At 39.0% G+C, this 72089-nt stretch overlaps 1 protein-coding gene across 1 annotated transcript; it reads right to left on the bottom strand.

The window, feature by feature from the left end:
* Nucleotides 1–31298: 31298 nt before the first annotated feature.
* Nucleotides 31299–60905, bottom strand: LPL (lipoprotein lipase). Its single transcript, XM_060015114.1, has 10 exons — nucleotides 60675–60905; nucleotides 54292–54461; nucleotides 50223–50402; nucleotides 48807–48918; nucleotides 47802–48035; nucleotides 46362–46604; nucleotides 44283–44403; nucleotides 43370–43552; nucleotides 35429–35533; nucleotides 31299–33279 (listed from the first exon to the last, which is right to left on the bottom strand). Coding segments are annotated over exons 1-10 (1437 nt in total). The 5' UTR covers nucleotides 60763–60905; the 3' UTR covers nucleotides 31299–33278.
* Between the last annotated feature and the right edge of the window lie 11184 nt (nucleotides 60906–72089).

Here is a 72089-nt window from a genome sequence, read left to right as displayed (position 1 = left end):
TTTATAAATTAATTTTGAAAATACTATCTGGAGGTAGAGACATATCATATGTATAATGTACACACAGACATATAAACAGACATAACTAGAGATCTCATAGCTTCATTTTAAAACTTAGTCATAAATCAGGTATTACAATGTATTTTAAACTAACTAGTTTATAAATAACAGTTGGAATAAGTTAAATCATTTGCTCAGATGACTAAGGCTTTTTAATATTTGCAGAAAAGACTTTTAAGATTTGTATTTGTCCTTGATAAATTCTTAAGGAGGCTATGAATTAGATTTTGGGTGAGGGGCCTTTCCAGCAGCTTAAGCTTTAAAAGTCCTCTTTTTCCCTTTTTTTTTTTCTTTTGGTTTCAGTTTTTACCTGATTGAGCTAATTAGGCTGAGTCTCAGGTTACTGTATTTACATTTCTGATTTGCATAGATTTGCAAGACAAAGACAGTTGGTTTTAATTCCCTGAAGAGCTGGTCTGTTGCCTAAATGATATCAAAAGATTGATTTGCCCAACTACATTTTCTTTAATTTGCTTTTTTAAAAAAATTAATATACCAGCAAGAAGATTGCCAACTAAACTGGAACTCAAGAGTTCTATGTTCTAGAACTTTAGGGTTTAATTTATCATGCCTTCAAAAGTTTGCACAAGGCTTTCAACAAAGGCCCTGTTTCTGAGTGTACAAGTTAAATCCAGAGCAATTTACCCTAGGGGCAAAAAAAAAAAAATCTCAATTTTTGCTTTTATTAACCCCTGAATATTAGCTCCTAATTTTTATTTCATACTGTGTGGGCTCAGGTAACCCTATTGGTTTCCCGAAGTATTTTTAATTAATATTGCCTGAGGGGCAGATTTATATATACTGTCTTATAACACCAGGCAGGGGAAGCATTCCCCAGTGAGATATAATGTCTATCCCACAATATAATTAGGCAAAAGAGATATAACCATCTTATATAAAGCCCATTTAAATATATCTATTTTTATAAACTTTCATTTCAATTCTATCAACTCTTATACCTAACTTTAGCCTCCATTAAGACTCCATCAACAAGTCTTGGTCATACAAGGAGTCCCAGAAACTTTCCTTTTTGTCCCCTGGCCATTTTATCTATTTTTGTATAAAAGGCTTTGGAGCTCCCAAAGAGGAGTTGAGAGAAGGCACTCAGGTCCGGTCCTTTTATCAATCTTTTAATTTGATTAATTGGCCTAACTGTTGCCCCAAGCAATTGTTCAGGTATCTCAGTGTAATTTTCTTCCAGCCTTAATTTCTTTTAAACTGTGGCAAATAGAGCAGACTTGTTTGGAGCCCTTTAATGCTGGGCGGGGGCACCAACAGGAGATCCCTTCGGCTCATTCAACCTTAGGTAGTGTTGTGTCAAAACCTTTGTTTTAATCTCACAAATGTATGCTTTATTTATCCCCATTTCTTAATTACACTCTAAAGATTTCCATCCTGTTGGGACAAGTTTCTTTAACATTTTCACCTTATTGGGAAGATGTCTCTAGACTTTCACCTCAGCTTCTTCTTATTCCCCTGTGAAGCTAATTAATATTAATTAATCTAATGTTTTTGTCAGCATCTATAAGACCCATTGAGGGGAAGCCAAGACCACAAATAAGGCTTCCCAAGCCATTGTTTTTGTTTGTTTTAAACTAAGAGAGTTCTTAAGGTTAGTCATTATATTTTTTGTACCCACCTTCTAATTTGATCTTTTCATAGGTACCGATAAAACAGTTTATAATGAGAGCTCTCTAAAAATTTACCAGTTTAGAAGTTTCTCCAACTTAAAGGATCCATCATCTGGCCATTGACCAGTAGTATCTTAATAGTGATTCAAACCAATAAAATGCAAGAAGCATACCCACAAGAAAGTGCAAAGAATGTTACCTTCACAAGATCTAGCAAGTTTAGTCCCAAAAATAGTTTAAGAAAGTAAAGACTTTCATTGTACAGGGGCACACAGCTAAGGTTAAGATAACAAATGCTCCTTAAGGGCTGGGACCACTTATGACAAATTTCCCTGAGAGCTGGCATAGTCAGACAAAAGGACTGCTTGGAATCCCATTCTATTTGAGTGCCTGCCAAATGTACACCATGTTCGTACTTTCAGGATGGCAGGGTCAAGCTCTCAGAACACAGAACAAAATGCCTAGGAAGATCAGATAGAAAATTTACATCTCAAAGACGCAGGGAGAGAAATACAAGTTCCTCTTAGAAGGGCTTTTGTTTCTTTAGGTTTAAGGTCAGAATTCTGAAAAGATGTTTTATCAAGCCAGGTTTTCTGTTTGTTGGTTTGTTTGTTTGTTTTTTAGCTGTGCACACAATTAATTTAAAAAGTAATTTTGGAATGTCAAAAAAACAACAACAGCAACAATTTGACAAGTTTTAGGGCAAGATTTCCTTTAATTTCCAATTAAGTAAGTACTTGTAAGTATAAACACTGTACATACATAGTAAAATCTTTCCAGTGTCTCTCAACTGGGATAACGTACTCAAGTGTCTTTAAACTGAGGAAAATCTTCCCAGCGTTTTGCAACTGGACTCCCCTAGTACCTTTCAACTGGGGGGTGGGATTCTTCAGTATATTCCAACTGGGGGACCACGTACCTGTTATACACCACCAAATAAAACTCAGGATCATCAACCAATAATCAGGATATCTGAGAACCAGGAAAGATTTACCCAAATTTGTCTGCCTTCACCAAGGAGGTGAATGGACACAAGAGACCCTTGCTGGTACCAAGGTTCTGGATCCTCATAGAGTTCAGATGAAGGAAAGAAGTCTGCTCTGGATCCCTTCATGGTTGTCAAAACTGTCAACTGAAGAAAAATGCACAACCTAAAAGTTGTGAGTTAAGTTTTCTTCAGGAATCTTACTGACTATAACCTGGGAGACAACCTCTCAGATACCTCTGAGAAAGTACTCCAGACAGGTAAAGGGGGAGCCAGGATATACCGGAGTTTTTGCTGGGAAAAAAAATTAGCAGAGCATCAAAAGATTACTGCTAATCACAAAGAACAAGCATCTCAAGTTAATGATTTTAGTGCTTTCCTAAAGCACTAAATCAGTTTGGGCTCATTGAAATTATTCCTTAGATGTGCATCTTAACTATCCAAGGACCAGTATTCAAAGCACAAAATGCTTCCTGTTTTAATCCATCATGAATTTCTCTCAGTGCACCATCAAGGGGTAGCTACAGACTGATGGCTTGATCTTTTTGTAGAACTGGAATTGAGGGCAACATTCTTTGTTTACTGGAAAGGCAGGGAACATTCCCTGTCCACAAGACAAAAGAAGAAGTTGGGGTGGGGAGTGGGGTGAGGGAAGTAGCTAGTTATGGGAGGTTATCAGACAAAGCATAGTAAAGGAGAGTATGGTTGTAATGCAGATTTAAGTTGGTGCTTAAATGGTCCTCTTCATTGATAAGAGTTTCTAGAAATTTTGTCATCCTTCTCTTCAGGGTACAGAGAGGGAAACACCCTTACAAATATATTTCCCTTATAAATGTAAATTTCCTTTACAAAAGGGTAATTTCTACTCAGTTTTCAGAGCTTTTCCTGTGTCTGCTGTTCCTTAAAATTAACCAGCTCAAAATAATCCATATGCCAAATAGGCATATTTTGGGATGGCATATAATATAAGCTTATATTTCTTATAATAATTCATGTATTTCTTATAACAATTCTACATGTGTGATTTCATTTGAAGAAAGAGTCCTGCTAAAGCTAAAATTTTCAAAAATGCTGTGATACTGTGACTTATACTAGGAAATATATATTTGATCTTTGATCCTGTTCCTGGCACAGAGCTCCTAAAACCCTTGGAATTTCTTAAGTGAAGGTAGGGGAGATGTTTTTGTTATGTTAATCAGGTGACTGTTGGAAAGCCCCAGAGGATGAGGGCTGGTTTCCAGTGAAGCTAACCAGGTGGCTTGAGTGTTGAAATGTTGAATCCTCCCCCAAAGCCCCCCAACCTCTTGAGGGAAGAGAGGGACTAGAGATTGAATTCAATTGCCAATGGCCAATAATTTAATCAATCATATATAAGTAATGAAGCTTCCATACAATCCCAAAAGGACGAGGTTCAAGAACTTTTGGGATCGTGAACAGGTAGAGATGTGGGGAGAGTGGTGTGCTCAGAGAAGGCATGGAAGCTCCAAGCCCTTTCCCCACACTTTGACCTATGCATTTCTTCCATCTACCTATTCCTGAGTTACATCCTTTTATAGTAAACCAGTAATCTAGTCAGTAAAATGTCTCTCTGAGTTCTGTGAGCACTCTAGCAAGTTAGTTGAACACAAGGAGGATGTCATGGAAACTTCCTATCCATAGCCAGTCAGTCAGAAACACAGGTAACAACCTGGCCTTGTGATTGGCATCTGAAGCTGAGGGCAGTCTTATAGGACTGAACGCTTAACTCGTGGGATCTGACTCTGTTGCCAGGTAGATAGTGTCAGGATTGAGCTGAATTGTAGGACACCCAGCTGGTGCTGGAGAATTGCTTGGATGTGGGGAAACAATGCCCTCCCCACCACCACAGTGGAATTGAGGCAAGAGATAGATGGGCCCCAGGCTGAGCAGCTGGAGTTTGTCCCCTGTGGGGGAACAGGAGAGAGGAGGAGCTGAGCCCCATCCAGATAAAAGATAAAGAGACCACATATTTCTCATTCTTGAGGTCAAGGAGACCTTACTGACTACACATGAAGAGAAGGGCTCCTCGGGGGTCAAAAGGAGATGGGGTGCCACCCTATAGTAGGTGATATCAACCTACACATGGGCCTCTTCACTAGAATCCATCTTGCCTAAGAGATGCGTGCGCACACAGGGGAGGACCCTAAGATAAACCAGGCAAAGCAAGATGATTGGACAGAGGAAACCCAGAAGAAATGCCGCATATAAGAGATTCAAGCTACCATGAGGGCACGACTCTCTCTCTGAGCTCACCTGTGTGAGTCTATTCACACGTACTCTTTTTCCTCCTAATAAACACCTTAGTTGTTTCACTACTTTCCCTCTCTTTGTGGAAATTCATTTCTACAAAGTCAACAGGCCAAGTTCTTGTCACTGGCCACTGGTCCCTGGTGGTCTAGTGGCTAGGATTCAGTACTCTTACTGCCACGGCCTGACTTCAGTCTCTGGCCGGGGAACCGAAATCCTGCTTCAAGCCGTTGCAGGCCAAGGTCACCCAAGGTCAGACCCAGCCAGCTTAAGTGACTTGCTCAAGGTCACACAGTCAGTGAAGTAAATAGATGAGAACCTAGATCTCCTGAGGCTGGATATCTAATGTGTGTCCTCCCTATTTGATCCCCATAACCTAAGAAGTAGGTCCCATATCTGCTTAGATGTGAAAATGGGATTCAGAGAAGTTAAATGATTAGGCCTAAGGCATAAAGGGTAGAGTTGGATTTTAGAATACAGGTTGTTTAAAATACTTTTCCTGCCAGTGTGGTGCACCATATGTTACACCACTGATTTGCTCATTTTTTGGTTTATTATATTCTTTCAGAATCTGATGAATGCTATGGACCACCTCCCAGAAAAGTATACTATGTGCTTGCTGAGTGTTAAATATAATGGGCATTCTGAAATTCATCCATGGGCAAAGGTCTAGGAAGAGGTTGTAGAGCCTAGGTTAGAAATAGTATCATGCTTGTAAATACTTAGCAATCTACTCTCCTCATGTACTTCTGCCATAAATATTTGTTGATATTTTCATTTATTCTAACGAGTAAGATGAAAGTGAAATAATAATGTATTGTTTTTCTAATGACATAAGGACCTTTTTGCCAAATCAGATAACAGTTTTCAAATACTGGAAAAATATTTCTCAATTCTTTGTGCTATTCACAATATAATGGCAACACTCACAACTTACTTTTAAGTTTAATCTGCATTATTAACGCTTCTCCTTCACTGTCTTGAGTCCAGACAATCAACAAAACAATAAATAAAGACCTGATTTGTAGCATTTGCCAATTTCTGTGGTACAAATACTCCCACCAGGGCAGATTTCAAGCTACCAATGTATTGAATACGGAGTTGGGATGATATGTGTAGTAGCACGTTATTATATAGAATTTATATACAATATATTATATAGTATTATATACAATAGACATAAATTCAAGAACAGATACTGTTAAAAAATAGTAATTAGAAATTGAGAGGTTTTTGTGTTTATTACCTTTGTTTTAAAATATAATTTATTTAATAAGTTAATATAACTTTTAATTATGGCTGCATTTGACAACTTGCTTATAAAATTCCTGACAGTATAACAATGGGCTCTTTCATGCCAGGTGTGAGCTTGCACACAACTGGTGAGAACCCACGGTACTGTACTATTTTGCCTCCTATCTACTCTGCTTATCGTGACTTGCTTAGCTTCCTTAGCACTTGGAAGCCTCCTCCTGCAATTTTCAAGCCTACATTTTTCTTTTTTTGCTATCAAAATTACCAAACTAAAAAGAAAGGCAATATTGTTGAGCCACTTCTCTCCACCTATGATGTCCTTGGGAGGGTTAAATTCTCCATGTTCTTCAGTCTTTTTCCCCCACTTTCTGCTAATCACTTTATATTTAAATTTCACTGGGTTTCTGGCAAGTATAATTTATGCTTTTCCCATTGACCTGCTACCTAAGGCCAGATTGAGAATACTCTGTGTGGGCCTATATAGACCTGAACTTTATATAATTTGGGGGAATATTTTAAGAAAATAGAACACAAAATACAAATTCAAATAATGTACAGGTCTTTGGAAATTCCTCTGCCTAAATTCACTTGGTTTCATAATAAATTCTCCTCTCTAGCTCCTAAATTCTGTCTTGAAAATGCATGGGTAGTTGGAGGGTTGTGTGTGTGTGTGTGTGTGTGTATGTGTGTGTGTGTGCGCACATGTACATTCATATCAACACGATGAGGAACATCCAGAGGAGAATGTGAGCTCGAGGGTGTGTTTTGGCAGGGTTGGGTCCAAGGTAACTTCACTTTCATCTGGAATCTCCCTGTTAATTTATTGGGTGATCCTCAGCAAGTTATTTGACTCCTGGAAGTCTCAGCTTTCTCAATTGTAAAATGAAGGGATTGTACTGAGTCCCTGTCAGTTTATAATGGCACTTTAAATGTATTTTAAATTGTTAAGATATACGTGTTTGGGGGACAAGTATCTCAAAATAAGTATTTGTAGAATAAAAGTAGGTTCTGTTCATGCTTATCACAATGAAGGGTGGTACACCGGTGAGCAAACCATTATTTCCCATTTTAATTATTGTTGGAAAGAGTGACCTCTTGGAAGAGGGAGAACTGAATAAGAGATTGAGACTTATTTGTGTAATTTGTGTTTAAGTTCAGGCAATAGTCTCCTTTTAAACCTTTACTGCAGCTCTCCAGCTGTTTAACCCTTTATGACAGCTACCCAGCATCAGTAGCATTGTTACGCTAAATTATTTCTCCAGAAAAGGGGGTATGCCCTTCTCAGAAGAAATTTTCCAGTGGTAATCCCCTGAATTAAGTTCTGTCTCCCTCTGCTGGGCCTTTGTGTTCAACCCCAAGACTATTTTTTTCTTGCTCCCTTTGATACACTAAGTAAGGGTTTCATAGACTTCCCAACCTTACCCTCATTGGCTATTTCTCATTCCACCTTCTTACTTTTTGCCACAATTCTCTAAGTTCCTTCAGCTGCTGACACCTTTCCCAGCCCATCTCTCTCTTCCATGTTAGAGTCCACCCACACCTTCAGTAATGACCCTATTGCCTCCATCCATGGGCTTCACCTGTGTGGAGGGCACAAGAGTGAGCTTGGGACTGTGAAGGAAGATCAAAGTGGAGCGGGTATTGCTAAGAGAGCTCTCTAAAATGGAGCTGAGAGGCCAATGAGGAAGTGCAGTTTATGCATGTCTCAGCCCAGATGGAATCTGAACTTTCACCACTTACTCTCTCAACATAGGCATCCAGAGCATCTGCCCAATGTTCCAGGAACTCATTGGACCCTTACCCTAAATAACTTGTGACAGCCTACCCCTTAAAGATAAAATATGTCCTTTTTGTATCAGTCATAATTCTTGTAACTTTAACAGCTGTATAGCTTTTGCCTTTATAAGCCCCTGACTCTATTTCTTCCCTGAATACTCTTTCGGTTTTACCCAAATCTGTGTCTCCCAAATTACAATTCCTAATACCCCACATAAAACTCTTTGTTCTTTGTAGCTTTGATATTGCTTATTGTTTTACAGAATCCCAACTCACAATTTACCAAACATGTCACCTCAGCCTAATTATTTAATTTCTCTTTGTCTTGATTTCCTCATTCATCAAATACAGAGAGTAAGGGTACTTAATCCATATGTTTCTTGTAAAGATTAAATCAGTAGTCAATGTGCATTAAAGACTTAGCAGAGCACTTGCAGACAGTAAAGACTAAGTAGATGTGAGATGTTATATGTTTATACTATTATATGTCATATTATGTTATATATTTCTGTGCATACTCCAAAGGCAGGGTTTGTAGGCAATACAAACACTCTTATTCCAACAGCCCGGCTGACAAACTTTACTGAAAAGTTGAAATTTTTGGTAAAGTCAATTATTTTGCATCGTGTAAAAACCCCTCTCCTATCTATCTCCCTTCAAAAATCAAAGTTTTCTGAATTTATACCTATATTTCTATAACACTTTATAATTGAACTTATTCTTGGTTATTACTAAACATTGTCAGTTTTACCTCTTCCTTTCCTATCTGGATGCCTTTTACTTTCTTTTTTCTTGCCTTATTGCACCGAATGGGACCTTCAGTACAATGTTGAGTAGGAATGATGAGGTGACCATTCTTGCTTTGTTCCTGATCTTAGGGAAAAACTTTAATATTTCATCCAATCTATTGAGTGTGTGAATTGAACAAAAAGGCGGCCTGCTTACTTGACCTGAGACATGCATCTTCTGCCCTCATATATTGTCACTCCTGGTTTGTGGGCTTTTGGATTCAGACCAGAACTTATTTACACCATTGGCTCCCAATTTTCAGGACTTTGAACTTGGAAAGAATTACACCATTTTCTGGGTTCATAAGCTTGCAGACAGCAGATTGTGGAACTTCTTAGCCTCCATAATTTTTTGAGCCAATTCCTATGAATAAATCTCTTCTTATATCTATCTATATCTATATCTAATCTATCTATCTATATACTATTGGTTCTTTTTTTCTCAGAGAACTCTAAGCCAATGCCCTTCATCAAATTGAGGATGTACCCTTATACTCCTAATTTTCTGAGAGTTGTTTTTGTCATGAATGGATTTCAAATTTTGACAAATGTTTCTTCATCCTCAGTTTTTTATAGTTACAAAATAATCCTAATTAATGGACATATACGTTGTTCACAAATTTGCTGTTACAAAAAAAATTGTGGTAAGCAGCACCATATCAATATCTTTAAGATAAATTTCCAGGAGCAGGAATATGGAGAGGGTGTTTATTTATAATTTTGATAAGTATAAACAATTGCCCTTCATAGGGATTGTACAAATGTACATTCCCTCCACCAATGTAAAAGAGTTCTCATTTCCTTTCAGGGTTGCTAACAGAGGATAATTTTATTTTATTTATTTATTTATTTTGCAGTATGCGGGCCTCTCACCGCTGTGGCCTCTCCCGCTGCGGAGCACAGGCTCCGGATGCGCAGGCTCAGTGGCCATGGCCCACGGGCCCAGCCGCTCCGCGGCACGTGGGATCCTCCTGGACCGGGGCACGAACCCGCGTCCCCTGCATCGGCAGGCGGACTCTCAATCACTGCGCCACCAGGGAAGCCCCTATTTTTATTTATTTTATTATATTTCATTTTTGGCCTCACTGGGTCTTTTTTGCTGCTTGCGGGCTTTCTCTAGTTGCCGCAAGCGGGGGCTACTCTCCGTTGTGGTGTGCAGGCTTCTCATTGCGGTGGCTTTAATAGAGGGTAATTTTATTTTTAATTAATTATTTTTTAAGATTTATTTATTCAATTTATTTTTGGCTGCGTCAGGTCTTAGTTGCGGCACGCGGGATCTTCATTGAGGCATGCGGGAACTTTCGTTGTGGTGCGCGGGCTCTTCATTGTGGTGTGCGGGCTCTTCATTGTGGTGTGCGGCTTCTCTCCAGTTGTGGTGTGTGGGTTTTCTCTTCTCTAGTTGTGTTGCACAGGCTCAAGGACACATGGGCACTGTAGTTGTGGCACGCGGGTTTCAGAGCGCGTGGGCTCTGTAGTTTGAGGCACGCGGGCTCTAGTTGAGGCTCAGTAGTTGTGGCACACAGGCTTAGTTGCCCTGCGGCATGTGGGATCTTAGTTACCTGGGCAGGGATTGAATCCACATCCCCTGCATTGTAAGGCAGATTCTTTACCACTGGCACCAGGGAAGTCCCAACAGAGGGTAATTTTAAACTTTAGGATTTTCCCAATCTAAATTGGTAAAAAGTGGCTTTTCAGTAAATTTATAAATTGCATCTCTTCTTATGAGTGACAGTAACTATCTTCTATTTAAGGGCCTTTTTATATTTACTCTTCCCACCTTTTGCCCTTTTCTTTTTTTACTGTGTGTGTGTGTGTGTGTGTTTATGATTTTCTTATTGATTTTTAGGAAATTGTTTATTATGTATCAATGTTTTTTAGCCAATTTATTCTCTTTTGACTTTGCTTTTGGTATGTGTGTAAAGGCTATATTTTAGCTTAAGTGAGTCACATTATTTCCATTATTTTTTTCTGATGAGCCTTTAGAAATGGGCCTTATGAGAAAATCTGGGAAACACTGTAATTTTATCAATTCTTTTGACAAATCATCTTGTGGAAAGATGTTCACAGTAGTAAATCTTACAATAATAGTGTGCTGATTCCTGCTAATTTTTTTTTCACAGAAAGTACTCAATATAACTTGTTTCTTCTTTCATTGGTGTGGATAGAAGGTACAATCCTCACTCACTCACAGCATACCTTTAGTATTAGAGGAGCAGTAAAGGTGAAGAAACAGAGTCACACTATTTGATGCATATGGAGTTATGATGTCCCCTTGGACTCATGGTCACCTTGAAATGATTAGTGGCTTGGTTTCAAATAGAATGTTCCATACTTCTGAGGGTATACTCGTCATTGGTATCTTAGCCCAAATCACATGTGGTAGAAGGAGAGTCCCAGGGCCTCATTTTACAACCCAGACTCTCCAACTTGGGGATTTCTGAGAGCCTAATATTTTAGCCCTTACTTGGATATCAAAGTGCTGAGTTCACAGTGATAAACTCAACCAACTCTTTATTTAACTTTTATTGTCATTGCCTTCAACGTATGACACTATCTCATATGATGCTGGCACATACAATGGAAACAAAAGTTATTTTTTCTTTTAAAATTAATAGTAAAAATATAGTGTTATGACATTAATATCTTCCTTCCTTCTCTCTAACTTCCGTTTTCTATAGCTTTTTTTAACCTCAACTCAACTGACCCACTCTTTCCTTAGTTTTTTTTGGATCAGTGTCTCAGTTCCTTTTTTCTTCTTCTTAGGACATACAGGAAAATCTCTTCCTAGAGCTAATTATGTTCATGTTTGTTACACTATTGAGAAATTTATTTTAATACATCAAAAAATATATTTTTAGAACATCCCAGGAAGAATGAGTATACTGGTCAATTTCAATTACACCTGCTGCTTGAGGAAATCTACAGAGGTGGAGATACGGAGAGTAAAGTGAAGAATTTTATTCATTTATGTTTTTTGTCAAAGTTTTAAAAGTACTTAATCATAATAGTCATGATTCATTTATTGATGTTTCTATTTAACAAAGAATTGTTAAAATAAATGCATGCAAAATTATTTTCATACTCCTAGTTTTTAAAAAAGTAGATGGTTGATATAATCATCAAAAACAACTGGTGTACATCTAAGAAGGCAAGACAAACAATAATGTAAATCAATTTCTGGAAAAATAGAATGGTGGAGGCAATACAGAGCCAAAGCACAATATACCATAGCAGTATTTTTCCAGCCCCCTACTTCATATTTAGGTGCTTACAGCATCTTTAAACCTTTTCTAACTAATTTTAGTGAGAAGCAGGGCAATAAGTAAAGTCAGTGTTTGCATGTATAGTGTCTTTGCATGAATTACCCAAAGATGCCCACTTTGGTAAATAAATTACAAAAAGGCATTCACTTCTGAGTACGTAAAACATATAAAGATCCATGTCACACAGAGATTTTCCTATCTACTCCCATATGCCTGCTCAAACAGGCCGTAAGTACCTTGACCCTAGCATATTACAAAATGCCTGCATGTAGTAGATGCCTAATAAAACTTGTTGATTTGAATTGACCCTATACTTTTCTTCCTCTGTCCCTCCAGCTGTTAATAATATTACTTGTCACAACCTACTGCCAATGCATTAAGTGCCAGAGATGTCAAGGTTTTCTGACTGAGTCCCCAGTGAAGCCAGAGCAGCTTACAAAAACCACAAGAGACCCAATGCATTAATACATTGCTGGGAAAATGATGGATCAAAGCTGCCACCAGGATCAAAGCTGCCACCAGACCCCAGGCCATGGATGTTAAATCTAGCCATCCACAGATTGGTCCCTTCTCCCTAAGTCTCAGGCATTTCTCCATAGAAGCTGTGACAATAAGAGAAACAGGCACAGGGCAGAACTCAAAGTTTTCTCTCTTCTCCATCCTGGCCCCTTGTACGTGGATTGTTCTTTTGCACTTAGAAGAAGATTTAGAAGAATATTTTCCTGCCAACAAATTTCTGGTGAGCCATCTACAAGTGCTCCTGATATGTACAGGCTTAAAACTTAGAGGAAAAATGACTTTGAAGTTAGATATGGGTTTGAATGCCCACTCTTCTACTTACTAGCTATGAGTCTTTAATTTCCAAGCTACTTAATTTCTCTGCACCTCAATTCATTCATCAATAAAGAGAAGATAAAAATACCATTCCTAGTGGGCTGTGGGGAGAATATAGCAAATGTAAATATAAACAAATGCCTAACACAGTGCCTGGCACAGAGTTGATGCAGAGAAAATGACAGCTATTATTTATTAAAGCAACATCTGAGCAAATACATGCTACTACTGTGCTGACATATCCTATTAGTCATACAGCAGTAAAAGAAAAGGGGTGGAGGAAGGGAGTTCAGAACAGTGAATATAGTCATTAAAGGTATAGAGAAGATAGGGTGGTTATTCTAGGCAGGGAAGACCACATGAGCAAAAATGTAGAGGTCAGAGTAAAACTCTTTATTTGGGGAAAGAGTAGAGGCCATGCTGTCTGAGGCAGAGCTTCCATTTTAGATGAATGAAGAATAAATTGGTTGAATTGGAGAAGTATAGGGAGTGTGATGATTTATTGTTGCTCTACTTATCCCACTCCCATTGACTTGCAATTTAGATCACTAGATCACCATCAATGGGCTTAAAGGACTCTCAGTTTTAATTTAGCTCAGTCTGACTCAGGAGATGGTCTTGGGATTGCATCTCCAGGCAGTCACATTCTGGTGATATAAGCCTGGACTTTGCACATAACTTTTGTTCATCTATAATGAAACAATGATGCCAAACCCATAGAATTATTACAAGGATTAGAAAAGAAGATGCATGTGAGGGCCTGGAACCACAGCCTCGATCTCAGGTGTCAACCCTCAGTGACTCATCCATGACATAATCTCTGCTGCTATGGTCGTCCCTTCTGGGAACACAAAGACTTTAAGGAAAGTTTCACCATCTTTGGCTTATATGGCCAAATTTTGCAGATCTTATTATTGATCTTTCCCCTTTAGAAATTTCTTCTGTTGTGTCCTAAGAGTGAGTTTCATTTGGATTGTGAAATCTTTGTGTTTCACCTTTGGATAAAGAGGAATTGTCTCAGGTTAGCAACTGAGAGATTTCTAAGACTGAAAAACACTCTAGACGTGTTGGGACCCTGTCAGAGGAATGAGGGAGTCAGAGCAGTAACTTAGTCTAAGTATTTCTTTAATCTCGTTTCTCATGTAGATTTCCATTTTAGGTCTGGAAGCCTGGATGAGAAGGTAAAGGATGTGAGCCAGGATAAAATAGGGAGCTCCCCTTACTAGAACTTTAGAGCAGGCTTTCTGAGTTAAGTCTGTTCAGAGACCAAATTTGCTGAAAAGTCAATCATTATGAGTAACTGATCTATGAGGATCAGAGAATAGAGTTGCCAATGTGATTCAATGGAAAAATGATAGTTTTTTTTTTTTGTTTGTTTTTTTGTTTTGTGGCTGTACTGTGGGTCATTGCGGGATAGATCCCTGACCAGGGACCCGTGCCCACTGCAGTGGAAGTGCAGAGTCTTAACCAATGGACCACCAGGGAAGTCCCAGAAAAGGGATAGTCTTTTTAACAAATAGTGCTGAAACAATTTGACTATGGTAAAAAGAAGCAAACAATTGTTATCACCACCACCACCACCATATCAACAAGAAAAAACAGCTCTATCCCTAGCTTGCACTATATATAAAAATTAACTAGAAATGGACTAAATGCAAGACAGAGTGGACAACACCAATGTGCATACACATTCATATACACACCTGCGTGCATATACTCACACACACACAAGCTTACATATGAAAGTAGTAACTTACAGTTTTGTTGTTAGCCAGAGAGATTAAGTTTTGAGTAGAGGAATGGGATGTTGTGTTGTATTTTAGAAATTTTACCTGGCTGTTATATTATTAGTAGACTAATGGGTAAAAAGGGAAATAGAGAGAGGAAGGGAAGATTATTGTAATAATCCATGTAAGACTTGATGATGGTAGCATCAAAGAGAGTAAAAAAATGGTCAGATTCTGCATATATTTTGAAGCAGAGCTTTTAGGATTTCTTGATTGATTGACTATGCCTGGTGGAAGAAAGGAAGGATTGAAAGATAAATTCCAGAGAAAATGGAAAAAGTTGACATCAACTGGGTGGAGAAAATTGGGGAAATACTAGGTTTTAAGATCAATAGTTGTTTTTTTGTTTATTTATTTATTTTTTATTTTTCGGTACGCGGGCCTCTCACTGCTGTGGCCTCTCCCGTTGCGGAGCACAGGCTCCCAATAGTTGTTTTTTACATGTTAGATTCTAAATGCCTATTAGAAAGCCAAGTGGAGATATTTATTTATTTTTTAACTTTATTGAGAAATAATTGACAAATTGTATGTATTTAAAGTGTACAATATGATGATTTGATATACATATACATTGTAGAATGATTACCAAGATCAAGATAATTAACACATCCATCACCACACACAGGCAACATAGTTAACTAGTGTGTGTGTGCGCATGTGTGTGCATGTTTTGAGACTGCCTAAGATCTACTCTCAGCAACTTTCAATTATAAAATACCATGTTATTAACTATGGTCAACATGCTGTATATTAGATCTTTAGAATGTTTTTTTTTTGCGGGAGGGCACACCAGGCTGCTTGCGGGATCTAGTTCCCTGGTAAGGGATTGAACACGGGCCCCAGAGGTGAAAGAGCTGAGTCCTAACCACTGGACCACCAGGGAATTCCCTAGAACTTCTTTTTTTTAAACGTCTTTATTGGAGTATAATTGCTTTACAATGGTGTGTTAGTTTCTGCTTTATAACAAATTGAATCAGCTATACATATACATATATCCCCATATCTCTTCCCTCTTGAGTCTCCCTCCCTCCCACCCTCCTTATCCCACCCCTCTAGGTAGTCACAAAGCACCGAGCTGATCTCCCTGTGCTATGTGGCTGCTTCCCACTAGCTATCTATTTTACACTTGGTAGTGTATATATGTCTATGCCACCTCTCACTTCATCCAGTCTTACCCTTCCCACTCCCCGTGTCCTCAAGTCCATTCTCTAGGTCTGCGTCTTTATTCCTGTCCTGCCCCTAGGTTCTTCAGAACCATTTTTCTCTTGTTTTTAGATTCCATATATATGTGTTAGCATACAGTATTTGTTTTTCTCTTTCTGACTTACTTCACTCTATACGACAGACTCTAGGTCCATCCACCTCACTACAAATAACTCAATTTCGTTTCCTTTTATGACAGAATCATATTCCATTGTATATATGTGCCACATGTTCTTTATCCATTCATCTGTCGATGGACACTTAGGTTGCTTCCATATCCTGGCTATTGTAAACAGAGCTGCAATGAACATTGTGGTACATGACTGTTTTTGAGTTACAGTTTTCTCAGGGTATATGCCAAGAAGTGGGATTGTGGGGTCCTATGGTAGTTCTATTTATAGTTTTTTAAGGAACCTCCATACTGTTCTCCATAGTGGCTTTATCAATTTACATTCCCACCAACAGTAGAAGAGGGTTCCTGTTTCTCCACACCCTCTCCAGCATTTATTGTTTGTAGATTTTTTGTTGATGACTATTCTGACTGATGTGAGGTGATAACTCATTGCAGTTTTGGTTTGCATTATTCTAATGATTAGTGATGTTGAACGTCCTTTCATGTGTTTGTTGGCAATATCTTCTTTGGAGAAATGTCTATTTAGGTCTTCTGCCCGTTTTTGGATTGGGTTGTGTTTTTTTGATATTGAGCTTCATGAGCTGCTTGTATATTTTGGAGATTAATCCTTTGTCAGTTGCTTCATTTGCAAATATTTTCTCCCATTCTGAGGGGTGTCTTTTTGTCTTGTTTATGGTTTCCATTGCTGTGCAAAAGCTTTTAAGTTTCATTAGATCCCATTTGTTAATTTTTGTTTTTGTTTCCATTTCTTTAGGAGATGGGTCAAAAAGGATCGGGATGTGATTCATGTCATACAGTGCTCTGCCTATGTTTTCCTCTAAGAGTTTTATAGTGTCTGGACTTACATTTAGGTCTTTAATCCATTTTGAGTTTATTTTTGTATATGGTATTAGGGAGCATTCTAATTTCATCTTTTACATGTAGCTGTCCAGTTTTCTCAGCACCACTTGTTTAAGAGGCTGTCTTTCCTCCATTGTATACTCTTGCCTCCTTTATCAAAGATAAAGTGACCATTTGTGTGTGGGTTTATCTCTGGGCTTCCTATCCTGTTCCATTGATCTATATTTCTGTTTTTGTACCAGTACCGTACTGCCTTGATTACTGTAGATTTGTAGTATAGTGTGAAGTCTTGGAGACTGATTCCTCCAGCTCCGTTTTTCTCTCTCAGGATTGCTTTGGCTATTCAGGATCTTTTGTGTTTCCATACAAATTGTGAAATTTTTTGCTCTAGTTCTGTGAAAGATGCCATTGGTACTTTGATAGGCATTACATTGAATCTATAGATTGCTTTGGGTAGTAGAGTCATTTTCACAATGTTGATTCTTCCAATCCAAGAACATGGTATATCTCTCTATCTGTTTGTATCATGTTTAATTTCTTTCATCAGTGTCTTATAGTTTTCTGCAGACAGGTCTTTTGTCTCCATAGGTAGGTATATTCCTAGGTATTTTGTTCTATTTGTTGCATTGGTAAATGGGACTGTTTCCTTAATTTCTCTTTCAGATTTTTCATCATTAGTGTATAAGAATGCAAGAGATTTCTGTGCATTAATTCTCTATCCTGCTACTTTACCAAATTCATTGATTAGCTCTAGTAGTTTTCTGGTAGCATCTTTAGGATTCTCTATGTATACTATCATGTCATGTGCAAACAGTTACAGTTTTACTTCTTCTTTTCTGATTTGGATTCATTTTATTTCTTTTTCTTCTCTGATTCCTGTGGCTAATACTTCCAAAACTAGGTTGAATAATAGTGGTGAAAGTGGGCAACCTTGTCTTGTTCCTGATCTTAGAGGAAATGGTTTCAGTTGTTCACCATTGAGAATGATGTTGGCTATGGGTTTGTCATATATGGCATTTATTATGTTGAGGTAAGTTCTCCCTATGCCTACTTTCTGGAGGATTTTCATCATAAATCGGTGTTGAATTTTGTTGAAAGCTTTTTCTGCATCTGTTGACATGGTCATATGGTTTTTCACCTTCAATTTTTTAATATTGTGTATCACATTGATTGGTTTGCATGTATTGAAGAATCCTTGCATTCCTGGGATAAACCCTACTTGATCATGGTGTATGATCTTTTTAATGTGCTGTTGGATTCTGTTTGCTAGTATTTTGTTGAGGATTTTTGCATCAATGTTGATCAGCGATATTAGACTGTAGTTTTCTTTTGTTGTCACATCTTTGTCTGGTTTTGGTATCAGGGTGATGGTGGCCTCGTAGAATGTGTTTGGGAATGTTCCTCCCTCTGCTATACTTTGTAAGAGTTTGAGAAGGATAGGTGTTAGCTCTTCTCTAAATGTTTGATAGAATTCACCTGTGAAGCCATCTGGTCCTAGGATTTTCTTTGTTGGCAGATTTTTAATCACACTTTCAATTTCAGTGCTTGTGATTGTTCTGTTTATGTTTTCTATTTCTTCCAGGTTCAGTCTTGGAATATTGTGTTTTTCTAAGACTTTGTCCATTTATTCCAGGTTGTCCATTTTATTGGCATATAGTTGCTTGTAGTAATTTCCCATGAGCCTTTGTATTTCTGCAGTTACTTCTCCCTTTTCATTTCTAATCCTATGGATTTGAGTCTTCTCCCTTTTTTTCTTGAGAAGTCTGGCTAATGGTTCATCAATTTTGTTTATCTTCTCAAAGAACCAACTTTTAGTTTTATTGATCTTTGCTATTGTTTCCTTCATTTCTTTTTCAGTTATTTCTGATCTATCTTTATGCTTCCTTTCCTTCTGCTAACTTTGTTTTTTGTTTGTTTGTTTGTTCTTCTTTCTCTAATTGCTTTAGGTGTAAGTTTGGGTTGTTTATTTGAGATGTTTCTTGTTTCTTGAAGTAGGATTGTAATGCTATAAGCTTCCCTCTTAGAACTGCTTTTGCTGCATCCCATAGGTTTTGGGTCGTTATGTTTTCACTGTCATTTATTTCTAGGTATTTTTTGATTTCCTCCTTGATTTCCTCAGTGACCTCTTGGCTATTAAGTTGTGTATTGTTTAGCCTCCATGTATTTGTATTTTTTACAGATATTTTCCTGTAATTGATATCTAGTCTCATAGCATTGTGGTCAGAAAAGATACTTGATATGATTTCAATTTTCTTGAATTTACCAAGGCTTGATTTGTGTGCCAAGATATGATCTATCCTGGAGAATGTTTCATGAGCACTTGAGAAGAATGTGTATTGTGTTGTTTTTGGATGGAATGTCCTATAAATATCAATTAAGTCCATCTTGTTTAATGTATCATTTAAAGTTTATGTTTCCTTATTTATTTTCATTATGGATGATCTGTCCATTGGTAAAAGTGGGGTGTTAAAGTGCCCTATTGTGATTATGTTACTGTTGATTTCCCCTTTAATGGCTGTTAGCATTTGCCTTATATATTGAGGTGCTCCTATGTTGGGTGCATAAATATTTTCAATTGTTGTATCTTCTTCTTGGATTGATCCCTTGATCATTATGTAGTATCCTTCTTTGTCTCTTGTAGTAGTCTTTATTTTATAAAGTCTATTTTGTCTGATATGAGAATTGCTACTCCAGCTTTCTTTTGATTTACATTTGCATGGAATATCTCTTCCCATCCTCTCACTTTCAGTCTGTATGTGTCCCTAGGTCTGAAGTGGGTGTCTTGTAGACAGCATATAGATAGGTCTTGTTTTTGCATGCATTCAGCAGTCTAGGTCCTTTGGTTGGAGCATTTAATCCATTTACATTTAAGGTAGTTATTGATATGTATGTTCCTATTACCATTTTCTTAATTGTTTTGAGTTTGTTGTTGTAGGTCTTTTCCTTCTCTTGTGTTTCCTGCCTAGAGGAGTTCCTTTAGCATTTGTGGTAAAGCTGGTTTGGTGGTGCTGAATTGTCTTAGCTTTTGCTTGTCTGTAAAGCTTTTAATTTCTCCATCAAATCTGAATGAGATCCTTGCTGCGTAGAGTAATCTTGGTTGTAGAATTTTCCTGTTCATCACTTTAAATATATCATGCCACTCCCTTCTGGCTTGCAGAGTTTCTGCTGAAAGATCAGATGTTAACCTTATGGGTATTCCCTTGTATGTTATTTGTTGTTTTTCCCTTGCTGCTTTTGATATTTTTTCCTTGTATTTAATTTTTGATAGTTTGATTAGTTTGTGTCTTGGCATGTTTCTCCTTGCTTTTATCCTGTATGGGACTTTCTGTGCTTCCTGGACTTGATTGACTCTCTCCTTTCCCATATTAGGGAAGTTTTCAACTATAATCTCTTCAGATATTTTCTCAGTCCCTTTCTTTTTCTCTTCTTCTCTGGGACCCCTATAATTCAAGTGTTGGTGTGTTTAATGTTGTCCCAGAGGTCTCTGAGACTGTCCTCAATTCTTTTCATTCTTTTGTCTTTATTCTGCTCTGTGGAAGTTATTTCCACTACTTTATCTTCCAGCTCACTTATCCCTTCTGCTGCCTCTGTTATTCAGCTATTGATTCCTTCTAGAGAATTTTTAATTTCATTTATTCTGTTGTTCATTATTGTTTATTTGCTCTTTAGTTCTTCTAGGTCCTTGTTAAAAGTTTCTTGTATTTTCTCCATCTATTTCCAAAATTTTGGATCATCCTATTATCATCACTGAATTCTTTTTCAGGGTGACTGCATATTTCCTCTTCATCTCTTTGTTCTGGTGGGTTTTTACCTTGCTCCTTCATTTGCTGTGTGTTTCTCTGTCTTTTCATTTTGCTTAACTTACTGTGTTTGGGGTCTCCTTTTCACAGGCTGCAGGTTTGTAGTTCCCATTGTTTTTGTTGTCTGCCCACAGTGGCTAAGGTTGGTTCAATGGGTTGTGTAGGCTTCCTGGTGGAGGGGACTAGTGCCTGTGTTCTGGTGGATGAGGCTGGATCTTGTCTTTCTGGTGGGCAGGACCATGTCTGGTGGTGTGTTTTGGGCTGTCTGTTACGTTATGATTTTAGGCACCCTCTCTGCTAATGGGTGGGGTTGTGTTCCTGTTTTGCTAGTTGTTTGGCATAGGGTTTCCAGCACTGTAGCTTGCTGGTCGTTGAGTGGAGCTGGGTCTTAGCGTTGACATGGAGATCTCTAGGAGAGCTTTTGCTGTTTGATATTACGTGGAACCTGGAGGACTCTGGTGTCCAATGTCCTGAACTCAGCTCCCCTACTTCAGAGGCGAAGGCCTGACACCCGGCTGCAGCACGAAGACCCTGTCCACCACACAGCTCAGAAGAAAAGGGAGAAAGAAAGAAAGAAAGGGAGAAAGAAAGAGAGAAAGAAAGAAAGAAATGAAAGTTATTAAAATAAAAATTAAAAGAGTTATTAAAAAATAAAAAAGTAATTAAGAAAAACTAAAGAAGGAGAGAAGAAAGCAGCCAAACTAAAAACTAAATCCACCAATGATAACAAGCACTAAAAACTATACTTAAAAAAAAAAAACACAGGGCTTCCCTGGTGGCGCAGTGGTTGAGAGTCCTCCTGCCGATGCAGGGGACACGGGTTCATGCCCCAGTCTGGGAAGGTCCTACATGCCGCGAAGCGCTAGGCCCGTGATCCATGGCCATTGAGTCTGCGCTTCCGGAGCCTGTGCTCTGCAACGGGAGAGGCCACAACAGTAAGAGGCCCGTGCACCACACACACACACAAAAAAACAAACAAACAAAGAAAAAATGGACAGACATAACCCTAGGACAAATGGTAAAAGCAAAGATATACGGACAAAATCACACAAAGAAGCATACACATACAAACTCACAAAAAGAGAAAAACAAAAATATATATATATATCTATATATATAAAAAAAGGAAGAGAGCCACCAAATCAATAAACAAATCTACCAATGATTATAAACTCTAAATCCTAAACTAAGATAAACATAAAACCAGAAACAAATTAGATGCAGAAAGCAAACCCCAAGTGTACAGTTGCTCCCCATCTGGGGATGATTCATTGTCTATTCATGTATTCCAGAGAGCCAGGGTACATCAAGTTGATTGTGGGGATTTAATCCGCTGCTTCTGAGGCTGCTGGAAGAAATTTCCCTTCTCTTCTTTGTTTGCACAGCTCCTGGGGTTCAGTTTTGGATTCAGCCCGCCTCTGGGCGTAGGTCGCCTGAGGGCGTCTTTTCTTCGTTCGGACAGGTTGGGGTTAAAGTAACAGCTAATTAGGGAGCTCTGGCTCACTCAGGCCAGGGGGAGGGAGGGGTACAGGATGCGGGACGATCCTGCAGCGGCAGAGGCCGGTGTGACGTTGCAACAGCCTGAGGCGTGAAGAGTGTTCTCCTGGGGAAGTTGTCCCTGGATCCCGGGACCCTGGCAGTGGCGAGCTGCACAGGCTCCCGGGAGGGGAGGTGTGGATAGTCAGCTGTGCTCGCACACAGGCTTCTTGGTGGCGGCAGCAGCAGCCTTAGCGTCTCATGCCTGTCTCTGGGGTCCGCGCTGATAGCCGCGGCTCATGGACGTCTCTGGAGCTTGTTTAGGTGGTGCTCTGAATCTCCTCTCCTCACACACCCTGAAATAATGGTCTCTTGCCTCTTAGGCAGTTGCAGACTTTTTCCCGGACTCTCTCCTTGCCAGCTATGGCGTACTAGCCCCCTTCAGGCTGTGTTCACGTAGCCAACCCCAGTCCTTTCACTGAGATCTGACCTCCAAAGCCCGAGCCTCAGCGCCCAGCCCCCGCCCGCCCCGGCGGGTGAGCAGACAAGCCTCTCAGGCTGGTGAGAGCTGGTCGTCACCGATCCACTGTGCGAGAATCTCTCCGCTTTTCCCTCTGCACCCCTATTGCTGTGCTCTCCTCTGTGGCTCCGAAGCTCCCATCCCCCTGTCCCCACCAGTGAAGGGGCTTCCTAGTGTGTGGAAACTTTTCCTCCTTCACAGCTCCCTCCCAGAGGTTCAGGTCCTGTCCCTATTCTTTTGTCTCTGTGTTTTCTTTTTTCTTTTGCGCTACCCAGGTACATGGGGAGTTTCTTGCCTTTTAGGAAGTCTGAGGTCTTCTGCCAGCGTTCAGTAGGTGTTCTGTAGGAGTTGTTCCCCATGTAGATGTATTTCTGATGTATTTGTGGGGAGGAAGGTGATCTCCATGTCTTACTCCTCTGCCATCTTGAAGATCTCTAGAACCTCTTTTTATAACTGAGAATTTCTGCATGAAGTTATTTAATAGGCAATTAGATATATAAAAGTCTGGAATTTAGAAGAGAGGTTCAGACTGAAGATGTAAATTTTTGATTCAGGTAAATGGTGTTTAAAGCCATGGAACTAAATAGAATCATCTTGAAGACAGGGTCAAAGACTAAGCACTGGGGCAATTAAACTTTTACAGGTCAAGAAGATGAATAGGAACTAACAAAGGAAATTGAGAAGGGATAGCTAATCAGAGGGAAGGATAGCAAATGGTGGAGTTTTGGAGATCAATGGGAGTGTTATGAAGAAAGAGCAACCAGCTGGATCAAATTATGCCAGGAAGTCAAGTAAGAGGAGAAAGGAGAATTGACTATTGGGTTTAGCATCATGGTCGTTGCCAATAACCTTAACAAAAGTAAGTTTGGTAGAGTGAAAGTGACAGCTTCATTAGACTTTGAGATTGGAGAGGGAAAGTAGAAACAGTGAGTAGAGACACATCAGGCAATTTTGCTGTAAAGAACATATAAATGGAACGGTAGTTGGAAATGAATGTGGGATCAAGAGGCTTTTGCTTTGTTTTTAAGTAGAAACTATTACAGCATGCTTGCATGCTGATAGAGTGATTCATTAAGAAAGTGTTGGGGAGTGGGAAATTTCCCCCTCTACCTCTCCTGAATTCTTGTGGCAGGACTAATAATAAAATTGACACAAGACAGATTAACAGGAGAAAAAGAACCAAATGTTAATTCATGCAAATGGAAGTCTCATAGAAATAGGACCTAAGAAGTGGCCACAGCTTTTATACTTTTTAGACAAAGAAACAATAAACTGGTGAAAAACTGACAGGACAAAGAAACTTAGGTTTGGAGTACTCAGTTAGTGAAGAATCTAAACAGAATTTAGGCTTAGGGTAGTAAATTTAAGAAGTAAAAGGTTTATACTGGCTTCTTGGCCTGAATTTCCTATCTCTGGTGAGAAGGGTATCCTAATACCTCCAGATGCAGGGAGAGTGCCTTTTGCGTGAGTGACTTATTTCCTGCTTTTGAGGATACAGAAAAGAGTGTCAGAGTGTCACTCTTCCATTGGCCATTTCTTAAGTAACTTAATTCAAAATAATCAATATGCTACTGAGGCACATTTTAGGGTGGCCTACCCTGGGCCCCAACAGAAGTAAAAATTGAGAGGCAGGATTGAACAGGGACAACTTTAGAACAATGTCTGAGTAGGAAAGAAGGAATTTCTTCTCCTGTACAATCAATCTGTGCAGGAATTGGCCTTAGATAGGAACAGGGAAAACCTTTTTTTATCTGAAGGGAAAGCGTAGTATATGGAGCAGGGAAGTTGGTACCTTTAGGAGTGGAGCACATAGACATTCTCTTTATGATTGCCTCTACATTCTCAGTAAAATCAGAAGCTAAGCCATCCTCTGAGACAAAGGAGTGATAAGGAGTTATCGGAAGTTGGAGGTGAAATAATCATCTGGAAGAGTAAAAGCATGTTTATAAATGTAGGAGGATTGCTGGGCAGTTCTAAGGTACCATCTGAACGAGGTGCTGACAGATTTAAAGTGAGAGAGTCAGCAGGATGTGTGTGTGTGCACGTGTACACGTTGGTGTGTTTCCAGTCACATTCTGTTGTTCAGATGCAGTCATTGAGAAAGTGATGATTTGGATTTGTTCAAGGTTTGTGTTTTGCCCTGGAAAGTTCAATTCAGGGAGAGAGGAGCAAGGACCTTGAGAGTTTTGGCAGTGGAGTAATAATGACCTTGGGCTTTGAAATCTAAGCTGAGTAAGGATCAAAGTGAGGATATGTAAGGAAGCAAGAGACGGATAAATCAATGAATTGGAGGTTCTAGGCCATTTGAGGAATTGTTGGATTAAATTAATTAACCAGTAGTAGTGGCAGTAGTAGTGGTCAAAGAGGAGAGAAATTGAAACGGAGTTCATGAGTTATTAGTAATGACATAATGTAGTATATAATTCAGGAAGTCTATGTAAAAGTAGATTGAGAGACAAGATCATGGGAGGAGAGGACGTAAAGAAATTATGAGACCATAATATTGGAAACATCATCTGTATATGTCCCAGCTATCTATTTTTGTATAACACATCTCCTCAAAACTTAGATAAAACAATGTATTATTATTATTATTTTTTATTTTGGCTGTGTTGGGTCTTCATTGCTGAGCATGGGCTTTCTCTAGTTGCAGCGAGCGGGGGCTACTCTTTGCTGTGGTGTGCGGGCTTCTCATCTGTGGTGGCTTTTATTGTGGAGCAGGGGCTCTAGGCACACCAGCTTCAGTAGTTGTGGCACACGGGCTCAGTAGTTGTGGCGCATGGGCTTAGTTGCTCCACAGCATGTGGGATCTTCCTGGACCAGGGCTCGAACCTGTGGTGGATTCTTAACCACTGTGCCAGCAGGGAAGTCCCAACAATGTATTATCTCTCACAGTACTGTGGTTAGTTCCAGGTAATAGCTGGGATTACAGTCTTCTAAACACTCAACTGTGTGGAAATCCAAGATGGCTCATTCACATGGCTGACAGTTGGTGCTGGCTGCTTGCCAGGAGCTCAGCTAGGCTGTTGACCAGAGTGCCAACATATGGTCTCTCCATGTAACTTGGACTTCTTACATCACATGTGTTGTGTTCCAAAGGCAAGTGTCCCAAGAGTGAGTGTTCCAGGAGGCAGGAAGCAGAAACTACAAAGCCAGTGAAGGGTTACACCCAAACTGGCACAGTGTTATTTCTACCATATTGTGTTAGTAGAAGCAATCTCAGGGCCCACACAGATTCAAGGGGGTGTGGGGAATAGATTCTAACTCTTGAAAGTGGTGGCAAGGTAACATTGCAGAAGAACATGTCGAATGGAAGATATTGTTGTAGCCATCTTTGGAAAATAAAATTTGCCATAGCGTGGATACTGAAATCAATAATAATAATAATAGGACTAGTGTTGGAGGGAGAGAGAGTGAGCCAGGTGTTAAAATGCTGATTAGGAAGAACAAAGAGCTATTTTGTTGTCAATATCTGCAACAAAGAGAAATAGAAGATAATGAGTTTGTTGGTATGAGCTTTAGCAAACTTGGGGTTTGAGGAAAAAGGAAGGGATAATGGTATAAAAATGGCAAGGAGGAACAAGAAGGATATCTACCTCACTCTCAGGTCAAGTGATAAAAGAGGAAAGAACTATCTACCCTTAAAGAAGGCTACAGGAAAGAGGTATTCTCAAGGGACAGCCAATCTCAGAGAAAGAAGGTAAAGATTATGTTCAGACAAGAACATGTGTGTACAATGGATTTTGCTAGTGACGAATGAAGAATTCCAGAAGATGGGGAATTCCCTGGAGGCCCAGTGGTTAGGATTCCACACTTCCACTGCACGGGTTCAATCCTTGGTCAGGGAACTGGAAATTGTGGAAGGGTGTGTGGGGTTGGAGAAGGGTGGGAGACAGAGTTAGGTTAGGGAGTATACAGTCACGAGGGAATGAGAGTCAGGAGATGATAAATAACCTAAGAATCTTGAGATTCATTGGTGAGCAAGGAAAACAAAATTACTGAGCATGATGGAATTAAGGCATCATGATCTCTCTAAGACAAGTTGTTACATTAAAGTTGCAAGAATTGGGGACAGTATCCTTGGAGCAAAGAGAGCATTGTAAGACTTCTTCAGTTAAAGACCACTTTGGCCCCAGGAGTATGGGGATCTCTATAAGAAAAAAAAAGACTTTTAATATGTCCATGGGTAAATATTATATAGCTTCTTTTCTTTTTTGTTTTTGACAAGAGTATTGAAGTATAAATGACGTTAACAAACTACAGTTCTAAAGTGTACAATTTAATAAGGGTTGTGATAGTGTGACCATCACCAAAGTCAAGATAATGAACATATCCACAACCCCAGATATTTACTCAGGTCCCTTTATAATCTCTCTCTCTAGTCCTCCCTCCCTTCATTCTTCAAGCAATCACTAATCTGCTTTCTGTCATTCCAGATTAATTTTAAATTACAAGAATTTTATGTAAATGAAGTAATACACTATGCACTCTTATTTTGTGTGTCCTTTCACACAGCATCATTATTTTGAGATTCATCCATGTTTTTAGGTGTATCAGTAGTCCACACTACGTTTATATATTCACACGTTGATAGTTATGTGGGTGGTTTCCAGATTATAGTGATTACAAATATATCTGTTATGAACATTCATGTACAAGTCTGTATGGACATATGCTCTCATTTATTTTTGGTCAATACCCAGGAATGTATAGGCTGAATCATATGGTAGATGTTTGTTTAACATTTTAAGAATCTGCCAAACTGTTTTCCAAAGTGAGTATACTATTTACATTCCCACTAGTAAAGTATGAGTGTTCTAGATTCTCAGTATTGTTATTATTCTCTCTGATGATGTCTGCTTTTTATTGGGGGGTGTGATTATGACATTTACAGTTAATGTTTTTATTGACGTAGTTAAAATGTATTCTCTTGCTAATTGTTTTCTCTTTGTCCCATATGTTATTTGTATCCCTTTTCTTCTTTTTCTCTCTCCTTTTGGATTAAGTTTATTACAACATTTTATCTCCCTTTTCTGGTTTATTAGCTGTTTTGTAACTTTATTCCTTGCTTTACTATTCATGGTGTAAACCTTTAACTTATGACAGTTTTTGTTCTAATGATGTTATATGATACAACTTTACTTATAGCATTATAGCCTTACAATTGAATATTTTCATTTCTCCCCTCCCAGCCTCTGGACTATTGTCAACTATTTATTTCTACATATGTGATAAACCCACAATTCTTTATTGTTACTTTTGATTTAACCAGATGATTGTTTAAATACATTTAAATAACAGGAAAAAAAATCTTATTTATTTACCCAAACAGTTACAATTTCTAGTGGTCTTCATTATGTTGTGTAGATCCTTATTTCCATTTGGTACTATTTTCTTTCCACCTGAGGAATATTTAACAGTTCTTTAACATTTCTTGTAGTGTGCACCTGCTGTTAATGAATTATTTTAACTTTTGTATGTCTGAAAAACTCTTTTTTCTCCACTTTTGTTTTTGAAAGACATTTTTACTGGGTATAGAATTCTAAGCAACAGGTTTTTTTCTTTGAGTACTTAAAGACGTGTTCACTTGTATTCTCATGCATTTTTTCCAACAAGAAATATTCTTCCATCTTTATATTTCTCCCTCTGTGCATATATAATCTTTTTTCTCTAGCTGCTTTTACATTTTTCTGGGTTCTGGGTTCCATTAAATTTCTTGGATCTATGGATCTATAGTTTTCATCAGATTTGAAAATGTTCTACCATTTTTTCATTTTATATTTTTTTCTGTTCCTTAAGAACCCCTGCTTTCATTCAAAGTCACCACTTACACATATAATAGGACACTTCTGCTTTAATTTTTGGTACTTTTTACTCTCTTTTTCATTTTGTACAGTATGTCTTCCCATCCCTTAATCTTTTCTTCTGCAATGCTTAGGCTGTCATTAATTCCATCCAGTTTATTTTTCATCTCAAACATTATAGTTTTCATCCCTAGACGTTTGATTATTTAAAAGAAGCTTCCATGTTTCTATACTTAACATACTCAATCTTACCTGTAGCTCTTTGAACACATAAAATGTAGTCATTATAACTGTTTTTTTTTTTGTTTTGTTGTTTTTTATTTTTTTGCGGTATGCGTGCCTCTCACTGTTGTGGCCTCTCCCATTGCGGAGCACAGGCTCTGGACGTGCAGGCTCAGCGGCCATGGCTCACGGACCCAGCTGCTCCACGGCACGTGGGATCTTCCTAGACCGGGGCACGAACCCGTGTCCCCTGCATCGGCAGGTGGACTCTCAACCACTGTGCCACCAGGGAAGCCCTATAACTGTTTTAATGTCCTAAACTACAGATTCTATCATCTGAGCTGGTTTTGATTAGTTAATTTTTTTTTCTTTTTAGTTATGGGTTATGTTTTTCTGCCTTTTGCATTCTTGATAATTTTGATCAGGTACATTTGTGAATTTTGCCTTGGTGGATGCTTAAAATTCTTATAAATATTCTTTAGCCTTGTTCTGGGATGCACGTTCTTAGAAACAATTTTAGCCTTTGGGTCTTGCTTTTAAGCTGTGTTGACAGGACCAGTGAAGTGTTTATTTTAGAGCTATTTTTGTTGAACTACCAAGGCAAAGTCCTTTTGTGTATTCTACTTGATAACTCACTAATTATGAGGTTTTTCTAGTCTATAAATTGGAGACAGGCACTATTTTATTTCTGTGTGAACTATATAGGTACTATTTTCTCTACTCCTTTTGGATGGTTCTTTCCTGAACCTTTGGTAGTTCATTATCTCCACTCCCACACACACATATATACACAATGACCAGTACTCAGCCAAAGACTCAAGGGGAACCCTCAGCTGAACTCCAGAGTTCATTATGAAATGATAACTATGGTAAGTCTAGTAATCATCTGTTCTCATACAAAGTTACTACAATATTATTGATTGTATTCCTTAATCATTTGACACTTAAAGAGTGGAAATGAGAACAATCAGGTACAGATACTGCATTTCTGAAGTTAATTGGCACAGTTTGAATGCTAATAAGGTAGGTTAGAAGCTTGGGTTATCCCAGAAGTAGCTGATAAGCATACCTTATTGGATGGTGTCATTCAGATATAATAATTCTGTGTTCCAAAAGACTTTCCCTAATGAACAAAACAGAGGCTGTGTCTAGAACATTAGTAACTAACTGTCTAAATTTCTTAAGAGGTCATTACAGATTTTATAAAACCATACTTATTTTAGTTTAAGTTAACTAGAAAAACAAAATGTATAATCCATAACACTTTTTTTTTTTTTTTTTTGCAGTACGCGAGCCTCTCACTGTTGTGGCCTTTCCCATTGCAGAGCACAGGCTCTGGACGCACAGGCTCAACGGCCATGGCTCACGGGCCCAGCCGCTCCGCGGCATGTGGGATCCTCCCAGACCGGGGCACGAACCTGTGTCCCCTGCATCGGCAGGTGGACTCTCAACCACTGCGCCACCAGGGAAGCCCAATCCATAACTCTTTAAATGAAGAACGTGTGGGCCAAGAAGTCAAACTAATTGCAAGCCATTCTGAGTCCCAGAAGGGCAATCCCTGCTCTAGAAATTGATGCAGGAGTACTAAGAAGTACTGATTGTTCTAAGAACCAATCCTTACTTAGTTACATGGATGGGCTATATGTTGTTCTTTTTCTTTTTAATTAATTAATTAATTTATTTATTTTTGGCTGTGTTGGGTCTTCATTGCCTGCCGCACACGGGCTTTCTCTAGTTGCAGCGAGCGGGGGCTACTCTTTTTTGCAGTGTGCGTGCTTCGTACTGCGGTGGCTTCTCTTGTTGAGGAGCAAGGGCTCTAGGTACATGGGCTCAGTAGTTGTGGCTCGTGGGCTCTACAGCGCAGGCTCAGTAGTTGTGGTGCATGGGCTTAGTTGCTCCACGGCATGTGGGATTTTCCCAGACCAGGGTTCGAACCAATGTCCCCTGCATTGGCAGGCAGATTCTTAAGCACTGAGCCACCAGGGAAGTCTCCTTCTTTTTTAAGTCTTTACTGAATTTTGTTACAATATTGCTTCTGTTTTATGTTTTGGTTTTTTGGCTGTGAGGCGTGTGGGATCTTAGCTCCCTGACCAGGGATCAAACCCACATTCCCTGCATTGGAAGGTGAAGTCTTAACCACTGGACTACCAGGGAAGACCCTGTATGTTGTTCTTTCTCATTATCAAGACAATTCAAAGAAAAGGTCTAAAAATGCACCCTCTCATCCCAAATAATTCATTTTATTGCACAAATGCCACTGACTTTGTAGCTAATGGTCAGACCTCAGAAATAGAAACACTATTCCAGAAAATGGTGAAAGATATTTTTATATTAATCTAACATTTTACTTGTGAAAAAGTATCTGGCAGGCAAGGAAAGTCCTGTATCATTTTTTTTTTTTTTTAGGAAAAATTCCGTATCATTTTTCTCTATAATTTAGGAAAAATTCTGTATCATTTTTCTCTATAATTTAAAGGATCTCTAAGACTTTGTACACATGTAAATATAAAAAAATAAAATATAATATGCACTGTAATTTTTAGAAGCTATATTTTTTACTAAACATAGGATTACTCAGTAAAAATTTGCTTAATGAATCTGCCCTAAGAATAAATTTCTTTTTGGAGGGGTTTAAATGATACAAAGTAATGACTTAGTATTGTAATAAAATTTCATAAATTTTATTAAAAGCAGATTCCATTTCTTCACATAGTTAAGTAAGTTTTGTGTTTTTTTAAGCCCATTTTATTGTATTACTTCATAAGAGTAAGTTTGCTCAGTGAGACTGTCACTGATAAAGACATGTACAAAGTTAGCACCAAACAGCTATAAATGCAGATAGCCACAACGACCTTTCCAATATGTACAAACTCCCTTTACACATACACACATATATTTACAGCTAATAAATAACATTTAAAGCGAAAGCATTGCTAATATATATAGTGAAGTCTGTAGAAGCCAGAGTTCCCAGGGGCATACACTGATTTGATTCATATTTTCTAAAGTTGATGCACCCTTGCTCAAAACCCAAATCCAGAGAATTAATGAATTAACAATAAAGGGTGATGCCAACAACATGTCGCACAACATTTTATTTTTAGAGAGAATTCATTCCAAGCTGGCTGATGTCAATCACAACATTCATCCTATTTTGTACAGGCAAAACCATATTTCTCAGATGAAGGGCTTAAGTTCTGGCACCACTGGAACAATTTCTACTCCAATATGTTCCAATACATCTCTTGATCATTTACCTTCCAAGCCACGCTGAGGAATAATCATACATGTGGGGCTTCATATGTGAATATGTGTTCAGACACCCACACACATTCACAGTTTGGATTCCCAGCAATAGCCTCTGAGATATTTGACTTCTTTATCATTTTATAATAATATATAGAAAAGCATTCTGAAAATATGAGATCTAGTTTATAAATAATTGTTCACTCACTCTTGACTAGTTGTTAAAAACAACAACTCTCATGATATTCCATGTGATTATAACAATGGAGGATCCTTTTAACTGCCCACGATGGTTTTAAGCACTGCCTATGAATATATCCTGTAACTCTTCTATTTCTTTACTTAGTAAAAACAATCCTTGTCTAAAATTTGTAAGCGTTTGCATGATGCAAAATTTGACCTTGAACACATATTTTCTTATCAAAATTAGGGAAGAAAGAGACATGCTCAAAGTCTGACTGAAGCATGGCTGAAATAAGCCTAAAATTAAATAGTAACCATCATATATTACAGGACTTCAAATCAATGAATATAATTTTAAAAATCTGATAATAAAATTATTGTTTCATTTTCTTTCTCTGTAGTTAAAATTATGTGTAAGCTGATGATAACAGGCTCATTTTAAATGCCTATCCAGGGAAATTTGTTAAAATATAATCTTGAGACAAAGCAAGAAAAGGAAGGGGAAAGACTAAGCCATAAACAGTAAAGCCTATTAAGATTTAATTGATCTCAATATTATATGTCCTTTAATTTGTAACTTTTTTATGACGCGGCCAACCGCAGGGAGTATTTAAAGCTTTAGTGCTTTATCAACTCTATTCTCCTTTCCTCTCTCCAAGTCACTAGTTCCTGGTTAACTCCTGGGCTACACCCCAATGGCAAGAGAATCATTCCAAGAAAGGAGGTATTTTGACTGATAAGTAAATGGGTCCGACTCATGCCACAAAAAATCACTTTCTATATTTAGACTTGGAGAAAACTTTGAAAAGGTTATCAGTCTAGAAAATGCAGAATTCCAATTAAAATGCGAGGTTCTAATCAATTTTAGGCTATGGCTAAACTTACTATATGAAGAGGTCTGATTATTTTACCGTGAGCCCAAACAATTCTTATTTCTTTCTCAAAGGACAGAAGGCAGTGCTTTTCATATCTGCTATTTTTTAATGTTGAAAGATGTGCTATTTGGCCACTCTACTCCTCAAATTGAATTAGCCACTTTTCAGTATTTGAGACTGTCTCCTAAAATAACTAACAAGGCTATAGAGCTGGGATTAATACTTAGGAAAGTCCACCTTTAACCACCCAAAGCAGTGGGCGTCTTTTGTAAAAGTTACTTCATTCTTCATAGAATTCATAGGCTGTTCTTTCTTCTGTAGATTTTCCCACTTTCTGAGAGAAAACAGAGGAAGAACGGCAATTTATTACCTGCTTAGTGTTTTATAACCCTTCCGCCCTCCCCCCACTACCTTCATGGTGAAAAAGTAGTCACCTGGAAGTTCAGAACAAAGGTTGTGAGAATAAACTGAATCAGAGGAAGTGGCAGGCTCATAGCAATAAAAGACACTCTAATATATACTTAGCCATGTCCTGATAAGCAGTATCATTTTCAGAAGACTGAACCAAATGATTTCAAAATTTAGGAAGATTGCTTCCTTCTAAAACTTGTTAAATAAAATACCTATTTTTTCTTTCCTTGGGCATTCTAACGAGTTATATCAGAAAGTGAGAGAAAGAGAAGCTTTTATTTGATTGATTAATTTAGTCACAGAGGCGACAAACTGCAGAGGGTTATTAGTCTGATTCATAATTACCTCCTAGATAAAGATCAGATGTAAAACAAAAAAAAGCTCTCTAAATATATGTTGTTCCAGTAGTCTTATAATCAGATGAGGAATGTATCATAACTATCTCAGATAAAGTCTTATAACTTATATAAATAATATGACCAATATGACCAGAAATACTTTATAAACAGCTGGAGTTATTTCCTAATTTTTCGAGTTTTGTTTTTAAATTCACATTATATGATTAGAGTTGTGGATGATTTGGAGAGAATGTATGCAGAGGTGTGTTTGTGTATGTTTATAGGTAACGTAAAAGCAATGTATAAAACTTCATATAGGAGCTCCTTTCAAAGAGTTAAAGCAAGTGTGAAATTGCCTCAGATTTGTGATGAGGAAAAACAAAGCAATGAAGCTCTTAGTAGAAGTCTCCACTTCGATAAATATTCAGTTATTCTCCCTGGCTCAATACCAGTAGCTACTCTCTATTTCAAGTTTATCTTGAGTGCTCTTACATTAATGTTTTCAATCCAGATGGCTTCATCTTGTCACTCAAAGTACATATGTCATAATGCCATTATGTAAAAAAATATAAATATTACATGTGCATAGAGAAAGTCTGAAAGGATATAAATTAAAATGCTAGTTGGGGGTTGTCCCTGAGTGATAGTTACAATGATTTTATTATCTTTTTGCCTATTTTCTCTAATCTATTCAAAATCCATAATTATCCATGGATAAACTATCTTATAAAATGGAAATTAAAAATAATAGAGATATTCCACATTAGGGTCTTTAATATACTTTTTTTGATTAGAAAATTCTTATTCTGTACTTTCGTCTATAAATGTAACTGGGAGAAGACAAACCGAAAGCAATTGGCTTTTCTATTTCCAGATGATGTTGTGACCAACTTTTCCCATTGTTTCTTATATCACTGGCTTCTATGATATAATATGATATGATCTAAGCTTTCCCCCTTTATACCTATAAGCCATCAGCACTTGGCTTCTGGCAGTGGAATGAGTGGAGGAATGAAAGTGGCACACTTTGGGAATTCAGGAGGGGATGGGGAAGGTCACATGTTCAGTTTCTACTTAGTACTGACACTCTGGAATGATTCAGCTGACAGCTGCCATGTGGATTAGCCTTAAAGGTCAGGTAGAAAAGAGCCAGGCAGTTGTTTTGAGATGGAAAAGAGAACCATCTCCTAAACTCTAAGTCCACTAGCTTTCCGTCTTTGGGGGTTTTGAGATGGAGGCTTGGTGGCTGCCCCTTTGGCTCTCTGTCCTGGAATCTGCTGGCACTTGGAGAATCAAGGAGGACTCGGGCTGCAGCTAATGTTCTGCTCCCCCGGGTACATCCTGGGAGGAACTGCACTCACAGCCGCAATCACGGCTACTAACTTGTGTTGTATCCACTGCACATGGGGTCTGTAAATGGGGCAGTACAGGAAAAAGCAGAAGTGAAGATTTTGTGGTAGTTCAAGATGTAAAATAAAATCTAAAAAGTGCACCTGGGGTGAAGGGCAGAGCTGGCAGAAAGAACAGAAAGAAAAAGAAAATAGAGGAAGTACTGCCAAAAGCAAATGCACGGGTCTAATGTGTATGCAGGAGGCCTGAGAAAGGCCGCCCGAAGGCTCTGATCACAAGACTCAGTCCAAGCCTTTAGTGCAGGGCTGAAGGGTAATGCATGAAGCAGCATCCCTCAGAGAGCAAGTTCAAGATACCCAGACAGGCTTAGCCCATGATGCTCACCAGCCAGACTTTCTATTCAGAGACTTGTCATGGCATTTCACAAATATCACAGGTGACTTTCCTTTCTGCAGATGAGACATCTTCTCCCTGGAACAGAAGATCACCCTGTGGAAGAAAATGGACGTGAGCACACCATATTGGAACAATAAAAATGTTCAAAAATAAATGGTTCAGTCAGGGCTGTTTGAATCCTACATAATCGTTCTGACTGTTTTGATATTTCCAATAATTACCTGTTTATACTCAGGCCATTCACGTCAGCAACACATCCGAATCAGAGGGTTATCTGAGGGCTTAACCCACTGTCCAGCAGTAAAGCTAGTTCATCAGTACAGACAGGCACACAGACAGCACAGACAGCCTGGAACAGGCTTAAAATCACAATATTTTCACCAAAAAATGATACAAGATCAATTTTACCACTTCTTAGTGTCTGCATTAGGGAATTCACAAACTAGCCTTCACCTGGCCCTGCTGGAAAAACAAATACTCTGTATAGCCTCTCCATTCACAACCTCTTTTCCCCCCTTTTGGTTATAAAAGAAAATGACAAAAGAGAAATACATTATCAACACTTATTTATTTATTCATTGATCATGCCTCGTGGCTTAGGGGATCTTAGTTCCCCAGCCAGGGATTGAACCCAGGCCCTCCACAGTGAAAGCACTGAGTCCTAACCACTGGACCACCAGAGAATTCCTTATCAATCCTAATTTAAAGAGTCATTTTATTTACAATAATAGTATACTACAGTTTGCAAAATCTCTGTACATTTAGTATAAAATTTGAAATCTTATGGGGCTCTCTATGCAATTCATTTTATCTATGTGGAGTGGGGTTGGGAAGAGAGGATGAGATTATCTTGGAATCTTGTCCTTCTTGAAGAGGTTAGTTTTAATCTTTGAATGTCCAAGTGGCATCTCTGAGGTTCTCTGCATAACTGTTTTGTGCTTGCAAGAATCAGTGCTAAATGAGAAGCTGAGATTCTTGACTTCTAATCTCAACTCTCACTCAATGACTGTGGCAATTCAGAGTTTAGGTTTTCTTTCCATAAAATGCAGAGATACCATTACTTCCCTAGTATGACAATAAAATAACACACCTAAAAAATGATAGGTGTAATTATCTAGGTAATGTAGTTTTAAAGACAAAGCTTACTAAAGTTTCACCTGAACATTGGAGGCTCCATAAATACTATTTCTAGGTAATAACATTAGAGTGAATGAAAATGAATGGAGAGGGGCGGAGTCGAGAGGGGCGGAGTCAAGATGGCGTACTAGGAGGACACGGAATTCGCGTCTCCTCACAACTAGGGCACCTACCAGGCACCGGTGGGGGACCACGGACACGTAAGGGGACTGGAGGAGCCCCCAGCGACCAGGTAGAAGCACGGAGAATGGGGGGAGTGAAGGGGGATGAGAAGTGGAGGCGGGATGGGACTGGCGCCCCTGAAGGGCGGCTGGGGGAGGGGAAGGGATCCCATGCTGGAAGGGGTAAATTGGGGAACCACTGGGGGGCAGAGGATCAAAAGGAAGCGTGGCCAGGTTTCCTCTGCCCACTTGGACCCCGAGGAACCTGCTGAGATCCTGGGCCTGAGCCTCTACCCACCGAGGCCCCCTCCAGCCATGCTGGCCCTGAGCGAGTGGGAGGGTGAGAAGGGGGAGCAAAAACAAAGGCCGGACCTCCGGCACCCCTGAGGGGTGGCTGGCGGAGGGGAGAAGTTCCTACACCATAGGACCCACCCACGGTTAGAGGGTCCAGTGGGGTGGGGGAGACCCCGTGGGAGACGGTGGTCGTGGGACATGAAGGAATGGAAGGGAACGCAGCCAGTGCTTTCCCTGTCCACTTAGAAAATGGGAAGCCTGTTGGGCTTGCGGGCCTAATCCTCTGCCCTTGGAGCCTCCCTCCTGCCGTGCAGAACCTGAGCCCCACCCCTACACCCCCAACCAGGGCCCCACCTCTACACTCTGAGGGCCCCTCCAATGTGCTCAGCCTAAACCCCACCCACACACGCTCACTCAGGGCCTTACCTCCAAACTCCAGAACCCCACACTCCAGAGGCCCTCCTTCCAACGTGCTGCCTCTCCCCTTCTGTGCGCTTCCTAGGCAGAGGCCCCGCCCCAGGCTTGAACATCACCCCGCCTAGGTCCCGCCCCACGCTCAAGCGTCAGTCCCCCACCAGCCTAAGTACCGCCCTACCCAAAACCCCGCCCCTGCCTAACTTCCACCCCCTGCCTAAATTCCACCCCCATAGCCAAGGCTTTTTTTTTTTTTCTGTGTGGTTTTATTTTACCTTGTTGCAGTTGTTTCAATTATAGTTTTATTTTTCCTAATATATTTTTTATCTTTCTAATTTTATTTTTTTTTATCCTTTGATATGGTACTGCTCCTTCCTTTCTTTCTGATTTCTTTTTTTGTTTTTAACCATGCCACAAAGCTTGTGAGATCTTGGTTCCCAGGCTGGAGGTCAGGCCTGAGCTCCTATGGTGGGAGCTCCGAGTCCAAACCACTGGACTAACAGAGAACCCCAGACCCCAGGGAATATTGATTGGACTGAGGCCTCCTGGATGTCCTCATCTCAGCAACAAGACCTGGCTCTATCCAACTGCCTGCAAACTCAAGTGCTGGACGTCTCAGGCCAAACAACCAGTAAGACAGGAATACAGTACCACCCATCAAAAAGAGAGAAAAAAAAAAAAAAAGAAATGACAAAAAAATATGTTACATACAAAGGAGCAAGGTAAAAACCTATAAGACCAAATAAATGAAGATGAAATAGGCAATCTACCTGAAAAAGAATTCAGAGTAATGATAGTAAAGATGATCCAAAATCTTGGAAACAGAATGGAAAAAATACAAGAAACATTTAACAAGGATCTAGAAGAACTAAAGAGCAACGAGTGATGAACCACACAATTACTGAAACTAAAAATACTCTAGAAGGAATCAATAGCAGAATAACTGAGGCAGAAGAACGGATAAGTGAGCTGGAAGATAAAATGGTGGAAATAACTGCCACAGAGCAGAATAAAGAAAAAACAATGAAAAGAATTGAGGACAGTCTCAGAGACCTCTGGGGCAACATTAAATGCACCAACATTTGAATTATAGAGGTCCCAGAAGAAGAAGAGAAAAAGAAAGGGGCTGAGAAAATATTTGAAGAGATTATACTTGAAAACTTCCTTAACATGGGAAAGGAAATAGTCAATCAAGTCCAGGAAGCACAGAGAGTACCATACAGAATAAACCCAAAGAGAAACACACTGAGACACATATTAATGAAACCATCAAAAATTAAATACAAAGAAAAAATATTAAAAGCAGCAAGCGTTTGTGTTAACATACAAGGCAATCCATATAAGGTTAACAACTGATTTTTCAGCAGAAACTCTGCAAGCCAGAAGGGAGTGGTAGGACATATTTAAAGTGATGAAAGGGAAAAACCTACAACCAAGATTACTCTATCCAGCAAAGATATCATTCAGATTTGACGGAGAAATTAAAACTTTTACAGACAAGCACAAGTTAAGAGAATTCAGCACCACCAAACCAGCTATATGACAAATGCTAAAGGAACTTCTCTAGGCAGGAAACACAAGAGAAGGAAAAGACCTACAAAAACAAACCCAAAACAATTAAGAAAATGGTAATAGGAACATACATATCGATAATTACCTTACACATAAATGGATTAAATGTTACAACTAAAAGGCAAAGATTGGCTGACTGGATACAAAAACAAAACCCGTATACATGCTGCTTACAAGACACCCACTTCAGACCTAGGGACACATACAGACTGAAAGTGAAAGGATGGAAAAAGATATTCCATGCAAATGGAGATCAAAAGAAAGCTGGAGTAGCAATTCTCATATCAGACAAAATAGACTTTATAACAAACACTATTACAAGAGACAAAGAAGTACACTACATAATGATCAAGGGATTAATCCAAGAAGAAGATATAACAATTATAAACATTTATGCACCCAACATAGGAGCACCTTAATACATAAGGCAAATGCTAAAAACCATGAAAGGAGAAATCGACAGTAACACGATAATAGTAGGAGACTTTTAACACCCCACTTTCACCAATGGGCAGATCATCCAAAATGAAAATAAATAAGGAAACACAAGATTTAAATGACACATTAAGCAAGATATTCTTAATTGATATATATAGGACATTCCATCCAAAAACAACAGAATACACTTTCTTCTCAAGTGCTCATGGAACATTCTGCAAGATAGACCACATTTTGGGTCAAAAATCAAGCCTTGGTAAATTTAAGAAAATTGAAACCATATCAGGTATCTTTTCTGACCACAACGCTATGAGACTAGATATCAAGTACAGGAAAAAAACTAAAAATTACAAACACGTGGAGGCTAAACAGTATGCTACTAAATAACCAAGAGATCACTGAAGAAATCAAAGAGGAAATTAAAAAATACCTAGAAACAAATGACAATGAAAACAAGATGACCCAAAACCAATGGGATGCAGCAGAAGCAGTTCAAAGAGGGAAGTTTATAGCAATACAATCCTACCTCAAGAGACAAGAAACATCTCAAATAAGCAACCTAACCTTACACCTAAAGCAATTAGAGAAAGAAAAACAAACAAACAAAAAAAACCCCAACGTTAGCAGAAGGAAAGAAATCATAAAGATCAGATCAGAAATACATGAAAAAGAAATGAAGGAAGCACTAGCAAAGATCAATAAAACTAAAAGCCAGTTCTTTGAGAAGATAAACAAAATTATTAAACCATTAGCCAGACCTATGAAGAAAAAAAGGGAGAAGACTCAAACCAACAGAATTAGAAATGAAAAGGGAGAAGTAACAACTGACACTGCAGAAATACAAAGGATCATGAGAGATTACTACAAGCAATGATATGCCTATAAAATGGACAACCAGAAAGAAATTGAAAAATTCTTAGAAAAGCACAACCTACCGAGGCTGAACCAGGAAGAAATAGAAAATATAAACAGACCAATCACAAGCACTGAAATTGAAACTGTGATTAAAAATCTACCAACAATCAAAACCCCAGGACCAGATGGCTTCACAGGTGAATTCTATCAAACATTTAGAGAAGACCTAACACCTATCCTTCTCAAATTCTTCCAAAATATAGCTGAGGGAGGAAGACTCCCAAACTCATCCTATGAGGCCACCATCGCCCTGATACCAAAACCACACAAAGATGTCACAAAAAAAGAAAACTACAGGCCTATATCTCTGATCAACATAGATGCAAAAATCCTCAACAAAATACTAACAAACAAAATCCAATAGCACATTAAAAGGATCAAACACCATGACCAGCTGGGATTTTTCCCAGGAATGCAAGAATTCTTCAATACATGCATATCAATGAATGTGATACACCATATTAACAAACTGAAGAATAAAAACCATATGATCAACTCAATAGATGCAGAAAAAGCTTTTGACAAAATTCAACACTCATTTATGATAAAAACCCTCCAGAAAGTAGGCTTAGAGGGAACTTACCTCAACGTAATAAAGGCCATATATGACAAACCACAGCCAACATCGTTCTCAATGGTGAAAAAATGAATCCATCTCCTCTACGATCAGGAACAAGACAAGGTTGCCCACTCTCACCACTATTATTCAACATAGTTTTGGAAGTTTAAGCCACAGCAATCAGAGAAGAAAAAGAAATAAAAGGAATCTAAATCAGAAAAGAAGACGTGAAACTGTCACTGTTTGCAGATGACATGATACTATACATAGAGAATTCTAAAGATGCTACCAGAGTACTACTAGAGCTAATCAATGAATTTGGTAGAGTAGCAAGATACAAAATTAATGCACAGAAATCTCTTGCATTCCTATACACTAATGATGAAAAATCTGAAAGAGAAATTAAGGAAACAGTCCCATTTACCATTGCAAGAAAAAGAATAAAATACCTAGGAATAAACCTGCCTAAGGAGACAAAAGACCTGTCTGCAGAAAACTATAAGACATGGATGAAAGAAATTAAAGATGATACAAACAGATGGAGAGATATACCATGTTCTTGGATTGGAAGAATCAACATTATGAAAATGACTATACTACCCAAAGCAATCTACAGATTCAATACAATGCCTATCAAATTGCCAGTGGCATTTTTCACAGAACTAGAACAAGAAATTTTACAATTTGTATGGAAGCACAAAAGACCCTGAATAGCCAAAGCTATCTTGAGAAAGAAAAATGGAGCTGGAGGAATCAGGCTCCCTGACTTCAGACTGTGCTACGAAGCTACAGTAATCAAGACAGTATGGTACTGGCACAAAAACAGAAATATAGATCAATGGAACAGGATAGAAAGCCCAGAGATAAACCCGTGCACAAATGGTCACCTTATCTTTGATAAAGGAGGCAAGAGTATACAATGGAGGAAAGGCTACCTCTTCAATAAGTGGTGCTGGGAAAACTGGACAGCTACATGGAAAAGAATGAAATTAGAACACTCCCTAACACCATACACAAAAATAAACTCAAAATGGATTAGAGACCTACATGTAAGGCCACACACTATAGAACTCTTAGAGGAAAACATAGGCAGAACACTCCATGACATAAATCACAGAAAGATCCTTTTTGACCCACCTCCTAGAGAAATGGAAATAAAAATAAACAATTGGGACCTAATGAAACTTAAAAGCTTTTGCACAACAAAGGAAACCATAAACAAGACCAAAAGACAACCCTCAGAATGGGAGATATTTGCAAACGAAACAACTGACAAAGGATTAATCTCCAAAATGTATAAGGAGCTCATGCAGCTCAATATCAAAAAAACACACAACCCAAGCCAAAAGTGGGCAGGGGACCTAAATAGACATTTCTCCAAAGAAGTTATACAGATTGCCAACAAACACATGAAAAGATGCTCAACATCACTAATCATTAGAGAAATGCAAATCAAAACTACAGTGAGGTTCACCTCACACCAGTCAGAATGGCCATCATCAAAAAGTCTATAAACAGTAAATGCTGGAGAGGGTGTGGAGAAAAGGGAACCCTCTTGCACAGTTGGTGAGAATGTAAGTTGATACAGCCATTATGGAGAGCAGTACGGAGTTTCCTTAAAAAACTAAAACGAGAAGTATTATATGACCCAGCAGTCCCACTACTGGGCATATACCCTGAGAAAACCATAATTCAAAAAGGGTCATGTACCACAATGTTCATTGCTGCACTATTTACAATAGCCAGGGCATGAAAGCATTCTAAGTGTCCATTGACTGATGAATGGATAAAGAAGATGTGGTACATATGTACAATGGAATATTACTCAGCCATAAATGGAAACGAAATTGAGTTATTTGTAGTGAAGTGAATGGACCTAGAGTCTGTCATACAGAGTGAAGTATGTCAGAAAGAGAAAAACAAATACCATATGCTAGCACATATATATGGAATCTAAAAAAAAAGAAAAAAAATGGTTCTGAAGAACCTAGGGGCAGGACAGGAATAAATACACAGACGTAGAGAATGGACTTGAGGACATGCGCAGGGGGAACAGTAAGTTGGGAGAAAGTGAGAGAATAACATTAACATATATATACTACCAAATGTAAAATAGCTAGTGGGAAGCAGCCGCATAGCACAGGGAGATCAGCATAGCACAGGGAGATCAGCTTGGTGCTTTGCGACCACCTAGAGGGGTAGGATAAGGAGGGTGAGAGGGAGACACAAGAGGGAGGGGATATGGGGATATAGTATGCATATAGCTGATTCCCTTAGTTATACAGAAGAAACTAACACAACACTGTAAAGCAATTATACTCCAATAAAGATGTTAAAGGAAAAAAGAAGAAAAAAACATGTGAGCTACCTTTGTAGGCTAGAGATTAAGGCAAAATAACCATTTAAACAAAATGAATGGAGAAAAATAAATTTAATTACTTTTTTTGAGTCTCTCCTGCCTTTACTCTGATCTTCTCAATAGCAAAGCCGGGGCTGCTCCACCAGTTGGACCAGCTGAAGTATGAATCGCTGATCCATTTGAGTTTCAACATTAGCAATTCTCCAATATCCACCTCAGTGTAAATTAGAAAGGAGTATGTTTTATTTGTGGAAACTTCAGGCCTGAATAAAAAATCAACATATTTGGTTAGTTCTGGAAAGCAGGGTTTTTTTTTTTTTTTCCTTTTTCTTCCTCCTAAGATATAAATAGCTTTACTGTTCGGGGAATATTTTTCAAATGCAAAAAATGTCCAACAAAATATGCAAGATGCATGTCAATGGCATTTAGTGTATTTTAAATGATATCTACACTAATGTGTACCTTTAATGTATTCCAACTTTTATCCTAACAATATGAACTATGTAATATAATTCTTAAGAGAAAAAAGTTCATAAGTCCACCATTTAGAGATATTATTTTCATTTTCATATATTCCCTTTCAATTTGTATTGATATGTGAACGTGTCCTTTGTTACAGTCATAGTGTACATAATACAATTCTCTATTCTTTCTTTGTTCACTTCATATTTTGTCTTTCACTTTTTGCCAGGTTATACCTAGTTTTCTATAATTACAGTTTTTAGAGGCTAGATTGATTTTCTTGATTTGTTAAACCACAATTCACTTAACCATTGCCTCAGTTTTGGACACTTGCTTTGCTTCTAATTTATGCTACTATATGTACCACTGCAATGAACATCTTTTGCCATATAGCTTTTTAAAAATTTTTCTGTTAAATATGTGTTTTTCTAGGTGTCCTATGCCTCTTCTGTTCCTCAGACCAATGATTAGAGCAGGTAGCAGTGCCATGATAAACCCACATGCTGGAGGTCATGTTCCGTGGCTACTCACAGGGTGAAAGGGATGTTCTCACTCTCAGCCACAGTGCCATACAGAGAGATCTCGAAGGCCTGGTTGTTGTGTGTATCACTCTCAGTCCCAGAAAAATGTATCTTTACTTGGTAATGGAAGACTGTAGAGAGAAAAGCAGAACAACCTCTGATCAGTCTTTATGGAACACTACAGCCCAAATAAGCAGGCAATTCTGAACGACAGACAGTATCTTACTAATGATCAACAGGAAGTGCTCATACATGACTATAATTATGTGTGGCTTGGAAAGATTTCTTCATGTCTGTACAGTGCTCACTACTAGAAAATTCAGAATTTGAATTCTACTCCCTTGCATTAAAGTGTGATTGTAGTGGATAGGAAGAATCCAGGTGTATCTGAATTGCTAAAGCCAACCCAGAAAGTAGTCAACTTTGATGGGGTACTAGGAAGATCAAACCAAGAGGCCAAAATTCCCATGAAGCTTTCACTATGAACTCCACCTTTCCTTGGCTGTTTTGTCCCTTAGCATCTGGAACAAGCATATTTGGTATTTTTTACTGTCACTGTATGTGACCATGTTTCTTCATGTTTCTTGGGTATGTCTGACCTCCCTACACTGTATGTAGGCTCCTTCAGTTCAGAGGGTCACGTGTACCTTCTATTCTCCACTGTCTAGCACACAGTCAGTAAATAATAGGCCCACAATAACATTATTTCATTAAGTCACCAGTGAGGCTGTAAAGACAGCCAGTTCCTAAAGTGTTCTGTATTAGAGAGAGCCTCCAGAAGCAGGTACTTAAACTTCCACACCTCCTCCTACTCTCCCCATCTCAACTAAAAACCCTGAGTAGATGGGATGCGGGAGAGGTTAAGGGATAGGAAAAGCAGCAGGCTTGCAACACAGCTGTAAAGGATGAAGAGAAAGAGTTTGGGTTAAATGGAGCCCTTGCAGGCATCGCCACAGACCAGAGCAAGGGAAGTCTGACTGCCGAAGTGTCCCCGGAGAACACTGAGGCAGGATGCTGGGGATGAGTGAGCCCTGCCCAATTCTTCAGAAGATTATGGTCTCCTCTATACCTGACACACACTTCCCTACTCTGAAAAGTCAAGGAAGCTAAGGATTCCCTCATTGCTTAAAATGTTTCCTTGAATTATAGATGCTCCAAACCTCTGGACCGCCAAATGCACCTCTAGATTCTAACAAACCACCTTAAAAATGGGTGCCTCTATCAGATATATTTTACCCTGGGAAACTGTTCTTCAATGCCATCTCTTCCCTCATACTTCCACCTGGACTCCACATAAACTAGCCTTTCTGATATTAGTCCCTCTCTCTAGATTTATCTGATTATCTCCTCTTCCTGTCTCCCTTCAATTCCTGCAGGTCTTGCTCTGAACAAGCTGCCAAGTTTGAAATTCAACTGTGAACAAATTCATGACAAAATGGGAATATCTTAGAAAGTTTGGTATAGACTTCCCTCCCAGGAATAGTTATATTTTCAAATACAGGTGGTTCTTGCCTTCACTGAAAGCAGACTTTAGGAGTTTGCAAACTTTTTCTATAAAGGGCCGGATAGTAAATAATTTAGGCTTTGTGGGACCAAATAGTCTCTGTCCCAACTACTCAGCTCTGCTGTGGAGGCATGAAAGCAGCCTTAGTCAGTACAGAAATGAATTAGTGTGGCTATATTCTAATAAAACTTTATTTACAAAAGCAGGTGGTGGGTTGGATTTGGCCCATGGGCCATAGTTTGCTGACCCTGGATGAATGGTTTCAGATTAACTTGGAGCCTGGTGCTGATGCAGTGGTCCATGCTAATGGTCACAAGTACAAAGGATGGTGGCAAGCAGGGCTGCTGCACAGAGCAGTGCAGTTGTGCCCTGGGTCTTACTGGCAATGGGAATTAGGAGCTTCAGTAAAATGGATTCGTACAACTCCTTCTCTACCAACAGAAACACAAGTGAGGGATCGGAGTTTAGCAACATCGTTTTATCATCTCTGTTGCAATGGACAGAATCAGTACATGTGATGCAACAAGCATGATAAGAAAAATAGGATCAAATCAATTTTCCTATTTACAACAGTCTCCAGCCTACCTTTGTAGGGCATCTGAGAACGAGTCTTCAGGTACATTTTGCTGCTTCTTTTGGCTCTGACTTTATTGACCTCATAGCCCAAGTTGTTGCAACGGTTCTTTCTGCAACTCAGGCAGAGCCCTTTTTCAAAGGCTTCCCTGGAATTGCACCGGTAGGCCTTACTTGGATTTTCTTCATTCAACAGAGAGTCAATGAAGAGATGAATGGAACGCTCGTGGGAGCACTTCACTAGCTGGTCCACATCTGGGGCAAAAGAGACACAAAGAACATTTCAACTCTGTGACAGTCCACAATGAGTGTTTCGTCTTGCATGTCTAAAATAGTTGAGGTGTGGTGTTAGAATAAAATGACCCCCTTGATTGTAGGTCCTATTTAAGGAGGTACTCTTGGCGGCAGCTTCTCACCTACCCCCAAGAGCGCCAAAGTTGCAAATTTATAGGGAACTTTTGATATTTTTGCTGTCTCCATTTGTGAGTATGTTTATGAAGCTATAAGAGACATCCAAGATAGAAGTTGATTTCCCCCAGTTTATCACAACTTTCTCTTATATTGAAAGCATATAATACTTCTAAATGCTTCTAGAAACATAACTCTAGAAACCACATCATAAAGGGCAGGCATAATTGTTAAATTAATAGTATCTTATCATAGATATTGATACTATGTATAATTGAGGGGTGTGTCACTGCTAATGATTTTTACATTAAATGAACTATAGAAATAATCAGCAATGTCATAAACGTGCAGCTATTACCATAAGCTTTATAACAATTGAAGTTAGTAACATTATGCTGTAAATTCTATAATATATGCCCCAAACACCTGAGCATATTGACTACAGGTAGGTCCCATTGTCCACAAGGTATGCAAAGGTCCCTTAAAACAAATCATAAAATTAACACAGCTAACATTATTATTAAAGTAAATAATAAAAACTAATATTAAATTGTATTTTCTTCTTAAAAATTTGGAATATTTATTCTTAGGGATTGGCGATTTTTTTCTGATTTGTACATCTCTTTTAAAGGCTGACAAAAGAAATTTGGACTAATTAACATGTCCTTTACTTTTAGTAAAATTCAAAATAACTCTACTTGTTTTGTAGCTGTATTCAAAGTTTAGCATGTGGCCAGATAACACTTTCAAAGGCAGTGCAGTTCTCTTGTCTAAATCTCACCATTTTTTTTTTCCTGTTATTACTGCAAGTGCAGTAGTTTACAATATAAGTGTAGTTTACAATATAAGATGAAATGTCTCTCTGACCACAGGAAGTACTGAGCCTCTGAGGTGGTCATGCTAAATGTGACAGACTTCTTCAAAAACATATCTTTGCTAAATGTGTGTATTCAAACTATGTACTTGTGGAGAATGGATAGGACACTTGGTCAGTAAGAGTTAAGGTGAAAACTTACATTTAATTAACTTCTAAATTATATTTACCTCCAAGGCCTCTCTCTGCAATCACACGGATAGCTTCTGCAATGTTACATCCTGGTTGGAAAGTGCCTCCGTTAGGATAAATGTCAACATGCCCTACTGGTTTCTGAATTCCAATACTTCGGCCAGGTGACCCTCTGGTGAAGGTGTGTAAGACATCTACAAAATCCGCATCATCTGGAGAAAGGCGACCTGGGGCTTCTGCATACTCAAAGTTGGGTCCAGCTGGATCTAGGCCTTAGTGGGAAAACAAAAAGTCCTCAGAGCTTTTTAAATTCCCATTAGTTTTAGTCTCCTCCAGTATCACCTTATCATTCCATTGTTCATCGTTTGAATGTAAATGGCAGCCACATAGATTCTTATTAGCACCTCCTATCCTATAGTGACTGGATTTTTAAATTACTGAGATTCATAAAAGCAGCTTAACTCCTTCTCAAATAAAATTTGAGTTTCTCAAACTAGCCATTAAATAACAATTTTCCCTCAGTATGACTTGATTCCCTTTTGTATCAATAAATTATTTCTGAGCCTGGTTAGAAGGCGTTTATATAGTGCTGGGCTCTTTCTTCCTCTCTACACAGGCCAAACAACCAATTGCTATTGGCCCAGATGACAAGACTCCTTTTTCCAAATGGCCTCTGGTGTTGGTCCTTTTTCATTTTTCCCAGTATTGATGTGAGAGGTGACATATGTGTGTGCAATAAACTATCAAAGCACAGAGCAGAGGGAGGAGGGAAATGGGTTTCTCAGAGACACCACTGGGCTCTCTGTGCTTAACTCTGCACCATTTCTCTTCTACTGCCATTAGACGGTAAGCTCATGAGAGCAAGCGTCTGTATTTTATCTTACTCCAGAAAAAGAGCCCTCCCATGAGATAACCAAATGGCCAGGTGTACCCAGAAGACTACCACTCACATATGGTTGTTTGACAAACAGTCTGATTCTCTTTCAGAAAATGACAGGCATCTCAAGTCTTTTGTTATAAGAAAACTGGCATTGCTTTCTTACCGGTAATTCTGTTGACCTTCTTATTGGTCAGACTTCCTGCAATGCCAGCAACATGGGCTCCAAGGCTATATCCCAAGAGATGCACATTGTCCAGAGGATAATTAAATTCATCCTTTGGAAGAAGAAAAGAAAAAGGTATTTGATATTTTACAGTTCTTTGCAAAATATCACTGCTAAAAGAAATAAAAGTTTAATAGTATTCCCACCAAATAAATAAATAAATAAAATACATTGTTTTGAAAATATAGGCAATACTGAAAATTAATTCTACTTATTTTAATTTCTTGTTACAGATGAGAGGAACATATACTATAGTATTGAGATTTTCTCTTTCCTTAATAACATATTTAAATTAGAAAGTTTTCCCATACATCTGAAATAGAAATGTATGGAAACATGAATTTCCATACATCTGAAAATATATGTATATGTGTATATTTATATATAGATATTTGTATATATATTGAATAGATACATACATATACAAATATATATTTAACTCATTATTCTCTACTCTAAATACCCTGCATCACTTTATTCTTTAAGGTTAGCCAAGCAATGACTTAAAATCAGAAAATATTACAGGGGAAAGGACCACAGACACGTTGAGTCCAGTCTCCTCATTCAACAGATGAGAAGTCTGAGGTCCAGGAAGGTGATCTGATTTGTCCAAATTCACTCTCCTGGTTAGCAAAAGAGTCAAGAAAAGAACTTTTATCTTTTAATGAGCAGCCAATAAACAGCTTATTTTTTACCTCCAAGCATCTGACTTAAATAATTTGGTCCTGTGAGAGTATTAGCTTCCTTTCAACCCCGAGATACTTTCCAAAGGTAATTTTCAGAGAATGGCCTCAGAGAGCCAGAGGGAGTAAAACTCCTGACTCTCAGCACCTCATATCCTACAGACTTTTCCTGCCATTTTTCCCTAGTTCATCTCCATCACTCCCTTAACCCTCAACAAAAATCTGGATCCTTAATCCACACTAAGGAATAAGTACTATTAATATTTTTGTCAAAGAGATTGATATTCTAACAGGTCAAACCCTGGATAAAATTTCCATGTGCCAGCCAACTGGGAGGGAAGGATTTGGGTGAACATGACATCTCCCCTCTGCCCTGAAATAACAAGCTTTTGTCCCTCCTGCCCACTTAGTTCTTGGTCTCAGCAAATCCATTCACCATGAAAATATCAAAGGACAGGGCAGGGCAGGACTACGCCTTATGGGCTTTATAGCTTTATCATTCTTATCATAATGATGCTTTTAGTCAGAAAATAATGTCCAGGCTTATTCTAAAGATATGAGTTGACCCAGAAAATATCTATATCTAAGTGAAAAAGAGCAACAACCAGTCATTAATTCAGCTGTAGCCAAGAGATCTGTTTTGGACATACAAGGCTCCTTCCCCCAGTCTTACCGCCATCCAGTTGATAAACTTGGCCACATCCTGTCCCACCAGTTTGGTGTACCCCGCAGACACAGGATAATGCTGCTGGGCCCGTGACAGCCAGTCCACCACAATAACGTTAGAGTCCGGTTCCCTCTTGTACAGGGCAGCCACGAGTTTTGGCACCCAACTCTCATACATTCCTGTCACCTGAAGAGGATGATACCAGCATTCTTAAAATATCCACCTACAACTTGTTATAGATATGCCAGCCCAATACACCTACATTAAATGGAAAAAAGAAACAAACCCACGGGAAGCCCATTGGCTCAGACACAAAACTCAAACCACAAGAGTATTCAGAGTCTTCTGCCTGACCCTTCTGAGGCAAATTTGTGTACCCCAAAGAAGGACTGTGTTGAGCTCAGGAATGGCAGACTGAGGTTTCAATTTTAAAAGCATATTTTATAAATTCAGTAAAACTTCAATAATTTATAGTATTAAAAGGAAAGATCAATCTGAATAAGTTAAAAATTTGCAGCAGAATTACAGACGATTTTAAAAGAAATTTAGTTAAAAAAAAAAGAAATTTAGTTTAAATAATTTCAATTAGGCTAATAAGTTAATTGGGAGATGTGAATGCCCTTTATTCTTATAAAGGGTCATTTATGTACAACATTTGACGTGATAATGAAAAAAATAGTTTTAAACATACTAATCTATTCCAACAGAAGGTAACTTTGTTTAGCAATCTCTTCATACATAAGAAAATTATTAGTTTCAGTTCAGACTTTTCACAATTCTCTCAAATTCTTGATTATCACAGTGCAAATTAATGAGGCTTAATAATTGCCTTTCCCAAATTATTAGATTGGTCCTGTTTTGGAGATAAGCAGACTGCCAACTGTAATTCTTTGCTTCTTGTGGATAAAAGCCCCCAAATTCAAAGTCAAAAGACTTATGCTATCAAAGAAGAGACATTGGACATCTTTGCAAAGATGCTTACTTTAAAATAATCGAAACACACTAAAAAACTGCAGATGATAAAATTCCATGCCTTCCTGCCAGGAGCCTGTACACAGCAACAACCTACTTTAAATCCGCAAATCTATCCACTCCTAATATTACCTGAGAGCAGATCATACTGTAGCCACAGTAAAGGTTACTCAACTATGTAACCGACAGGAAAAGATTCTGAAATCCATGTTTAAGGCAGCTTTTAAGGGGAAGCTCGTAAAACCTATATTCTTCTTAGAGTAATGCCAATAGACAAAAATAAGACTCTTGAATTCCCAAACCAAGGGACTTCATTTAAAACTTTGATCTTAGATGGTGGGTTCTTTTAAATCTATGCTTCCATTTTGTTTAGTCTATTTTCTAGGCTAAAACATTAAAACATGAGCTCTCTCTTCACTCCTGACACTAACTGCACAATTTTTAACCAAATTGTTGTGCTCTGTGGAAGGAAAAAGCAAGCCTGGGACTCAGGAGATCTTGGTTCCAATCCCAGCTCTTCCACTGATTACTTCTATGAACACAGGCACTGTATTAACCTTACTAGGCTACCTATAAAACAAAGTGGTCAGAATCAGATGACCCGGAAGTTACGCTCCACCTCCAAAATTTCTTCTTGTGACCAGTTTGGTTCCCAATCTACTTGCAGTGATCAAATGCCAGCTCTATAATCTATTTCCAGCATGAGGAGAAAACAAAAAAGAAAAAGCACATAGGTGATGTGAGCCCATTAGGAACATGTTTAAGTCTTCTTTGAACATGTCTCAGTGAGGCTGCTTCAAGCCTGGGTACAGCCTGGGTCTTTGGAGGAACCAGCTGGAATGCCCACCCAGCAAAAAAACCCTAAGGAATTGGTCTTGCCTCCCTTTCTCCTCTCTTAGAGGTTGAAAGCTGGCCACCCTTTGCAACTGCCTTTTGAGAGAGGATGATGTCATTTCTTCAGAATGCAATGTTAATCACTCCTCTCAGCCAGGGGTGAGGATATCCAACACCACAATGAGAACCCTGGACTTAAACACAAGCATGTGGCCAAGCTCCAGGACAGCTGTGTCTGACTGCCTTCTGGCAGGTGTCCTGTGCACACTGCATGCTAAGCATTCTTTCAGGTTCGTCAGAGCTGCAGAACAAAGCTGCAGAACCTCCTCACTTCCCCTAGTCCTACGCCCTTGAGTCGCTGAGCAGCTTACCTCAGACACGGCAGGAAAATCTCATTTGCTCTCAGCCCCTGTTTTAAGTTTTTCTGTACTATCAGTGTTTCTAAATTAGGTAATCTGTCAAAGGGCAAGGAACCCAACATACTCCTACAGTGAATGATACTTTTAGTAACTGCCTAACAACCAATCTAATTCTTTCTTTTTTTAATTTAACATAAGACACTGCTATAAGTAACCCCAACAAAGGGGTGGAAAACAAGGACCCAACTTCTTCAATTCTGAAAAGGTATTATTTCCTAATTTTTTCTTCTGTGCTTCCTTAAATCAGTACCAATTTTTAAAGGCTTTGATTCTTGGGCATACAGCTGAACTTGAAGCTCTCCTTGCCACCTGCCCCAGGTGGTCCCACTGAACCAGCCAGGGAGTTGACTGAAATGGCTGAGATCGGTTATCCAGCACGGCTGGGTGAGCTATAGCACATACCGACCAGCTCTGTACAATGAAACTCAGTCCCACAGCCAGTGGCCCAGCCTCTGAGCCCAGGCACTCAAAAAAGTCAGGACGTATGATGTGAAGAATATAAGTGGGCTTATTGGGCAGTAGGGCTAATGATAGAAATTGGTGCTATCTACTGATACTAGGTGAGTCGTGCCATCTTAATGTGAGAAGGAAATGTTTTTCAAATATTCTTAAATTATAAAATTCTCTCAGGGATAAGATTGAGATGCCTGAGATATTCAATTTATTTCTGTCATATAAATGCTTATTAAGCTTAAACTTTTTTGAAAAGTATTAACAGCCAAGTCTACATACAACTAAAATGTCTCTAAAATCACCAAAGATTATGTTTTCCTATTTAAACCTCTTAAAATATAAAAAGATCTACGTTAGGAATTTGAATATGTAATTTTATCATAAGATATGTAATTTACTGTGTTACCTCTAGTAAATAGATGTATTTTATTAAAATAAACATCCCTGTGAATTCTGTTACTAGTGGCCTTCATCTCTATAAAAGTTATAGCAATTGTCCTAGACTGTGAATAACAAAGGCACTTATGTAGGAAAAGAAATCAGGACTGGAAGTATCAATCGTTAGCTAATTCATCTCATTAGAATTTAGTGTCTATTACCTTATTCACAAGCTCGGACACAATGGAAAGATATTATCTCTTTAACCATCAATTTTATATAAGTCCTTTTTAATAAACAGTAAAATATGCTCACTAAGGAATGAAAATATTGAAAACAAGCTAAAGTAGTTAAGTAAGAACTATACCATATAAAGTGACTAATTAGCATATCTATTCACATTCTTATCATGTCGCTGACAGTTCCCTGGCTAGCCCTCTTAAACCTCAAGTAAAGCTCCCAAAAGTTTACAACTGGAGAATGTTGAAAGTGGAGGGACGTCTAGTCTAATCTCATTGTTTTACAGATTAGTAAACTGAGGCCCAGGGATAAGAGGTATCTGGATCCACATCACAGAGCTGGAGAATGGCAAAGCAGAACCAGAACCAGCACCTCCTCCCTCCACTCCAGCTCTCTCCTCCCCCTTACAGGTTATCTTCCTTAGGAAAGGACTTTGGCGAAGTGTTGGACGAATCAGGATCATGCCAGTTTTCCATTGTCTCCTCTAAATGGTAACCTATATTCTTCTCTGTACTTGAGCAAAGGCCCAGGGGAATGGCTCGTCCAAGGTCACAGCTAGGTACCGTGGTACAATGAAGGCTGGCACTGTCCAGAGGAAGTACCCATGAACCTTTGGCTTTAGATTCCTCAGTCCCCACCCCGAGCCAGAATTGTCTTTACTCAAGTTTTAAAGCAAAGCCATCACTGGGTTCCCATCACTGGGCTCCCAACAACTGGGGCAAGACAATCAGAATGCTTGGTTCATGCCACTCAGCTCCTTCCTAAGGAGCCTTTCTTACCGTCCAGCCGTGGAGCACCATAAAGGTTTTGCTGCTGTGGTTAAATTGACAGTTAGCCACAGATTCTGTCACTCCAGGAATGAGGTGGCAAGTGTCCTCAGCTGTATCTTCGGGGGTCCTGAGAGCAAATTTACTTTCGATGTCTATAAAATCTTTTCCTCCTGTAATTCCTGAAAAGGAAAAATTGGATAAGAGCTTAATTAGACGGTTGTTTTACTTGCTGGACTGATATGTTTTAGATTCACAAGCAAAACACCACCAATGCTATTTTTGTTTCTAAAGTTAAAAAAAAAAAAACTGAATGTGGATTGAAAGAGAATGACTGATCCTCCAGCGGTGCTCAAAGTTGACAGAGACAGCCTTAAAATAACTGAGTTAAGTAACATTGACCTCTCCTGTGTCTTCCATCCTTTTCTTCAGCTCTTTTTTCAGTCAAGGGGTGTGTGTGTGTGGTGTATATAGTTTCAAGTAAGACAACTTCGATTTGGGAATTCCTTAATTAATCTTCTCTCAAAATATGAATTTAAGTGAGTTAGCTGAGGTTATGCTGCCAATAGTGGGAGAGAGAGTAGGGACCAGAACCCAGGTCTCTTGGTTGTAGTTCTTCTAGAGAACACTGTCTCAGGGCGCTTGTGTTGTGTAGTTCCACTTACTTCATATATGATTTCACCCTCTTTAAATCTCTGATTACATCAAAAGATTGTCTTCCTGCAAAATATGATACAATAAGGTTTGTTTGAAGGAAGGTTGTTTCCTTTTCACTAGCATTATTTTTTTTAATTTTAGAAAGAAGAAAAGTTGGAAACATGGGGAAGTTTTTGTATGGAATCATTCCCACCAGCATGGCAAGATGCATCACTTTAAAATGTTTTTAAAAATCCTTTAGCGGGTTGTTCAGAAATATCTGTGCTATGTGTGAGTTATGGTTAATTCTTCCCCCCAGTATTTCTTTTCTCAATTTTGTCTCTACAGTCTTCCACACAAAGTCCTTGCCTAAAGTACTGTAGCAAAGGTGGTTTCGGAAAGAATCCACTTTGGTTCTTCATGGTTAATCCCAAAGTGAGTCAGGAGAGAAAGAGAACTTTGGCCTATTTTTTGACTCTCTGGACAATACTTCTGAATGTTGATAAATGTTCACAGGGTATTTGTAGGTAGTACATATAATATCACAGTGAACACTTTAAGTAAATTGTATTGCAAATAAAATCAAACTCTTTTATAAAGCAAGCACACCAAAGGGAAGTTATATTAAGAAGTTATCTAATTTCTGGTCAAGTAAAAAAGAAGTCAAAAAACCTATCCATTCACTACAAGAAGGTAGTAACTTATACATTTTAGATTTGGCTATTTAAAAGTTTCAAAAGGTAAATAACTAAGGTTGCTTAGAAATACTTCTAATTTCTTAATCTAAACCTTCTTCCTTTTCACAAAAGTTGAAAATCCATAATTTCAAATAACCTTGCAAAAGTCAGACCAAAAATTAAAATAAGAATGATATAGTACAGTGAAAGTACAGGCATTTGAATCAAACTTATTATATAACTTTCTGAGGACTGACCAGCATTCTCCTTTTTAATTATTTCCCAAAATTCCTTAAACAATAGTGTGGTTGCTTGCAAGTGATTCATTATATGTAACAAGTTGATCTCTCTCTCTCTCTCTCTCTCTCTGTCTCTGTCTCTCTCTCTCTCTCTCTCTCTCTCTCTCACACACACACACACACACACACACACACACACACACACCTCTAGCACCTAAACATACTAAGAAGATTTATTCAAATAAAAGACTGTGATAGACTATTGATATTTAAAGCTTTTTGTTCATTTCCATATAGTAAAATTTCACTTGAAATCCATTCATTAATCAAGAATATTCTCTGCCTCTCAACTCATTTGAAGATGTGGGTTTTCCTTTTCCTTCCTAACCAGAAAGCACTCTGGTGGCCTAATAATTTATTTGATGGTCGAAAAAAATTATAGATTTTTAATCTGATTCCACTTTCAGATTCTGCCCAAGAAGTTCTTTTACTGTTAGAAAGTGCTTTAGAAAATTGAAAACTAAATTAACTTTACCCTCTATATATTTGCTCTATATCAAATAACTCATGTTTCCTCTCATAACAGTCTTATTTTAACACATTTGATCAGCAAGCTTTTTAAAGCAGAAATACTCTGAACAATCTGGCAGACAGATCTTGCCCACTACCTATTTGCCAAACTGATATTTAAGATTATTGCCTTGCATAACTCCAGAGGATACCAGTCACTTTTATTCTATTTTTTCCTAGAATTGTGCAACACGGTGGCTCTGGTATTGCTGGTGGTTTTGAAATCACTAAGAATATTCTTTGAAATTATTAAGGCAGGATTCCAGTTTCCCACAACCAACCTTTTCTGTTGGGTACATCACTTGTAAAGAAAAATGATAGGAAATTCATACATTCTCAAGCAAATTTGTATTTGGAAACTTTTGTTTCACTTTTCATGGAATTTTTTTTTTTTCATTTTAAGTTACAGAAAACATAATGAAGCCTTTGACAAGAAAATAATACCACTCTATATGCCACGTGATGTTTTCAATTCTATGTTTGTTCTTTATATGAAATCACAAATGTTACTGGTGTTTAGTCAGTCTTTCCCTCTCTTTGGCGTTCTGACAGGTATTTCCACACTACTGGTGTTTCCAACCCCTCAAGGATGTCTTGGCATTCTAAAGATGAGTGTGCTTTCCAAACATCCACCAGCCCTAACACAACTGACTTAGGCCAGGAAGAGTTAGGGAGAAGGATGGACCCTGATTTATGGGTCATCAATTCATTATGGGTCATTATGAGTATGTTTAGTTGACCTAATATATACACTGGGATTGCTCCTGGCTGGCAGATGAACTGATTTGGCTCAACTGTTGCTAAAAAAATTATTGTTTTTCATACATGGAAATGATATTAGTGACTCTGCCCTTAGCCCTTTAAGGGGAGAAGGACCTTTCACCAGATCCCCTTAGAAATTAAAGCCACCTTAGAATAGTGTGTGTCAGGGGAGAGCTGCATAGGTTTAACCTTTTATAAGGGCCCCTATTCTGAATTTGGCTTATCATATCAGTAACATCACACCATCAGACCTGTTCTTATCAAACACTAAGGGGAGAGATTTTGGGGCACCAGGAAAGTTACAAGTTAATGCATTTCTTGATATTATCTTTATCCCTAAATTCCTAAATAGATAGCTAAAAATCTATGTGTATAAACAAAGACAAGGAGTTATCTTAATATGGATAATAACTCACAGGAATGAAATTAGGCTGAGAAGTCAAAGCACTTTAAAGGTACATTTATAGAGGGTACATTATAGGAGGAACACTGAGCATCCCAGGAAAGAGACTCTAAAGGCAGTTCACAGTTATCAGATAAATAAGATTAACATTTATATGAAGACATGAGATACAAGAGCTCAATTATAATGCAATTCTCTTAGAAGTTTCTACTTCCTTTCTCTCTTTTTCTTTCCTCTCTCTCTCACACACAAAAACACACACTCCTAAAGAACTTCATCAGTAATTCACCTCCTCTCTGAGGCTGATGGTCACAGTCATTGACAGCTTCTGTAGAATGCCAAAAAACAAGTGAAAAAAAACCAATGGGGGTGGGGTGGGGGGGGTAATCAGTGCTGTTATCTGACTGAATTAATTGAGGTTTTCAGATATTCCAATGTAAACAATGTGCCTGACTTACCTAACAAGATGATTTACTTTTCATTTTTATAGAAAAAGTGTTTGCTAAAATAGTGGCCGTAAAATGTGCAGCCCAATTTCTCTTCCCAGAATAAAGCAAAAAAGGAGGGCTGAGCTAAAAATACACTGCCTGAAAGAAAGTGAAAATTTCCCATTGTCAGTTTCCCCAGTGCCTGACTCCCACCTTTCCATACAGCTATTCATCAATCACTCTCTTGCTGAGCTCTGCTCCCCTTGAGGTGGTACCTGCTACTTTGCTGTCATCACCCAACATGTTTAACTCAGATGTTAGCCTAGAAATTCACTATGGCCAGTCAAGTAGAACTGCAGCTACTGAGCTCTTCAAATTTCCTAATGGGGCCACGCAGAGGCTGTGGTGCCTCCAAGAGCAAAGAGCTGAGGGCAGTGCCTGTGTCCTCATATTTTTCCTAGAAATCGAGAATGAATAAGTAAAGTCAGAGCCCAGAGGGGGTGCTGCTTGCCATTCCCTCACACTCGTACCTTTCTACTCTGAATTTCTTACATTCCTACCTAAATTCATTTGGAGGATAAAGGGGGCAGAAATCTGCTGTGTTGGGAGAGGCACAATATAAAGGGGAGGGGGGGAGGGGAGCAGTAGAGTGAGAGTGGGAGGGAAGGATGAGAAGGATTAATTTCAAGTCCACTTCAAAATGATTCCTCCCTTACAAAGCATTTACAGCCATGAAAAGCATGTGTTGATTAAAATCCAATTTAATTCATTAATCACTTGTATCCATTTACATCAAAGAGTAAAGAATTAGAGGGGTCTAAGAGAACGCTTTTTAGAATTTTTTATTTGAGTACAATTGCTTTACACTGTTGTGTTAGTTTCTGCTGTACAGCAAAGTCAATCAGTTATACGTATACATACACCCCCTTTTTTAGATTTCTCTTCCATCTAGGTCGCCACAGAGCATTGAGCAGACTTCCTTGTGCTATACAGTAGGTTCTCATCGGTTATCTATTTTATACATAGTAGTGTATATATGTCAATCCCAACCTCCCAATTCATCCCATCCCCACTTCCCCCCTTGGTATCCATAAGTTTGTTCTCTACATCTGGAGGGGTCTAAGAGAATTTTGAGTCTGGTCCAAACTCCTCATTTTAGAGTTGAGGAAGCAAAACCCAGAGAGGTGACCACTGACTAGCCCAGGAATTTAGCGTCCTGAATCTCTCAGGGAGTCTAGAAAAAACTCAATCTGTGGATGACACTTATTTGTGTGTGTTTTTTAGTCTAAGTAACATTACTCTGTAGTGTACTTTCTGAAATAAGAATTTGGAGTTTGTTCCAACCTTTTTCTTGGACCGTGTAAAACACTATCCAGCGGCACATGCTGCTTCATGAGATGTTTAAGACTTTCTAATTGAACAACTTAGTGCTGAAATAAAACAAGCGTTTGGCAGCAACCAAAGTCAGAGACAAACTCGACTATAACGTGAACCACTGCAGACCGCGCCGCCTGAAAGCACAACCGAAGGACACCGCCCTAACTGCAAGTCCACCAAGGAAGAGAAAAGAAAACGTTGCCTCCTTGCATGACTTGCTTCAGTTGCCTTTTCAGTTGCTGCTGTGTGTTAACTGAACCAAGGTTCAAGTTACACAGGCTGCCTCTACTGTGGCAGGTCTCGGGCTGGGCGCTCACCTTCCCTGCAATAAAGAAATGCACATCCGGCCTCGAAGCCTCAACCCTGGTGAGAGGTAACTGGGGTTCAGCCAGTGGCCTCCCGGCGGCGCCCAAGAAACCCCAAGTGCTCGCGACCGCACCGCGGGGCAGGGCGCCCGGAGCCGAGCTCAGCTCGCAGGACGGTAAGGGTAGCCAAGTGCAAACCTGGCAACCCCCAAGTCAGCGGCCACAGACTGCTGGTCGTTCTGCCACGTTTTTCAGGAGGGTCAACCCTTCGCTAGGTTTGCTGGCCGCTAAGAAAAGCCGAGCGTACAAGAGTCGAAGTTAAACAGCTTCCCCGGCGCCCCAACTCTTGCAGGACGCTGCGTCCCCAGGACTCCGCGTCCCGCGTCCTCTCCTCCCACCTCCACGTGCAGAGCAAGAATGTCCTGTACTCCTAAGTGGCGGCCAACACCTCCCCCCGCGACCCGCGGCCACGGGCCAGCTTCTCCAGGAGAAGGGGCCACTTTCTAACCGCGCTCTCAATGACGGGGACTGAGCCGCGGCCAAGGCCAAGCCAGGGTCACCTTGGCTCCCTTGCCTTTCATTCCAGACCCCCCCACCCCCCACCCCGAGCGAAAAGGTTGCTGCAGGTCACCGGCCATCTGAGCCCTTCCTCCCGCACCCCTGGTCCCGCCCCTCACACTCTCCCCCAGCTCCCTTCCCTGCTGAGCCGAGGCGGCCGGGAACTCAGCCTCAGCCAGAGTGGAGGGGACAGCGCGGGAACGCGGGAAAGAGAGAAAGTAGAAGTGGGAGCCGCCCCAGAGAGATCGGAGGAAAAATTCCCTCCGTGGCCCTCCCAGATCCCACCCCGGTGACCCTTTCTGGGGCAAGCGCTCGGGCTAGGAGAGTCCCCGGCGCGCATCGCAACCCCTTCCTACTTCCTCCTTCCCATCTTCACAACGTGTGCAAGTGGCCGCTGAGCAGATTCTGCAAGTGGAGGGGAGTCTGCGCGCAAAACTTACTGTCAGCGGTGGCCACCCCTCCGCGGGAGACGGTCAGACTCTGAAGCCACACGCTCAGAGCCACCAGAAGCAGGGCTTTGCTCTCCATCTCGGGGCGCGTCCCTCTGTGGGAGTTACAGGGCACCCGGCTGGAGCGGGGACAGACGGATGGACCGGCTGAGTCTGAGGCGGGAGCAGGCTGGAGCAGCGGTCTGGCGCAGGGCAAGTCACCCTTTAAAGAGGAGGCAGGACAGCTAGAAGTGGCAGGTTTCCTCGGAGAAGGAGGAGGAAGAGGAGGAGGAGAAATTGAGTCTGACACTGTTTCCACTCCACGGCTGCTATGTGATTGGAAATATGCAAATAAACCTCATCACCTATTGGCTATAAAATCATAAGCTGGGGGGAGGGTCCTAAATTCACTTCCAAATAGTTGAGCAAATTGTAATGAGGATCAACCCTGCCAGCAAGAAGAGGGGGAAAGGGCAGAAAGGAAATTTTACTTTCTCTATGAGGCCTATTTGCTTTTCCTAAGGGGTCTGGCTCTCCTGGGTGCCTGGCACAAGCACCAAACACAGGTTTATGTGAAATAATCTGGAATCACCAGTTTTCCAAGGAAAGGAAGTTAAGTTGTTAAACTACCTTTGGTCAACACTGAAACCCACTCCTCTTTTGATGGATCCTGTTTGTAACTTGCAGTGTTTTTTGTTTGTTTGTTTGTTTTGTTTTTGGTTTATCCCCCCACCCCCCAAATTCTCCTGGACAATGTCAATCTAAGGACCCATGAACACACGTTGTTCTGCAGCTTGAACTTGCTCAATCTGGTATTTTAACATTGGCAAAATGGCAAGTGGCTGTGGAAAGTCCTCTTGCTCTAACTAGTTTCTAATTTCTGCCTCACGAAAATTATACCCAGTCCTCAAAATCATCAAGGAATGCAAAGATTACATTTTATCCTCAGAGGCAGAATATTGAGGCCACATAGTCTAAAACTATATTGTTATGCTAAATGAAAGAAGCCAGTCACAAAAGACACATATCCTATGATTCCATTGATATAAAATATCCACCAGTAGGCAAATCTTAGAGAGTAGATTAGTGGTTGCCTAGTGCAGGGGAATAGGGGAGGGAGGAGAATGGAGATGTTTTCGGGGAGATGGTGATGAAAATGTCTAAAATTACATTATGGTGATGGTTATACAACTGGGTAGATAAATGAAGAAAATTGACTTGTACACTTTATTTATTTATTTTTTGCGGTATGCGGGCCTCTCACTGCTGTGGCCTCTCCCATTGCGGAGCACAGGCTCCGGACGCGCAGGCTCAGCGGCCACGGCTCACGGGCCCAGCTGCTCCGCGGCATGTGCGATCTTTCCGGGGCACGAACCCATATCCCCTGCATCAGCAGGCGGACTCCCAACCACTGCGCCACCAGGGAAGCCCGACTTGGACATTTTAAATGGGCAAACTTTATGGTATGTAAATTATATCTTAATAAAGCTATTAAAAAGATGTATTGAGGTATGCAAGTAAAATACTAAGAATAACAAAATCACTTTGGATATTGCATTTTTTTGCCAAAATGCTGAGAATACTTTCAAATATCTTTTTAAATGTAAAGAATTAGAATTAGCCAGGAGGGATAATTAACTCGATACTCTCCACTTTACATCTGAGTAATGGGCTCATAAACCAAAACCTCCAATTCACTGTCTATATTGGATTATTTCTCTGAACACCTTTAATGCTTCCTTCTACTCATCCCTCCTTCCTTCCCTCTCTCTCTGCCTCTCCTCCCTCACAGACACACACACAATCTACATTTGTATGTTAGAAAGATGAAAGGCCATACAATTTAAACTAGGCTCATATTTTCAGTTTTTCTCAAAAACAAAATACCTGATAATGCCCAAATAATTCAGTTTGCTATTCTACAGAATAGAGTTCTATCTTTAAGCTACTGTGTGAAACGTCACAGCACAATTTGTCTTGTATTGCAAATATTAAACAATACAGCACGCACATGCAGTCTATACTACAGTACATGTAAAGGAATGTTGAAATGTGCCAAGAATTAAACCCTCAGAAGGTTTCAGAAGTAGCAGAACAGACCAATCAGCAGATGAATAATTATGATGTGGCAGTCCTCCAAAAATTCTATAGTAAATTCTAATTTTAAAAAATGACACAAGATGAGTACATTTGCATTGCCTGTGTTCAAGGTATAAATAACATATAAACAAAAGTGCAAAAATGTCTACTGTCTTATATAGAATACACAAGCAGTCTATTTTCACACATAAATATCATTTGTTAAGAGAACCAAACCAATCTGCACAGCTGTGCCTTTCAGAGAACTGCAAGAAGATTTTACGTAATTGCTAAAGGGAAGTGTGATGCTTATATGTTTAAAATGATTTTCCGGGTTAACAGACACAAAATCAGAGCAGTCAAGAGTTAGAGTAATTTTTATTTTAAATATGAAACAGATTTTGCAGTGGTCTGTACTGTTACACTGCATGTCCATCAGAGTTGTAGAGATTTCCAGGAAGAATTCACTTATAGCAGCTCAGCGTGGTAGAAAAGCAGACAGATTGGCTCCAATCCCGGGGACAAGCAGTGGGCAGGTGGGTGTGGCGGCAAGGCACTCTCTTGATTGGCTGCTCTCAGAGCATCAGATGCCTGTGTTCTCTTGCAGAGGCTCACATGATCTCCAAGTAGAGACTCGCATGTGCGTTAGAGAAGTGCCTCGCCCAAACTTCAGCAAGGTTATTTGATCACGGATAGTGTGAGCCTTGACTTTTTCCATGATTGACACTTCCCTTGTAACAGACTTAAAAAGCTTCAGGTTAAAAGATACTAAGCTTTGTATAAACGTTTAACAAACAAGTACTCTTATGGTAGGACATTTGCTCCTGTTATAAGCTTAAAACTGTAAGTAAAAAGTTAAATGGGCATACCTGAAGAAACGACCAGAAACTCCAGAATTCCTCATGTAAGGAAGTTTCTTCCTTCCTTCCTTCCTTCCTTTCTTTCTTTCTTGTCTATCTTTTGTCATCTGCTATTTGCACAGGCTGGGCGCTTTCCATCCCTTTTTGCATTTAATCATTTCAAAACTTAATGATATTCCCACTGTACAGATGAGGGACTATGAAACTCAAGGAAGATTAAACAAAGGTAACCACAAATCATATGTTTTTTTTTTTTTTTTGGAGATCCAAAGGAAGAACAAAAAATGTATTTTATGTGTGATATTTTAATGTTGTTGTAATTGCAAACCAGAAAAGGCTGGGAAGCAGATATTTTTTCTACATGCATAGTTTAGTGCAGATTTTATTTTGTGGCTGTTTTGCTAAATTAGTATGATGAAATGTCTAAGTGGGCTCTAAAAGGGCATCTGTACTGAAGTGAATATGGTCTCTATCGAAAAAATTATATTTAATGTAGAAAAAAGCATGGCTAATACAAATAAAATTTATAAATACAAAATCATAATTATAAAAAATTTAAATCTATTGACCTTAATAAAAGCAAAAACCAAGATGTTTACTAAATATTGCCACAGAAGTCTTTTCTGCTGCTACCCACCTATATCCCAGCATTAAAACGAGGGAGGAGCCCAATCTGAATCTGAACAGAGATGATATGACAGTGAGGGTGAGGATGAGGTTGAGGTTGTAGCTCTGGAATCTGGGGACTGAGGCAGTTGATAAGTGGAGATGTTGGTCTTGCAGACCTCTTCTTTTACTCATTACCCAGCAAAGCTATGTTGAAGAAATTCCAAGTAGCAGTTCAAGGGGAGATTAAACTCAGACAGAATATAGTTCTTCACTGGTAAAGTTAGGTGTTACGTTCTAAAAAAGTTAAAGTACAAATAAATGTTATATTTTGCCAATTTGCTACTGTCTCCTTCCTCCACCAGGTTTAAATAAAGGGAGCAGGTTACTTTCTTTGCTTTGGCGGCAAAGAAATTGTGGGGTGGGGGGAGAACTGCTTCAGATGACAAAAGTATGGTGTTAAATAAGCCAGATACATTTTAAGGATTTTAGTTTTCTTGAGTTGGAGGTATTCATCTCCTCCCCTCTTCCAAACACACAAGAAAACAAACCAAAAAAATGAAGAGAAATAAAAAAATCATGTGATAATATCAACATTAAAAGATTTGTCTAGGGACTTCCCTTGTGGCTCAGTGGTTAAGAATCGGCCTGCCAATGCAGCGGACACGGGTTCGAGCCCTGGTCCAGGAAGATTCCACATGCTACAGAGCAACTAAGCCTGTGCCCCACAACTACTGAGCCTGTGCTCTAGATCCCACAAGCCACAACTAGTGAGCCCGTGTGCTACAACTACTGAAGCCTGATCGCCTAGAGCCCATGCTCCACAACAAGAGAAGCCACTGCAATGAGAAGCCTACGCACCGCGATGCAGAGTAGCCCCTGCTCGCTGCAACTAGAGAAAGCCCACGCGTAGCAATGAAGACCCAATGCAGCCAAAAATAAATAAATAAATATAAATTTATTTTAAAAATAAATAAATAAATAAAAATTTATTTTAAAAATAAATAAATAAAATAAGTTTTGTCTAAATAAAGTTAATAAGAGAAATAAAAGATACGTAAGATAAATAAAAGATTGAATAAGAAAGAAAATAAAGATTACGTAAATTGTACATAAGGTGAAGGAAGGTATTGCTCTTTTCACCTCTGTGGTCCTTCCCACAGCATCAATTTTTTTAAAAAGAGAGACAAAATGAAAAAGAAAAAGACAATACATTGCAATGACATGTCCTAGAATAAGGCTTTACAGTGAGGGGGGCACATCAGAACATGACAGAGAGACAAATTCTGTCACAGAGGAACTACAACAGGTCAGGGGAGTGCAGAGAAGGATATAGGCCTTTCCTAGAAGACAGCTCATGAAAACTAAAAAGAATGTCACATACATAACCCACAGATTTATAATCCATATTTGTTTATAAGTAGTTTTTTTTTCCCTTCTCTGAAAGAAAAAAAAATCTTAAAAACTTAAGTCCATGTAGGAAATCAAAGGAGACTTTCTATGAGACTTGAATATGGAAGACCACAAATGTTTTATGCAGAGGGCTTCACATTTACCTTCAGACAAAGCATCAAAGCCCTAGATGGAAATGAGCTGAGCTTGACTTAGCGTAGACATGCTTGAAGTGCCCCCTGCTGACTTCCTGGTGATACTGTAACGTGTCAGAAAAGCCATTTTAAGAGGTTTGACTTGGAATTGACTTAACTTTAAGCTCTTATATTGTTATTTGGGGTTTTCTTGTTTCTTTTGTTAAATTATATGTAAGGTGCAGGAAGTTATTGCTCTTTTCACCTCTGTGGTACTTCCCACAGCGTCAAACTGTGCAGTGAAGTTAGGAAGCTCTTAGTCAATAGTTGTTGGGTGAATTAATAACACTGAGTAAAAGATTATCTAGTGCTAAATAGGGGAGAAAGCAGGATATTTTTTTATTTCGAATTTTCACTAGATTTAGTAATTAGGAAACTTGACTGTGCACGTACACACACACACACACACGCACACACACACACACACACACACATCCTCCTTGCTATAATCTAGTTAGGCCAAATCTATCTGGGTTAGAGAAATGGAGGATAACTTCATTTGACTGGAACTTTTTGCTGGCCTCATATATTTCTCTTCTTCCTTTTAATTAACTCTTTAGTTAAAAATGTAATATACTCTTGATCAAAGTAAAACCACAAAAGACAAAATTTCAAGCACTACGAAAGTGTGTGCAGTCAAACAAAAGTCTTTCTCTGACCTCAGACTTCCAAGCCTCTACTCTCTCTCCAGGAGCAACTAGTTTCCTTTTATGTGTAACTTTCTAGAAAAGACTATGTATTTGCCTGCATAAATGTGTTTGTAAACGTGTGTACATGTATGTGTATATTCATCCACACATGCACAACTTGCTTTTTTGCAGTAATGTCAACACACTGTAAGCACTATTCTACAATTTATTCTTTCACCTAATAATGTGACTTAGAGATGAAGGCCCCCCTTTTTTTTTTTCTTTTTATGGCTGTGTAAGTTGTACATCATTTATTAAACCAGACATCTATTAATAGTTATTTACGTCTTTTGGTAATATAAACCAGGTTGTAATGAACAAAGACAAATTCTTTGAAAATATTGAGTCAAAAAGTATGGCTATTTATTATTTTAATAAGTAAAGATACTTGTTCTCTAATGAAATTGCACAAATTTACATTCCTACCTACAGTGTAGGAGAGCTGGGTGATTGGGGACATTCTGGCCATTGCTGTGCATTATTGAGCTATTTAATCTCTACCAACCACAAAGTGGAAAATGGTGTCTTGTTTTAATTGTCATTTAAAATAATAATCGGGAATTCCCTGGCAGTCCAGTGATTAAGATTGCACTTCCACTGCAGGGGGCATGGGTTCCATCCCAGATCCCACAAGCCATGCTGCACGCCCAAAAATAAAATAAAAAAATAATAATATCAGCTAACTCTCATATAGCACTTGCTGTGTATAATAGTTAATATCATATATTACAAATATATTACAGTAGCTTTTTTAAGATATGTCACATATATAATACATCCATTTAAGCTGTACAATTATATTGTGTTTAGTATGTTCAGAGTTGTGTAAACATAATTAATTTTAGAACATTTTAATCATGCTCAAAGAAGCTCTGTGCCCATTAGGTGTCACTCCCCTCCCCACCCTCACCCAGAGCCAGCCCTAGATTACTTTCTGTCTCCATACATTTACCTATTCTAAACATCTCATGTATATGGAATCATATAATATGTGGTTTTTGTGACCAGCTTTCTTCACTTAACATAATATTTTCAAGGTAAAGCCATGTTGAAGTATGAGTCAATACTTCATTCCTTTTTATTGCCAAATAATATTCCATTATATGAATGTAACCCAGTTTATCCATATATCAGTTGATGTATATTTGGGTTTTTCTCACTTTTTGTTTCTATGAATAAAGCTGCTATGAACATTTGTGTACAAGTTTTTGTGTGAACAATATGTTTTTAATTCTCTTAGATATACCTGGAAGTGTAGGATTGCTGGGTCATATGGTAACTAACTCTGTGTTTCAGTCTCTGAGGAACTGCCAGACTATTAAGTATCTCTTTCTTCATAGAGTTTCCAGATTTCTCTCTGAGGGTTTGTTGCCACTTCCTTGTGTTGCAAAATAGTGCTCATTTCTTGATTATTACATATTGTATATATTTATATATATATAATAGGATATTATTTACAGTCTGTCTATTGCATGAGATTGTGGTCTTGCATAGTTGGGGATGAAATCTTATTCATACCCTCTGTCTCCTTAATACCAAGCATAGAACTGGGTACCAGAGTAGGTACGCAAACATTCATGTAAACAAATGATTGAATAGAAGAAGAAAGGAAAAGTTTAAAAGGTGAAAATTGGCATATACTACAATGTGTTTACATTTATCTCAAAACGTATTTTCTATTTTCCTTGGCAAAACAGTTAAATAAAAAAGCCAGCATTAAAGGGATCAGTTGAAACCTTAAGTCTTAAAGAAGTTTATGTATGAATTGAATATGGTGGTGTGGGATATTCACAAATAAAAGGTAAAGGTAAATACAGGAAATCAGAATGAAATCAAGAGGATCCAGATCTCAGCTTGCGTTGTCATAACCATTTGTGGTTACACGGTCATGGTTTCTTACTATTATTATATGACTTAGATATGTCATAGAAACATATAATTTTTTTTTTTTTTTTTTGCGGTACGCAGACCTCTCACTGTTGGCCCCTCCCGTTGCGGAGCACAGGCTCCGGATGCACAGGCCCAGCGGCCTTGGCTCACGGGCCCAGCCGCTCCGCGGCATGTGGGATCTTCCCGGACCGGGGCACGAACCCGAGTCCCCTGCATTGGCAGGCAGACTCTCAACCACTGCGCCACCAGGGAAGCCCCAGAAACATATAATTTTATAGGTGATTTTTTTCTCCTACTTGAATGGATATTTTAGTGTAAAACTAATGGCCATTTTCATGAATATTTTGTCATCAATGATAAAGTTAGAGTACTATTTTATCAAAAAATATTTGTATGCTGTCCAATACCTTTCATTCAAGGTATTTAAATAGGCTAATAATAGTATAAAGTGTCACATATGAACAGTCTTCACAGTTGTAAAGGCTGAGGCATTATACTCAGAATTGAGAATTTGCCTGGATCTAGCCTGATTCTCAAAGAACCACCTGGGAAAACCAGCACACAAACTGATCTTCAGGATTATTTCTAAAAATACTCTGCTCTCTGCCTTCACACATCAATTACTATATTTCCTATCACTACAGAGAAATTTGATTGAGCCTTGTGTAAATTTCTACACAGCCACCTCAAGCCTACTGCACATACCCTACCCTAGAGGCATTCTTTGGACCATTTCAGGCTATAGAAAGTCAGCCCAGTTGACTTATTACCTAATAGCAATGCAATAAATCTGCCAAGACCTTGAGTCTACATTATTAACAGCTTTCTCTAGAGGTCTTGAAACAAATGTCTGCTTGACTGGTCAGGAAAAAATAAGCAGTCTCATCCGTTCAGTCTTGCCTGAATAAGGAAGGCTTTTCTACCTCAAACTTCAGCTCCGGCAGCCTCTCCAAGGAAAGTGAACCTCATTAGAATTTGATCCTAATCAAGATTAGAAGATTGAGAATAGGTGGCAAGATCCACACGGAAAGGGGAGGCGACCACAAAAGTTGGAGTTCTGGGCCTATTCCTGGTTGCTAGGACCCTGGCCCCAGGGATCTCATTGACATCATCCGTCTCATAGAGATGGAATACTCTGTTCACTTAAGCACTATAGATCCTTATCCGTAAAGTGCTAAAGCTGGCTTCTATCAGCTCACTAAAGCTGATGATCTTTAGAAATTTTGCAAGCAGATTGATGACATGTGTAGCTTGAAATAAGCCACTGAGGTAGTATTTACACAACGAAAATTGGCAAACAGTACAAACTAAGGCTTTTCCCTCAAGAGAGTTGGCTGTTAAATAGTTACCAGTATACCATTTATCCCTACCCTATAACAAACTACATATAAATCAGTGGTTCTCACCCAGGAGTGATTTTTGCCCACAGGTGACGTTTGGCAATGTCTGGAGACATTTTTGATTGTCGTAAGTGGGAGGAGGGGAGAGTTGCTACTGTCACCTAGTGGGTAGAAGCCAGCGATGCTGCTAAACATCTTAATAGAACCCTACATAACAGAGAATTTTCCAGCCCCAAATGTCAATAGTTTTGAGGTTGAGAAACCTTGGTGTAAACCTTGAGGAAGTAAACCTTCCTGATAGCCAATATTCATTAAGACTAAAATGGATTTCTAGTAGCAGAACTGACCAGAATATCCCTATAAGTACTCTCTTTCCCCATTAAAATGCTCACGTGATCACCTTACAACCATTGCTAATGCTCACGTATTAACAATTAATGTTACAAGCACTTGACACCTGAACTGTTGTTGCCTCTATCTACTCATATTGGAGTCCTACCCACCTTCCAATGATTGCTTTTTCTACCTATTCCAGTGACATTCTGCTACATTCAACCAACCGCTACCCACCTATCCAACTACCTTCTTTTAAAAAAAACTGCTTTATTGAGATATTATTCACATGTCATACAATTCACCCATTTAAAGTGTACAATTGGCTTTTAGTATACGCACAGGGTTCTGCAACCATCACCGCAATCAGTTCTAGAACATTTTCATTACCTCAAAAACAAACCCTAAACCTATAACCAGTCGACCCCAATTTCCCCTAAGCTTCCCAGCCCTAGGCAGCCACTAATTTACTTTCTGTTTGTATAGATTTGCTGTTCTGAATATTTAATAAAAATAGAATTATATAATATCCGTGGTCTTTTGTAATCATGGTGAATCATATGTCAGTATTTCATTCCTTTTAATGACAAATAATATTCCAATGTGTGGATGTGCCACATTTTATTTATCTATTTATCAGTCGATGGACATTTGGGTTGTTCTCACTTTTGGGCTATTTTGGATAATTCTGCGATGAACATTCGTGGATACAGATTTTTGTGTGGATATGTTTTTACCTAGGAGTAGAATAACTGAGTCCTATGGTCACCCTATGTTTAATCATTTGAGGAACTTCCAGGCTGTTTTCCAAGCTAGCTGCACAATTTTATATTCCAATCAATAATGTATGAGGATTCCAATTTCTCCACATACTCACAAACACTTTTTTTTTTTTTTTTTTTTGCGGTACGCGGGCCTCTCACTGTTGTGGCCTCTCCCGTTGCGGAGCACAGGCTCCGGACGCGCAGGCTCAGCGGCCATGGCTCACGGGCCCAGCCGCTCCGCGGCACGTGGGATCTTCCCGGACCACGGCACGAACCCGCGTCCCCTTCATTGCCAGGCGGACTCGCAACCACTGCGCCACCAGGGAAGCCCCCACAAACACTTTTTATTATCTCTCTTTCTGATTACAGGCATCCTATTTGGTACAAAGTGATATCCCATTGTGCTTTTGATTTACATTTACCTAATAGCTGATGATATTGAGCATCATTTTGTGTGTGTGTATGGGCCATTTGTATATCTTCTTTGGAGAAATGTGTATTTAGATCTATTATCCATTTTTTAGTTGGGTTGTTTGTCTTTTATTATTGAGTTGTAAAAGATTTTTCTGTATTCTTTTACACACTTTTTTCCCAGCTCTGTGGATTGTCTCCTCAGATTCTTGATGGTGTTTTTTTGATGCACAAAGCTTTTTTTAAAAATTTTGTTGAGGTCCAATTTATGTATATTTTCTTTTATAATGTGTGCTTTCGGTAGCATATCTAAGACACCATTGCCTACTTCAAGGTCATGAAGCTTTACCCCTGTATCCTTTTAAGAGTTTTATAGTTTGTGTTTACATTTTTTTTTAAAATTTTTTTCTTAATATTCTTTTTTATTTTTTTTCCATTTTGGCTGCTCAGCATGACATGCAGGATCTTAGTTCCTCGACGAGCGATCAAATCTATGTCCCCTCAGTGGAAGCGCCGAGTCTTAACCACTGGACCACCAGGGAAATCCCAGAGCTTACACTTAGATCTGTAATCCATTTTGAATTTACTTTTAAGTATGCTGTGATAAACAGGGGTCCAAGTTTATTCTTCTGCCCATGGATATCCAGTGTCCCAGCACCATTTGTTGAAAAGACTGGACTTTTCCCAACCTTGTCAAAAATCAATTGACCTTAAGTGTGAAGATTTATTTCTGGATTATTGATTCTATTCCATCAATTATATCTCTATCCTTGTGCCTGTACCACATTGTCTTGATTACCATAATTTTGTAGTAAGTTTGAGATCAGGAAATGTGGGTTCTCTTTGTTCCTTTAACATTAGTTAAAAGA

Source organism: Delphinus delphis, chromosome 6, assembly GCF_949987515.2.
Source record: "Delphinus delphis chromosome 6, mDelDel1.2, whole genome shotgun sequence".
Classification (NCBI taxonomy): Eukaryota; Metazoa; Chordata; class Mammalia; order Artiodactyla; family Delphinidae; genus Delphinus; species Delphinus delphis.
Note: the sequence above shows the minus strand (reverse complement) of the source record. Positions and strands in the feature narration are given on the sequence as shown.

What these genes read in the sequence shown, in the direction of transcription:
- LPL (XM_060015114.1), bottom strand. Translation starts at nt 60,762, where the DNA reads ATGGAGAGCAAAGCCCTGCTTCTGGTGGCTCTGAGCGTGTGGCTTCAG. An exon ending in TGGTGCTCCACGGCTGGACG is followed by an intron (nt 50,403 to 54,291) that starts GTAAGAAAGGCT and finishes CATCCTCTTCAG; the next exon opens with GTGACAGGAATGTATGAGAG. An exon ending in AGTTTATCAACTGGATGGCG is followed by an intron (nt 48,919 to 50,222) that starts GTAAGACTGGGG and finishes CTTCTTCCAAAG; the next exon opens with GATGAATTTAATTATCCTCT.